The sequence below is a fragment of the Lolium perenne genome, chromosome 5 (assembly GCF_019359855.2).
Source record: "Lolium perenne isolate Kyuss_39 chromosome 5, Kyuss_2.0, whole genome shotgun sequence".
NCBI lineage: Eukaryota > Viridiplantae > Streptophyta > Magnoliopsida > Poales > Poaceae > Lolium > Lolium perenne.
Window position 1 is genome coordinate 190,103,541 of NC_067248.2, and position 72,089 is coordinate 190,175,629.

Sequence of the window (72,089 nt, forward strand, 5' to 3'; positions counted from 1 at the left end):
CTATTGCAGCAGACGGTGCAGGCCGTGGTGGCGGCGGTGACAGCGGTACAGAAGGCACCTGATGCTACGACTGTCTCACAGGTGCAAGCGGCTGCGCCAGTTGTGAACGAGGAGGCTAGATCGGAGACAGTGGTGCCGGTTGCGGCATCAATGGCGACACAACAGCAAGAGGAGGCCGCTAGGAAAGTGGTAACTGATCAACTGAACATATCTGCAAAGGGGAAAGATGATGAAGAGCAAGCGCCTTCAAAAAAGAAAAAGGACGAGAAGACTGGTTGTTTTAGGTGCAAGCAACCAGGTCATTACATTGACGACTGCCCTGAGCCCTTTTGCGATCTATGTGAGTCAGTTAATCATATCACCTCTGCTTGTCATCTCTTACATGCTCCTAAACCCACTGCGATTTTACATGGCTATGCGAATGAAGGGCTTATGTTTTTTGAGTTACCTTGTGGTGCTTTCAAAGCTAAGGTAGAGAATCCCAAATTAGCTAAAGTTACTGTTGATGGTAATGCATTAACTATACCAGAGATTATTGATCAATTGAAGAAAATTGTTCCACATGACAAATTTAATTGGGAGGTTTTCTATTTTAAGGACAACATTTTTAGGGTCAAGCTACCTAGTAAGCAAGAAGTTCAGAGGCTGAAGAACTTTGGTACCTACATATGCACAGATAGAGAATCTTGTCTCTCTTTTGATATTTGGTCATCCATGGAAGCTCCATTCTCTCTATTGCCAGAGGTTTGGGTCAGAGTAGCTGGTTTGCCCTCTGATATGAGAACAGACTATTTATCTCTATGGGGGTAGGTACTTTATTTGGGAAAACTCTTGATGTTGATATGGCATTTACTCGCAAGAATAAGGTGCTTCGAATCAAAATTGGATGTTTGGATAGTAGATTAATTCCTGCCGATAGTGATGTTTTCATTAGACGGTTGAAGTGGAGAATAACCAAGAATCTCAAGAAGTTGACATGGTGGAAGGTAATAATGGAGATGATGGTAACAATGATGAAAAGGGTGGAGAAGAAAATAATGGTGGTTCTCATGCAATGGACACGGACCCTAAGAAGAAAGAGACAAAGGATGCATCTACTAATAATTTGAATGGTGGTTCTAATGGGAATAATGGAGGAGATGGGATGCAAGAGCAAATTGAGCGGTTGGATGCGCTTCAAATTGGATCTTTGAATCTCAAAATTACTCCTGCAGGTAGCCTTTCCATTGATCCAAATTTAAATTCTTTTGATTCATCCCCTTTTTATTTACACAATGAACAAATTTTGCCGCATAATGACAAAATTAGCACTGATTTTCATACAGATTTGGATCAGGAGGGATCTGCATGGGGATTGTCGCCATGCAGGTTCCTAGGTGGGGCTGTGCAGGCGCTTGCTGTGAGTGGCAGCAGTGCCCCTGTCGGTGCCTGCCAAGCTGGGACGCAGAGGACAGAGAAGTGCCGCAGTGGCCCATCTGTGCCTGGCACAGAGGCGATGCATGCTGGTGGTCGCACTGGTTGCGAGGGACAGTGCATGCAGGCAAGCAGGAGCGAATTAGCAACTGACGCGTGGGCGAAGCACAGGAGAGAGGGAGCTGCTAGTGGGTTGCCACTGCATGCTTCTGATGCTGCTGTCGGCCCGGTCATTCCAGCAGTGGGATTGTCTGCGGTCACGGAGGAAGACTCTCACGTCTCAAGCTCGTGTGGCGAGGTGCAGAAGATCCGGCAGTGCATGGCTGATCACTGCGTGCCGACTGCTGCTCATCATCACACAATGATTGGAAATGATTGGCAATCTGTGACCGCGTCTGAGGGATCTTCTGTGGCCGGTTCTGATGCGTTATGTGATTCAGGTTTGGTTTCAAATATTTTAGGTTCGGATGATGTTATTTTTGATGAGCACTATGCAGTACCTAATCTTTTTAATCAAGGTTTAAATGCTGAGAGTTTGTTTGCCTCAGGTAGTGCAAAGGGTAGTAAGGATGGCATAGTGGATGAGGTGCGGTTGGTTGAAACAAGTAAGCATGATGTTGGTGGTCGGGTTTCGTTGGGGATGGCCTCATCTCCACGGACAGCTGGTAATGTTTTGCTTACAAATTCAGTAACTACCAACAATTCAGTTTCTTTGTCTTTAATTGAAACTGATACTCCATCCCATTATCCTTCTTTAGAAGAGGTTATTGCGTTTGGGGGTATCCAGAAGCCCACTGCTGGGGTACGATCGAGTACCAGGTTGGGTAGCCAGCCTAATGCTGATATGCCTATAATGGAGAAAGCAATGAAGCAAGCGCTGATAAAGGATGGTGCACTCAATTCAGGTCAGTTTTCAGTCCCAAAGTATTCAATTATTAATATTTCGGATTCGGAGATTGCTAAAAGAGCCGATAGATTAGGGTGTCTTTAGGAAAATCTCAGGTTGAGATAGGAAAGTCCATCCAGGGAATTAAAATGGTAGAAGAGGAGAGAATTTTAACCATCCTGAAGAACAATGAGTGTGATATAGATAATAGAGAGGAAGGGCTGGAGACTCTTGTATTGTCAAAAGTATCCAACCTTAGTGAGGACTTATGTGAGGATGAGGATATGCCTTTGGATTTTGATGACCACCTAGAGCATCTTAAACCAGTGGTCAAGGTAAAGAAAGCTAGACAGAGGAAAGTTTATGATACGAGTAATATTCGCAAAAGTACTAGAAAGAGAATTAAAAAGCAATATTAAGAATGCAGAATATAAAAGGAATAAACTGGAATCCTGGTGGTTTTGGTGATACTGCTAAGCATATGTTTGTCAAGGAGGCAATTAGGGAACATAAATTAGATTTCATAGCCTTATTGGAGACTGGAAGATCTAATTTCTCCATTCCTTTTTTGAATCAATTAGCAGCGGGTTACAATTTCTCTTGGTTTTGCTTACCACCACATGGTCGGTCGGGGGGTATTCTAGTGGGAATAAATTCCGATACACTACATGTGTTAAAGGTAAGCACAGGAGATTTTTGCGTTAGGCTGCATATTAAGTGTAAGCGTGATGGGTTTGAATGGATCCTCGTGCCAGTCTATGGGGCTGCCCAAGACGCGCATAAAGCAGAATTTTTGGCAGAATTAGTGCGAACTTGTGAATCTGAACCATTGCCTATGTTGGTAGGTGGTGATTTCAATATTATTCGCAAGAGAGAAGAAAAAAATAATGATAATTTCAAAGCGCGTTGGCCCTTTGTTTTTAATGCTATAATTGAGCACTTAAATCTGAGGGAAATTGCTCTAACTGGAAGACAATACACATGGGCAAGTAGGAGAGCAGAACCAACTTATGAAAAGCTAGATATAGTTCTAGCTTCAATTTCTTGGGAACAAAAGTTTCCCTTAGTGACGGTAAGAGCGTTAACCAGAGCAGATTCTGATCATACTCCAATACTTATTGATTCAGGAGTGAAAGCACACCTGGGTAACCAAGCGAAATTCTCTTTTGAGCTACACTGGTTGCGTCAAGAAGGTTTTTTCGACATGGTAGTAAAGGAGTGGAAATCAGTGGTACGTGGTGCCAACCCAATGGAGGTGTGGTTGAATAAGTTAAGGCATATTCGACGCTTTCTTAAGGGGTGGGCAAAAAATCAAAGCGGCAAGTACAAAAAAGAGAAAGAGCGTTTGATTTCGATTATTGAGAGACTTGACTTGAAAGCAGAAACGGTTAGTCTGAATACTCTTGAACGGGAGGAGTTAAATAGGGCGAATGATAATTTGAACAAATTAAGAAGAGAAGAAGAATCTAAATGGGCTCAAAGAGCGAAAGTTAAACATATTCAAGAAGGGGGGAATAATACGAGGTATTTTCACCTTATAGCAAATGGTAAACACAGAAGAAAGAAAATATTTCAGTTAGAGCAAGAAGAAGGGACTATTATTGGGGAAGATAATTTAAAAGTCTATATTACTGAATTCTATAAGAAAATGTTTGGAGCACCGGTGCCAAACAATATTTCTCTTGTTGAAGAGGAATTTCAGGATATCACTCAGATTTCTCCAATGGAGAATGAGATCTTGTCGGCTCCTTTTACTGAAAAGGAGGTGTTCGAGGCCATTTCTCAAATGGAGTTGAATAAAGCTCCTGGGCCAGATGGTTTTCCAGCTGAGTTTTATCAAACATTTGGGGAAGTTTTAAAGGATGGTTTGATGGCATTGTTTTCCCAGTTTAGTGATGGGGACCTGCCCCTTTATAAACTTAATTTTGGGGTTATCACCTTGTTACCTAAGAAGGAAAATGCGACTCAGATCCAACAATATAGACCTATTTGTTGACTGAATGTTTGCTTTAAGATTTTCACTAAAGTTGGGACTAATCGTATCTCGGGGATTGCCCCAAGAGTGATTAAACCAACTCAATCAGCTTTTATGCCAGGAAGGAATATTTTGGAAGGGGTAGTTATCCTTCATGAAACAGTCCATGAACTACATACTAAGAAAATGGATGGGGTATTATTTAAAATTGATTTTGAGAAGGCATATGATAAGGTGAAATGGCCTTTTTTACAACAAACTTTGAGAATGAAGGGTTTTTCTCCAGAATGGGGTAGGATTGTACAACATTTTGTTCAAGGAGGTAGTGTTGGTGTCAAGGTAAATGATGATATTGGTCATTATTTTCAGACAAGGAAAGGTTTAAGGCAAGGGGACCCTTTATCTCCAATGCTATTCAATATATTGTAGTGGATATGCTTGCTATCTTAATTGAACGTGCAAAAGAAGATGGTCAGGTAGGAGGGTTAATTCCTCATTTAGTTGATGGAGGACTCTCTATATTACAGTATGTGGATGATACAATCCTATTCTTGGAACATGACCTTAGTAAAGCCATCAATATGAAATTAATCTTGTGTCTCTTTGAAGAGTTGTCGGGTCTTAAGATTAATTTCCACAAAAGTGAGATTTTTTGTTTTGCAAAGGCAAAGGAGGAGGAGCTCCAATATAAACAGATCTTTGGATGTGATATTGGACAACTCCCCTTTAGATACTTGGGTATTCCAATCCATTACAAAAAACTAAGGAATTCAGATTGGTATCCGGTAGAGACCCGTTTTGAAGGTAAATTAGGATGCTGGAAAGGGAAGTTATTATCCTATGGTGATAGGTTAGTTCTTATCAATTCAGTGTTGACTAGTTTACCAATGTTTATGTTGTCTTTCCTACAAATACCTGTTGGGGTAAGGAAACGTTTAGACTTCTGTAGATCTCGATTCTTTTGGCAGTCTGACGAAAACAAAAAGAAATATCGACTTACAAAATGGAATATTGTATGTAGACCCAAAGATCAAGGAGGGTTAGGTATTGAGGTACTCGAAATCAAGAATAAATGTTTATTGAGTAAATGGCTTTTCAAACTTTTAAATGAGGACGGGGTGTGGCAAGAGTTGCTACATAACAAATATCTAACACATAAGACGTTATCAGAGGTTGAGGCTAAGCCTACTGATTCCCCCTTTTGGAAAGGATTGATGGTGGTCAAACAGGAGTTTTATTCTAGGGGCTCTTTCAAAGTTGGGAATGGTAAGTCCATCCGCTTTTGGGAAGATGTCTGGTTAGGAAATACCTCTTTGGCCCAGCAATACCCATCCTTGTATAATATTGTACATCATAAGAATGTTACTGTTGCACATGTGCTTGCCCAATCACCTTTGCATATTACTTTTCGGAGGTTACTAAATGATAATAAGTGGACTTCGTGGATACAATTATGTAGAAGATTAATGATGATTAATTTGAACGATGAGGATGATCGTTTTGTTTGGAAGTTGACAGCTAATGGGCTGTTTTCTGTCAAGTCGATGTATGAAGATATTATGTGTGATCATACTCCTTACTTGAGAAAGTATTTGTGGAAGGTGAAAATACCGCTAAAGATTAAGATTTTTATGTGGTTCTTGAGTAATAAAGTGTTATTAACTAAGGATAATTTAGCGAAACATCATTGGAATGGATGTACAAAATGTGTTTTCTGTGGGGAGCAGGAGACTGTTCAACATCTGTTTATTGAATGTCCGCTAGCTAAACTCGTATGGCGTACGGTTACTTTTACTTATGATCTTCCACCTCCAACCAATATTACTAATATGTTTGGTAATTGGTTAAATGGAGTAAATAGACAATCTAAGGCTTTTATCCGGATTGGGGTGTCTGCTTTATGTTGGTCTATTTGGAGGATTAGAAATGACATAATCTTTAATAAAAAATCCTCTTTTAACTTTTTGCAGGTTCTTCATATGGTCTCCCATTGGGTCCAACTCTGGGCTCTACTTTCCCCGGAGGGGCAGCGGGATGCCATGGTTTCTGGCTGCATACGGCTCCTGATGGTTGCTCAGGATATCTTGTGCCAGGCTGGTTGGCGTCATACTAGGAGGCTATGTTGATTTATAGTCTTAGTATGCTGGTTTATTTCGATGATTGATTCTTGTATCGATCTTCGTTGATGTGTGCTTGTAAACGAATTGTGTTTTGAACTAAGTTTTAATAAAGGGCCGTGTGCATCGTCATGATGCAGAAGCCGGGGTTCCCCCACTTTTCGAAAAAAAATACCCAACACGCGAAATGAATCCCGTTGTTTCCCCTAAACATCGCCTCGACGTGGTCACTTGCAGGCATCGCTTCCGCCGCAGATCGGCCACACCGTGCCCGCCCTTCACTGCCCACCTCGCCGCCTGCCCTGCTATGCCACCTATGTGCCACGATCCACAAGGCCCGATGTACGCACCGCAATCTTGCTCCCACCCCACCGTCCGTGTCACCGTTGATCTTCACGCTCCAGGTACCGCGCGAAGCACACCGTGGCGAGGATGCCCAGGCTGGAGCCCAAGGAGGTGTGGCCCCAATTCAGGCGCTCCTCTCGCTGGAGGCCACTGCCGTCGTGGCAGGCGTCGCTGGTGCCGCCCGCGCGCACGGTTCTGGACTTCCAGACGGGCACGGTGGGGCTGCGGGAGTCCTGAGAGTACCATAGATCCACCAGGATGCTCCTCCCCTTTGCGCAATTCGTCCACCTGTTTGCCTCTGTCTACTTCTCTCCTAAGGAGATCACCTACTCCTTGTCATCCGATGTGAACCGCTAGACACCTGAAGTGCTTGGCAGGTTGCAAGAGGTCAGTCAGTGCTCAAACCTCTCATGTACTATTGTATTTTGTTAGTGCGCATAAATTTAAGATCCCGTTGAAAACCATCAATGTGGATAGATATATTAATGGCCCTCCTGTAGCTTAATTTTGATTGAGGGAGAGGATCGTGCAAATCAGGAAACTAATTATTCTCATGTGATGGTCTATGAATTGGAATGTCAAATGATTATGGGAAAATTTGCTTCAGGACATCGTTATTTTGTGACGTTTGCCAAAACACACCGCCAGATTATGTCTACCAGGTACTATTACAATTCTGTGGCACATTTGCCAGAACACACCACCTAGCTTAAAACAGAATGTTTTGCCCTTTGTCTTCAAAACCAATCATCACAGTCAAAAGTGCAAAATTTTCCATTTTTAGCCAGGTAGTGTGTTCTGGCAAATATGACACATAATTGTAATGGCACCTAGCAAAGACATAATTGAGTGGTGTGTTTTGGCAAACGCCACAAAATAACGATGTCCTGTAGTAAATTTTTCCAATGATTATCTGTATCTAAACAGAATATCATCTACAACCTTGACAAGTTAAATATGCAGTCTACAAAATGCCTCTCCGAATCTTGCATTTTTTTTTTTGCTTCAGCAAGCTGCAACCAACGATACACATGCGGCCGCAATCAAGTCCTTGAGGCAAAAGCTAAAGGTAAGTCACAAAAATGCATGTCCCCCCAACTGCACTGCTCCTTGTTAATTGTTATGGCTTCCACTTGAGACGTTATTTGGTTTCAAATATTTTATGTCAGCAATTAACTCGTTGCAATTTGCAGTAACTATTTGCATTTTGGAATTTGATAAAATTCTTGCATGTAGGGCGTGCTAGCAGGAAAGATTAAAATTATTTCACATTGCAAGTTTTTGGATGAATAATTTGAATGCAGGGCGTGCATGTAGGTCTTTTATGACTCCAGACTTACTTGAACTCGGTAGCCGCAACCCTCTTTATAACCAATGTTTCTTTTTTTTAGAAATGGGAGCATAGCCCCAGCCTCTGCATCGAAACGATGCACACGGCTTTTCACTTATTAATAGCAACACGAGTATCAAATATCAAGGTTTACAACTCATGGATCACCAAGGGTTGATATAAAGATCAGCCAACGAAATAAGAAAAACATGGCTCGCTTATGCATCATGGATACGTTTAGTATGCAGCCAACCACCATGGCTGAAGATAGCCCGTACAACCGCCATCAGCCGATTGCATCCAGTATCCAAAGGTTCCCGCTGCTCCGTGGGAAGAAGGTAGGACCACATGTGAATTGATGAAGCAGCCCTGTGGATAACCTGTAAGAAGTTTGGTTTTGAAACCCTGTTAAAAACAACATCATTACGGCAATTCCAGATCGCCCAAACTAAAGCACAAACCCCTACTCGAATGAGCGCCTTAGTTTTTTTACCAATCCCATTTAACCAATTGCCAAACAGGTTAGTAATATTAGTGGGGGGAGGAATATTAAAAGTGAAATGAACCACCCTCCAAACAAGACGAGAGAACGAACAGGAAATAAACAAATGATCAATTGTTTCTTTAGATCCACAAAAAACACAATCCGTACACCCATTCCACCGTCTTTTTGCAAGGTTATCCTTGGTTAATAGCACCTTCTTATACAAGAACCACATGAAAATCTTAATCTTCAGTGGTACCTTTATCCTCCAAATATATTTTTTCAGGAAAACTGTATGCCCATTCAAGAAATCGGCATACATGGACTTTACCGAAAAAATCCCAGAAGTGTTTAAGCGCCATTTGAACTTATCCGGTTCATTACTAAGAGATACATCCATAAGTCTACGGACTAAAACAATCCAAGTCTCCCATTTATCATGTGTGAGTGCACGAGTAAATCCTATATTCAGAGGTGCATAAGACATAACGTTTGATACTAAGACATTCTTAGATCGAGTAATATTATATAGAGATGGATATTATTCAGAAAGAGGAGTATCACCTAGCCAAACATCTTCCCAAAATCGAGTACTGTTACCATCTCCTACGATAAATGATCCTCGATGAAAGAATTCATCTTTCACCCCCATAATCCCCTTCCAAAAAGGAGAGTCGGCGGGTTTGGCTTGCACTTGTGAGAGCGTTTTACCTCGTAGGTACTTTTTTTGCAGCAGCTCCTGCCACACGCCTTTTTCAGAAAGAAGTTTAAATAACCATTTGCTAAGTAAACATCTATTCTTTATGTCGAGTACCTCAATACCAAGACCCCCTTGATCTTTCGGTCTACAAATAATGTTCCATTTAGTTAATCTATATTTCTTTTTTATGTCATCACTTTGCCAGAAAAAGCGAGACCTATAGAAATCCAATCTTTTTCTTACCCCTTTGGGTATCTCAAAAAAAGATAAAAGGAACATTGGAAGGCTAGTTAGAACAGAATTAATCAGGACAAGGCGGTCACCATAGGAAAGCATCTTTCCTAACCATGACGCCAGCTTCCTCTCGAAGCGATCCTCGACAGGCTTCCATTCTTTATTCAGCAACCTCCGATAATGGATGGGTATGCCGAGATATTTAAAAGGTAAAGACCCTACCTCACAACCAAATATTGTTCGATAATCATGCTCTACCTCCTTAGCCTTACCAAAGCAATAAATTTCGCTCTTATGATAGTTTATCTTTAAACCGGATAATTGTTCAAAGAAAGAAAGAATTAACTTCATGTTTATGGATTTTTCTAAGTCATGTTCCATAAATAAAATAGTGTCATCCGCGTATTGAAGAACCGATATCCCACCCTCCACAAGGTGAGGTACCAACCCTCTGATTTGACCGTCCTCTTTAGCTCTAGCTATGAGAACGGCCAACATGTCAGCCACGATATTGAACAAAATAGGTGACATAGGGTCACCCTGCCGAAGGCCCTTCAAGGTTTGAAAATAGTGTCCAATATCATCATTGACTTTAATACCTACACTCCCTCCCTGAACAAAGCGTGCAACCCATTCACACCACTTTGGCGGGAAACCCTTCATACGTAAGGCTTGTTGAAGAAAAGACCATTTAACCTTATCATACGCCTTTTCGAAATCTATTTTAAAAATAACTCCATCCATTTTTTTCCTATGAATTTCATGGATGGTTTCATGGAGAACGACTACCCCTTCGAGTATGTTTCTCCCAGGTATGAAGGCAGATTGCGTAGGTCGAATGACCTTATGAGCAACCACCATTGCCCTATTAGTACCGACTTTCGTAAAAACTTTGAAACTAACATTAAGCAAACAGATGGGCCTGTATTGCTCAATTCTACTAGCATCCTCTTTTTTGGGGAGAAGAGTAATGACGCCAAAGTTCAGCTTGAATAGAGGCAAATCTCCATCCTGAAGCTGAGCGAATAAAGCCATCAAATCTGATTTAATAACGTCCCAAAACTTTTGATAAAACTCCGCTGGAAAACCGTCGGGCCCCGGTGCTTTATTATGTTCCATTTGAGAAATTGCCTCCCACACCTCCCCTTCCGTAAAGGGCGATGTGAGGATGACTTTTTCCTCATCGGAGATTTGTGGAATATCATGCGTGACATCTTCTCTTAAGATAAAATCGCAAGGTTCAGGAGCCCCGAATAACCTCTTGTAGTATTCGGTGATGAAGACCTTTAGGTTCTCCTGACCTACTATTGTGCCCTCATCTTGCTCAAGCTGAAAATTTTTCTTTTTTCGATGTTTTCCATTTGCAATAAGATGAAAATACTTAGTGTTATTTCCACCTTCCTGAATATGCTTAACTTTGGCACGTTGAGCCCACTTAGACTCCTCGTCACGCCGTAGTTTCGCAAGATCCGCGTCCGCTTTTTTCTTTGCTGCCCTCTCGGCATCATTAAGAGGAATCGTTTCCGCTTTCAAATCTAGCTCATCTATAAGAAGGATAAGCCTCTCTTTTTCCTTCTTATATGCACCAGCCAGGTTTTTTGCCCACCCTCTCAAGAACTGTCGCAAGTGGCGCATCTTATTTTGCCATCTTTCGACAGGATTCTTTCCGGACTGAATAAGATTCCATTCAGTCTTTACTAAATCAAAGAAACCATCTTGGCGCATCCAAGATAGCTCAAATGAAAAGTTATTTTTATTACCAAGGTGTGCAGGGTCTCCAGAATCGAGGAGAAGAGGTGTATGATCCGACCCCGAGCGCGTCAGAGCACGCGCTGAAACAAGCGGAAATTTTTGTTCCCATTCAACATTAGCTAGAACGCGATCCAACTTCTCATAAGTGGGATTTTCTCTTCTACTGGCCCAAGTGTACTGTCTACCCGAAAGCTCTATTTCTCTAAGATCTAGACTTTCTATGATTGCATTAAACAAAAACGGCCAATGAGCTTTAAAATTATCATTATTCTTCTCTTCTTGTCTGCGAATGATATTAAAATCTCCACCAACCAACATTGGTAGAGTCTCAACATCACAAATTCGGACAAGTTCAGAAAGAAACTCAGGTTTAAGTGCATCCTGGGCTGCCCCATACACGCCAATAAGGATCCACTCAAAACCGTCAAACTTAGACTTGACAAAAAGTTTGACACAAAAATCTCCCGTCTCCACTCTTTGGATAGAGATAGTTTCCACATTAACCCCAACTAGAATACCTCCAGATCGACCATGGGGGGGTAAACAATACCACATGTAATCCAAACCCCCAGATAAACGCCTAAGAAACGGCGCTGAAAAATTAGCTCGCCCTGTCTCCATAAAAACAACAAAATCTAATTTATGCTCCCTAATTGTCTCATGAATAAAACAATGTTTAGCAGTATCAGCAAACCCGTCACTATTCCACCACATGCCTTTCATTGTTTGCGAATATTAAGTTTATTAATTCTAGCGCTACGGCGCACTGTAAGTTTATTAATCGGCCGTGAGATCTTCTTTTGGTTTATCTGTTTAAGGAGATTAGAAGGACCCTCATGATCCGGCATCTCTTTGTCTACATCATCAATGAGATCCTCTGATAGGTTAGAAGCCCTAGATAGAAACAAACTAGAAGAATCATACTCATCCGCATGTATAGACTTATTCAAGAATACTAAATTACGTGACTTCTCCAACTCTTTAATGCAATGAATAGACTTTTTAATTGTGACCGACGAATCCCCCAAACAAATACCTAGTCTATCCGCTCTAGAAGCAACATCATCATCAGGTAAATCAGCAAAAGACAATTTCTTAACACAAGAAATACCTGGAGTAGCCGAAGATTGACGTCGCTCGGTGAGGTGCATAGCTCGCTCCAGTTGAGGCATGTCAGCATTTGGCTGCGCCTTAATGCGAAGGCTCGAACGAAGACCAGAGCCAGCAGGATCCGGGATACCTCCGTATGCGACGATGTCCTCCAGCGAAGCTGGAACAGCCCCGCCATGCAGCCCATCTCCTCTTGAGACGTGTGTGTGCAGCGACGGAGAAGGAGCACCTTCACCTGGAGCCTGAACGACGCCATGCAACCCGACTCCTCCTGAGACGTGTGCATGCATCGATGGAGAAGACGCACGTGAAGCTGGCGAGCAACCTCCTGGAGTTGCTATGGCAGTTGATGAAGAAAGCGGCGGCCCGCCATGCAGCAGCGAAGAGAGAGGCTCGCCTGACCCCTTGAAAGGCGAGGTAGCAGCAGATGGCCCTCCTGGCCCCATGGATGAATAAGAAACAACAGCAGGTCGCCCTCCTGGCTTGTTGTTTGGCGAAGCAAGAACAACAGATTGTTCGCCAAGCTCCCAAGATGGCGACGGAATCGCAGAGATATGCAGCGGCGTCACGGACGACACTTCTTGTCGCGGTGACAAGGCTGGTGACGAAGCAAGCGACGGCAAACCAGCTGTGCCTGCTACTGCCTCACTTCCACAGCGAGAGCTAGGATAAAAAGGTTCAGTTTGATCAATCTGGACAAAATCCTGGTTAACTGAAATAGAAGCAGCCCATTCTCTCTTAGCTGATGCGATCATGGACTTAACTATATAACCAATGTTTCTATCTCCACCTAGATACCTGGTAACTAACAATTGATGCTATTTCCATAATTTGGATCAACAGTCTGTACGTCGTTTGTGAACCCACAACCAATGCTGACGAGTTAAGGAAAAGAAGATCTCCCCTTTTTAGGGTATCCTAAAATTCTGAAACAAGTTCAACCTGATGGAAACATATCAGGAGAATAAAGAGGTTGGGGATGATGCTCCATCGCCTTCAGCTAACAGTGTTATTACATAATCAAATGTAACCGGAGGGATAGACATGTGCTCTTTTGAAAGGTTTCTAAAATTGAGTGCATTGTGCCAAAGTGTGTCCACTAGAGTAATTTCACAAGGCTTACATATTCTGAAAGGCAACACATCTTGCACCTTTATTTTAGTTGCTCTTGTGCCTCGTTTGGTAATTGATGACGGTACAACACCAGTGGATTTGTTTAATGCCATGTACATGGTATGTTTTTTTATGATTGATATATTGGAACATTGGATTATGGTTTTTACTGGACCACTAGATTATGGCTTTAAAAAGTTTCTTGTTCAACCCATCAAAAATCTCGTCCTCCTCCATTCTTGTAGCTTAACCAATCTCTAACTCAACTCTTACTTTTTTTCCTTTCCTAGGGGAAAATGAGAGATGGTTCATTGCAGAGGTACCCGTTCTGAGATACCGAGATTAAAGTTGATCATTCAAATAATGTCTCGTGCAGGTTCTAATATATTCTTCGAATGGGAATTGCATGTTCGCGAGTACTCGGCATATGGAAATGGGCTAGGTGTAAAATCTATTGGCCGGTCACCATGCAGACAGTTATTAGCATTGGGAATCTATGATCAAGCAGTGCGGACACTGAACCATTTGATGTGGAAAACTTTTGCCGAGTTCACTCATGCAGCCTTGATTCGAAGTCCATGTAATGCCTGCTATATCTAAGGTAAATGTGTCTATTTCTATCATCAATCGCCATTTTAGCAGTTCTACTGTTGTTTTTGGACGTTGTACTCAACATATCTAAACTTTCACTGTCCATGCCATTTGATTATAACAACAACATATGCCACATGAAGTGGATGCCCTATGGGTTGCATGACAAAAAGAGAGATGTTTGATAAGCAGTCTGGACTATTGCTTTTATTATTTCGTTAACCGAAAGTTCAGTGGTGTTATAAGCTAATCGACACGGATACATTGGTAAGTTTGACCATTATATTTCAACCCTCTATCAGAGATACCATAGCTGGAGCTACATACAAGGTTGCATTGTGCTTGCCCATATCAGTTTGACATTTTGATTCACTGTTACATATTCTTGTTGGTTTATGAGGCATGGCGATTGCCTATTTTTGTGTATGCATACAAATAGGAGAACGTCAGACAGAAATATGATTGTATAAGCCTTTGTGCTTGGTGTTTGTGACTATATAATGTATTTTGCGGTCTTTGCATCTCAAATGTTGTAGTCGGGATGGTGCATCCGATTATGTGTGATGATTGCCCACCAGTATGTTGTACCCTTGCTTAAAATAGTCACCGTACATGTTTTCTTGAATTGAATGTGCGGCTTACTTGCGTAGCATAGTTCACTAAAGGAAATTTTTCTTTACATGAAAATTTAATTGATCATTTTTCATCTGCACATGAAGAATGACCTCCTATGTAAGCTGTTTCGTGTTTGAATCATGCGATCAAACAGAGGTTTATTAGTTTAGATTATTTTAAGGATTGAAAGAGCTCATGAGTTAGGGGAATAGTATAGTCAATAGTACTCGGTCCTAACCATCTCATGGTGATAGTGGTGTCTCTTCTTGTAGGCATTAATTGGTCCCCAAACTGTAGGTGGACAGGTTAGACGTCACAACCAATGGTCCTAATCAAGGATGTGTGTTCGTGTATGGGGGCAAAATATGAGATGAACTTTGAAAAACAAGAACCAATGGAGACAAAAACATGAAGCAACACATGTATCTACCACCATACCAAGGTGTTTATGTGTGGAAATCTCACTAGAATGGCTTGTTGCTGAAGCCGCAGAGAGATAAGGGGGCAAGAGATGGTGAAGAAGAGGATGAAGAAGCTGCACGCCAACGACCTGTTGGAGTTCTTCAATCAGGTCATGGTGGAGCAGCCCTTGCTCCTATTCTCGGTCCTTTTCGGCCTCTTCGTGTTGAGCGTTGGGTCGTGCCATTCTCCAACTAGGTTTCCCTTGCGGCTGTCGTTTGGGCGACGATTCTGGTAGTTATCATTTCCCCGTGTTGTTCAGGTGATTAGAGTCATTTGCTCTGGTGAGTTCAGCTCAGATCTGTCTGGTGCCATTTTGAATTATTAAGAGCATTATCTCTGGGTTTGGGCACTGTGAAGTACTTTGTATGTTAGTGTGAACTATTTCGGGGAAGAAAAATGCGGTGTTCTAACTTTATTCGAAAATGCTGATATGTGACACGCGTACAGCACGCGACCGTTGGGAACCCCAAGTGAAAGGTGTGATGCGTACAGCAGTAAGTTTCCCTCAGTAAGAAACCAAGGTTTATCGAACCAGTAGGAGTCAAGAAGCACGTTGAAGGTTGATGGCGGCGGAGTGTAGTGCGGCGCAACACCAGGGATTCCGGCGCCAACGTGGAACCTGCACAACACAACCAAAGTACTTTGCCCCAACGTGACAGTGAGGTTGTCAATCTCACCGGCTTGCTGTAACAAAGGATTAGATGTATAGTGTGGATGATGATTATTTGCAGAAAACAGTAGAACGAGTATTGCAGTAGATTGTATTCGATGTTAAGAATGGACCGGGGTCCACAGTTCACTAGAGGCGTCTCTCCCATAAGAATAAGCATGTTGGGTGAACAAATTACAGTTGGGCAATTGACAAATAAAGAGGGCATGACCATGCACATACATGTTATGATGAGTATTGTGAGATTTAATTGGGCATTACGACAAAGTACATAGACCGCTATCCGGCATGCATCTATGCCTAAAAAGTCCACCTTCAGGTTATCATCCGAACCCCCTCCAGTATTAAGTTGCAAACAACAGACAATTGCATTAAGTATGGTGCGTAATGTAATCAACGAATATATCCTTAGACATAGCATTGATGTTTTATCCCTAGTGGCAACAGCACATCCACAATCTTAGAGGTTTCTGTCACTCCTCCAGATTTAATGCAGACATGAACCCACTATCGAGCATAAATACTCCCTCTTGGAGTTACAAATATCAACTTGGCCAGAGCCTCTACTAGCAACGGAGAGCATGCAAGATCATAAACAACACATAGATGATATTGATAATCAACATAACATAGCATTCACTTATTCATCGGATCCCAACAAACACAACATATAGCATTACAGATAGATGATCTTGATCATGTTAGGCAGCTCACAAGATCCAACAATGATAGCACAATTAGGAGAAGACGACCATCTAGCTACTGCTATGGACCCATAGTCCAGGGGTGAACTACTCACTCATCACTCCGGAGGCGACCATGGCGGTGAAGAGTCCTCCGGGAGATGATTCCCCTCTCCGGCAGGGTGCAGGAGGCGATCTCCTGAATCCCCCGAGATGGGATTGGCGGCGGCGTCTCTAGAAGGTTTTCCGTATCGTGGCTCTCGGTACTGGAGTTATTATCGATGAAGGCTTAAATAGGCGGAGGAGGTAGGTTTAGGGGCGACGCGAGGGGCCCACACAGTAGGCTGGCGCGGCCAGGGCTTGGGCCGCGCCGCCCTGTTGTGTGGCCGCCTCGTCGCCCCACTTCGTTTCCTCTCCGGACTTCTGGAAGCTTCGTGGAAAAATAAGATCCTGGGCGTTGATTTCGTCCAATTCCGAGAATATTTCCTTACTAGGATTTCTGAAACCAAAAACAGCAGAAAACAGCAACTGGCTCTTCGGCATCTCGTTAATAGGTTAGTGCCAGAAAATGCATAAATATGACATAAAGTATGCATGAAACATGTAGGTATCATCAATAAAGTGGCATGGAACATAAGAAATTATCGATACGTTGGAGACGTATCAATATGCTTCGCTTGTTTCAAGTGCTGATGGTTTTGAATGTAAGATTAACACCATACAACATTTATCTCTGCCAGTATAGTTTGTTCTTGATTTAGCGTGTGATTAGCTGTTATCAGTATCTGATTGTCTACTCGAGAATTAATTGTTCCTACTAGAGAATTGCAACATCTTTATCGAGGAAAACCAATATGAATATTCGATAATGCTGGTAGTGACGAGGATTCTCATTTGAGTAAGGAGGATGGTTTTTATTTTAGGTTGAGTGAGCTGAAGAAAGGTGGAACATCATACACAATGATGAAATAAAACCTAAAAACTTTATGGGGTGCAGGGAGAAAGAAATTTGACATGAATCTGTGGCAACGCACGGGCAATCAACTAGTTTTTTATAACCAGGAACTGTGAGGCAAAAGCCCCACAACAATTTTTTTATTATATATTAAAGACTAAGTTTAAACTGACAAAAAAGAAAATAACAGAAACAGAAACAACTATGTACACAATGGAAAAGGACTCTAAGGCAGGGACGTAATCCACTTTAACAAACCATCCTTGTGCTTGGCTTTAATTCTGTACCGCAAGAGAGACATATGATGAACAAACTTGCCCTTCCATCTGGTGAAAGTTTCATGCTCTTGCCTGAAGACCTTTCCATTTCTGATTAACCAAATATTCTAGCAAGCAGTAGCCTCCATGAAAAAAGGATAACCAAAATTCTGCTTAGCAAGGCTAAGTATTCTCCGCATATCCACCTCAGTAGTACTCCACTCAATCTGCAAGTAATTCCAAACTCTTGCATTGAACTTGCACTCAAAAAAGAGATGAATTCTATCCTCATAGGTGCGTGAATGGCAAAGTACCAAACACAGTAGGCGAATGCTGAAATTGAGTGGCACCCATTCCACTGCAACAAACCGCCTCAGCTCTTCAAGAGAGGCACTTATGACGCGTTGGTAGCTCGTACGAGGTTCAGCCTGGCTTAGTAGAGAAATAGGCTAAGGGCTCCTTTGATTTATAGGATAAGAAAAATATAGGAATAATAAAAGCATAGGATTAGGGATGCCATGCCTAGTTAAATTCTATAGGAAGAGAAATTCTTTTTGATTGTACCAAAGGAATTTTCCATGAGGTATGACTTAATGTTTTTTTCACATAGGATTTACGCTACAATTTTTTTATATGAATAGTTCCTATAGGATTCCTATGAATCAAACAACTAGCATAGGAAAATTTCCCATAGAAACAAAATCATACAATATTCATATGCAAATCCTATGAATCAAATGAGCCCTAATTGATTGTCCAGTTTCCTCTATGTTGTGTTCAACATGAATCTTAAAATATTCATAGGTCAGGCCTGACAAAAGGCCCGAATGAGCCATTTTTTGGGGGCCTACCCCATTCGCAGCTCTCGTGCGCTCTCATGATGGTTTCGACACGCTTTGCCTCCACTCACTCTCCCTTGGCCTCCTTCACCCACTCTAACCATGCTTCTATTTAACATAAGTTGTACATGGAAAAGATGCACGTCCGAAGATATTAGTTCATTCCGACGATCGGTTTCGAGTTTCGTCAGCCGCAAATCGTAAATTTCGTGTTCATGTGTAGGGATTTTTCGAGTGGATTTCCTCAAATCCTTCGCATACGGTTGAGCGTTTAAATTTTTCTTTAAGAAGTAGCTTCACCTCATCATGTTGTTATTTTTTCGTTTTGGTGAACGTAAACGCATAGATACACAACTCATTGTATGCCGACGTGGAGGGTAGCTGCATCGTGGTGTCCGACTTCATGGATGGCGACATGGTTATGGTTGTGGTTGATGAGAGGTGAGAGATAAATTCACAATATGGTATTTCAGGTGCCTTCGTGGCATGCTAGTGTGGATGTGACGACATGGTGAAGTTCGACTTCATGAACGGTGGTGACGCGGTGATGCTTGTGATAGGTGAGGTTATAGAGGTGAGGCTAAACCAATGCATGCGAGCAACGAAACAAAGTGACACCTATTTACCCAGTGATGCAATCCAGACCACCAAATAGAGTGTTAAAAGTGGCTCAAGTCATGTTTCTAACGACATGGGTGCAAGGAGAGAAGGGAACACCGCCGCCATCACCGAGCCACATGACTTGGAAGGTTATCTAGGTATTATGCAGTTTTTTGTCGGCTTTGTTCCGGGTTCTTTCTGTTTTTTAGGTTTTTTCATCCGTTCTATTTTTGTATGGTTGGGTTTTCCTGAACTTTTTAAAAATATGAACTTTTCAAGTTTGATTTTTTTTTGAAAATTAACAAATTTTAGATTTGAAGAAATTTCGGATTTGGAATTTTTTTAAATTAGAACAATTTTAAAAATGAGCAATTTCGAATTTGAGAAATTTTTGAAAATGTGAAATTTCGAATTTGAATACATTTCAAATTTGAACAAATCTCTAAAAACCAGAGAAAAATCAGGAAAAGTTAAACTCTCGTCGTGTACCTAACAAACATTTTTTCTTAGCAACATTTATGGGCTTAGAGCATCACTAGCAGTACGCTCAAACTGGTATCCCTCGAAGCCGATTTGAGGGTCGAGAAAACGCGAATTTGAAGACCCAAAACGGCCGGCGCAGCGCCCCGGCCTTTAAACCCTCAAAACATGAATTCGACAGTTTGAAACACACAATTAACAGTTTACATCACATAATCATTCTATCTATCATAAAACGCAAGGACATAATAGTTTCAAACACACAATAAATAAGTCGGCTTATTACAACAATGTTTTCTGCAAATTACAATAATAGTTTGAAGCAAATCGAACATGAATAAGTATTCGAAGCAAATGGAACATTGGCCACGGCCACGGCCACGGCCAAGCAAATGAATGAACTAGGTAGATCATTAGCCACAGCTAAGCAGCTGCTAGTGGTGCTCGACAAGATCATCACGGAGCTGGTTATGAGTGGTGGCATTTTCAATATTCCGATGTGCTTGGAGAAAAGCTTGAAGAAGATCGGGGTTCCCCTCCGCTCGAACTCGGGTACCAACATTGTCATCATGGAAAGTGTAACCCCCTCTCATCATCGAGTATCATGTTGTGTAGAATGACACAACACTTCATGATGTTCACAAGGGTTTTCTTGTCCCAAAAACCAGCTGGACCCAAACAATGGCAAATCTTGCTTGCAAAACTCCGAAAGCTCTCTCAATATCTTTGCGGGCCGCCTCTTTTGCCTTTGTGAAATTAGCTTCTTTCTTTGATAAGGGTTACCAAGCAATCTAGCCTACCAAGCATGCCCGGTCATCCCTTTTTTCATTCATCTCCATCAATCTCTTTGTGTCATCCCCGTTCGGAGCTCAAAGATACCAATCACCATACAAGCGGATGACCATATTGGCAAACTTACGCACGGACTCAGTGGTTGTATCTTGGCCAATGCGAAGATACTCGTCCGTATAGTCCGTGGGTATGCCATAGGTGATCACCCGCATTGCCGCCGATATCTTCTGAAATGCACTAAATCCCATGGTGCCGGTTGCGTTTCTACGCCGCTTGAAATAGTTTGAGTTGGCCTCACAATCTTTCACTATTTTCACAAACAAGTCGCGGCGCATTCGGTACCTTCTACGGAAGAGGCGGGTGGATATGTTGGTACCTCTGCAAAATAGCCTTGCATGAGTTGGTCGTGGCCGAGAGCGCGGTTCCTAGGGATGCAAATGAGACCCATCTTCGACCCCTGCCTCCGATCAAGCAGCATCGAGCGGTCTTGAATCTCCTTCACGTCGACGAGAGCAACCATCATATCGATGTCATCGTCTTCGAGCAACTCTTCGATGTACGAATCATCCGACGATGACCAATCGGTACTGTCGGACATCGAATTGTCCATGTTCTCATCCATCTAAAATACCAAGAGACATACAATTAATCTAAATGAACCAAAAACGGAAATACACAACAAATTGATGAAGATTTACCGTCGGAGGCTGGGACAGCTGCGGGGTCGGAGGCCGGGGCAGCTGCGGGGTTGGAGGGGGCGAGGGCGGGGTCGGGGCGGGAGAGGCGGAGGCTCACCAGAGGAGGAGGCGGCGGGGCGACCAGAGGCGGAGGCGGCGCGGCCGAATAGGGGTGGAGGGCGAGGTAGCGGGGGCCGGCGACGAGTCGGGGCGGCGACGGCGGGCGGGGTCGAGTAGAGGAGCGGGGGAGGAGGATGCGCGGGTGAAATTTCAGGGGAGGACGCACGCGTTGACCGAAATGAAGGGCCTTTCAGTTTTGCCTCCGGACCTGCACTTGTAAAGGTCGAGTGGGGATTTGAGGATTCGGCCTTCAATTTTTTTTAAGGGTTCAAGGTTCTGAGGGTTTGTTCCGCGTCTCGTTTCGGCCTCAACCTTCAAAAAGGCGGTTATTTTGAGGATTTATCCAGTTTAAGAGAGGGTTCCGCTAGTAAAAGTGATTTCTTACCGTGAAGCCTATTTTCTGTGTGCAGCTAGAATCTGGCCCCGAGTTTCCCGAGCTTCTCGCCCGAGCCCGAATCGGTATGCACCTCTATTGCTTTCATTTTACATCAGGACTGCCATTCTAGAGAATAACGTTTAGGCAATTGGAAAATAAAAAAAAAGAAAAATTAACACAACCCTCGCACCTGTCCCGCATGGAGCTCTTGACCCCGAGCTAGGGTTCCCCCGCCGCCGGCGCTCCACGGCCGCCGTCGTCACCGCAACTCCGGCAGGAAGCAGTGTCCCCCCCCCCCCCCCACGCGCCCCTCCTTTTCTCGCCTTGCATCGCCCGCCTCTGCATCCCCATCAAGGACGGCGGCAACCTCTGCATCCGCCGGCGACGAGCTCTGCTCTCCGGCCCCGCCGGCCGACCGTCGACCTCGTCCTTCCCACTTACATCCACCTCGAGCTGGTCCTCCCCTCCGACGTCCACCTCGAGCTCGTCCTGCTCCACCTCCTCCGACGACCTCGTCCTCCCCAACGACCTGCTCCACGATTCAGTCAATGTCATCGTCCTAGCTACGGGTAATGCGTCATTCAACTTCATGCTGGTATTCTGCTAGTCAATCTTTTGAATTTGTGCTATGGATGTGAACTAGTTCGGCTGTTTTTCTCACAGGAAAGAAATGTTCTGCTAGCATGTTCACATAGGAAAGAAATGTTCTGCTAATAATTTTTTCTCACTTGTATTTGTACTACAAAATAGGAATTAATGTTCTGCTAGCACTTCTGATATATGTAATTTGAAGTTGTACTGTCTTCACTCTATTTCATTCGAATTTTGGACAGTCTACATTGTCATGATATGTTTGCTGATTTGTATTGTCGTGAACCAATGTTGCTGACTTTTCATAATTTTCTTGATTCATTTCTGGCTCATTCTCTACTAAAATGCATCACATGTACCATATCATCATTTATTTAGAGCACATATCAAATATTGGGGCTTTATAGACATTTCACAACTCAAACAACAAATAATCCACTTTTCCAGAAGCCCAAAAGAATAGGAGCAACTAACTTCTGGGAGCTTCTACCCACCACAGTTTTTTCCCACCGAAACTCATAAGCCGGCTTATGTATAAGCACAAGCCCAAAAGAAGTCACTCAAATGCTCTTACGGCTCCCAACGCATATTCCCAGCATCCTAGTTGGGTCGGCCTGTTGCCCTCCTGAGTCATCACACACTCGGCTGCTCCCAAGCAAATAGACCTTCCCAAAAGGCTGAAACCTAACAGCCCAGCCTAAGAGGGCTGCCTCTTCCTTGCTGCTCGCCGTGTCGCTCCTGCTTTGGTCCTTCCGCCGCCTGCAACCACTGTAGACAGGGTAGCGCCGCCCCTCCGGTGAGCCCTCGCGCCGCGCGCATGTTCTCAGCCTCCAAGCAACCTCGCTAGAACCCACCGCCTCCCCCACCTCCCTCATACCCTGCCCTGTCAGTCGCACTCGCTGGCCTCGCCTCGTACTAGGAACTCCCCAACGGCGGCACACCGCTCCCCCACTTCTCCGCCGACTTGACCGCCACGACCCGTGCCGGGCAAGGGTGCAGCAATAGCACGCCATTACCGTGCGTTAATTCTCTTCATTTTGCTCAATCCCTCGATTTTTTATCTCACCCAAATTGAGAATATATGATCCTTAACTTGTAATCAATCAAATTAAGCGACAACTTATTAATGTAAATGCTGTGATACACCTTAAGTTCAATTTTCGCCTTGTTTTGCAACGTAGCTAAATTATTGGAGGCATTGTGGCTAGTATGAACAGCTTGTACTTTCATTACTGTTACCGTGGATTTTCATATCTTATATTGTTATGCTAATCATTTTTTTTTTTTACTTTGAATAACCATTATGAAAATCCTGACTCACCCACAGCAACCAGCCCCTCGCCGGACCTCCGACTGGCTTAGTCCTGTGCCCCAGAACCACACTCGGCTCTGCTGTGTCTAGCTGCCAGCTGGCAGCCATGGCCATCGAGTGCCTCGTGCTAGGTGAGCAACCTACCATGGGGCGATTCCATTTGGCTGAAATCACCCGCTCATCGTCGAAAATAATCACGCTGATATCGTCTGCTTGTGTACGAGTCGCAGGGGCGGGGCAGGAGGTGGGGAAGAGCTGCGTGGTGGTGACCATCGGCGGGAAGCGTATCATGTTCGATTGCGGCATGCACATGGGCCACCACGACTGCCAGCGGTACCCCGACTTCGCGCGCATCCTTTCCGCCGCCCCAGGCGCCACCGACTTCACCTCTGCCATCTCTTGTGTTGTCATCACACACTTGTATGTAGGCGAAATGTTTATCGTTCCTCTGTCGATTTTTCAACCGCTGTCACGGTTAGTTTACTTCTGAAGATTGTCGCTTGCAGCCACTTGGATCATATTGGGGCGCTGCCATATTTCACCGAGGTCTGCGGGTACAATGGTCCAGTCTACATGACGGTGAGCCTAATTTTGGTTGTTTCTGCCAAATGTTTGTGTATGCTTGGTTTTTGTCATGTGTTACTAGTTCGGAATAGATGTCGTACTAGGGGTTATTAAGTTCCAGGTTTTGCTGCATCTGAGCTAGCTGTAATATCTTGCTGGGTAAATATTGCTTGATAAATGGGCCGAATGCTGCATATGAGTAAAAGTAAGGTTACGAATGATTTTGAAAAATCTTTTGAAATTATGAGATAGTGGATCATGTTCTCATGCACGGTAATTTCAATACTTGTCTTTTTGGTATTTGGAAAGTAATTGAATTTGTATATAATTTTTTATGGCTTCAATATGTTTTTCCGAGTGATAGTTATCTTATAAGTTATAACTACAACTTGTGTTTCAAACAGTACCCAACTAAGGCTTTAGCTCCATTGATGCTGGAAGATTATAGGAAAGTAATGGTAGATCACAGAGGGGAGGAAGAACAATATAGTTATGACGATATTCAGCGTTGTATGAAGAAAGGTAATGTTTGGTTTCAACATTTCTTTCACTGGTCTACTTACAAAATTGATGCTGCCAACACAAGAATGCATGGATGAAAATTCTCACTTGCTTTTCATATTTGATCTTCCAGTCATACCTGTTGACTTGAAGCAAACCATTCAAGTGGATAGGGACCTTGTGATCCGTGCCTATTATGCTGGACATGTATGTTCTTATACCTATGTTTCTCTTGCGTCCAGTAATATTTACAAACTCTTAGATTATTGAGTGTTCATCTCTGTGATTCCCACTATTTTTTCTATTCCAAACTAAAGGTTCTAGGGGCTGCAATGATTTATGCAAAAGTTGGAGATGCTGCTATGGTCTACACGGGGGATTACAACATGACACCAGACAGACATCTTGGAGCAGCACAAATCGATCGTCTGAAGTTGGACCTCTTAATAACAGAGTAAGTTCCAACCCCAAATGCAAATACATTTTTCTACACTATGTCCAACTTTCTTGCAATGTCGACCTAGTGTCTCGACAAATTATGCCCTCTAGAGGTATAGGTTTTTTTTGTTATGTTTTATCATCACAAGGGCAGTAGGTTTTTGTTGTGATGTCTATGTTTTCAAACTGCTATCCCAGTCACCAGTAGCTGGTTCTGTAGTTAACCACTATGCTTACCTGAAAATTAGTTGTGCTACAGCTGGAAATCACCTCCATATGGACTAAGTAGGTTGATTTATTTGCCTAATGTTCAAATGAAAACAATGACTTCATTTTTCTAGGGTGTAGGTTGTGCTGTTTTAATGTTCTTCCATTACAATTGGGCATAAACAGTAGTGTTTGTTGGTTTGGATGTATCTTTTTCCATGTGTAAGTACTAAACTGAAGTTACTATCTGCAGGTCTACATACGCTAAAACTGTACGTGACTCAAAGCATGCCCGCGAGAGGGAGTTCTTAAAAGCGGTATAGAATCTGATCTCCACACATCCAATATATTCGGTTTTGTAGATTTTGGTTGCATCTTTAATATCCTGGTGGACCAAGATAATTGACAATGCTGATGATTGGGTTCATCTACTTCCATATAGCACAAATGCCATCCTGGAAATTAATATTCACCAAATATAAGTGCAACTTGTAATTGTCCAAGAATGTATCTTTTGTCAGTCCCTGATAGTTCAGGCCAATACAGTTCAGTCCAAAGTTAGCTAACCTGGCTATGGCTGAAAAGTTAAATTAACTTCATTTGAATTTGTCTCTGCAACTCAGTGAAAGTTTTCTGTAGGTCCATAAATGTGTTTCTGGAGGAGGTAAAGTTCTGATTCCGGCATTTGCTTTGGGAAGAGCTCAGGTACTCCCACTTCTTCTCAGTTATATCTGCAGGGACAAACACATTTATGATGAACTATTATCACTACTTAAGTTCAAGGTTCAGAAAAGTGTAATTAAGTGGCTTAAGCGCTGAGTGATGGCAAAAGCCCTCACTCAGGGTATCACGATAGATTAACCGCTATGTGCGATTAGTTAGTGCTGAAGCGCTGAGCCTATGCTGCAAGAGGCGCTGAGCCAGAGAAACGCAGACGCTCAGGTACGGTATGCACTCCGGCAGGAGAGCGAGAGATGAATTTGAGGGGTGTATGAAGGGGAGGGGAAAGCGAGCTGCTCCAGCTAGGGTTAGGAAGAGGGAAAGGAGTGGGTTTTGGAATGTGATTGGAGATGCTATGGGAGCTAGTGAACATCTTGAACTTCGGAGGATTGCAAGACTTATAGATCTTCATGATGAAAAGTTTGAGTCTTACAAGGAAGAACAAGTGGAAACAGATTCAGAAGAGGCAGGAGTAACTTGTGAGGACGATGAAGAGGATTTCGATATGGTGACTCGCCCTGTATGGATGAGGAGTGAGCCATGGCATCAATTTGTCATGTTGACATGGAAGCAACATGCCATTTATCTTATTATGAGGCTATGTCAGTTTAACCTGCATTTTATCTGCTATTTTGCTTGCTTTGTGTGTGTGATTATATCATCAAACCTAAGAACTTGATGTTTGCTTGCTTGTGACTGAATTTGACTGCTTTTTCACTCTTGAATTTGGTGTTTCATTATTTTTCGTTTTCTATTTCCTTACTTGCTTACTAATCTGCTATGTTATTCATACATGTTATTCAAATTTACATGTTTATGTACGTACTAAGGGAAAATAGGCAAAACCTGGCCAAATCGGAAAAAAAATGCTTAAGCTCTAAGCGCTGAGTGACAGCCTATCGCCTCACTCACGCTTACTGGTTTCCTAAACCTTCTCTCAAGTCCAATTAGTAGTTTCCGTTTCAATTTTTTTCCCTTTGGGAGTAAACTGTTCAAAACTTCCATAAATATAATATCCATTTACATGTGACACACTGCTCTTATGTGTCAGGAGCTATGCATATTACTGGATGACTATTGGGAAAGGATGAACTTGAAGATTCCTATCTATTTCTCAGCTGGTATGTGTGTTTCAATCAAATTTTAACTCGGTTTTATTAAATTATCTGATTTTTTTATTTGTTATACAGGTTTAACCATTCAAGCTAACATGTACTATAAGATGCTTATTGGATGGACTAGCCAAAAGATCAAGGACAGCTACACAGTTCACAACCCGTTTGACTTCAAGCATGGTATGCTCTTGGAAAAGCTTCCCAGTCAACTATACACAAAATGACTAGTGATATTTTGCTACATTTGCAATTCCTTTACAAAAATGATATTGATGGTTTTCTCACATTGCAGTTTGCCACTTTGAGCGTTCATTCATCAACGATCCTGGACCCTGTGTACTTTTTGCAACACCTGGTATGATTAGTGGTGGATTTTCACTTGAGGTGTTTAAGAGATGGGCTCCATCAGAAAAAAATCTGGTTACACTTCCAGGGTATTCTTCTTAACTCTCAAAATAGTTTTCCTTGTTCACTAATGGTGTAGGAACTGATATGTTTAGTTGTTGAATAAAGTACTCCTGTTGGGCTTTTAGTACCGTTATAGTGGAGAACAAGGGAAATCTATCTTGTTTTCTGCTTTAGTGAATACTTACCTTCTTGGACATGATGTCCCTTCTGTTTGAAGTTGAATGCTGCTTTATAGCTTGTACTTGTTGACACATTTTTCTGCTTTGGTTCGATTAAATTCACTGAAAGAACTCAAGTAGGTAAACTTTTCTGCTTGTATAAAATATTCCAGCTCTGCTTATTTTGACGTTAAGTTTACTTTGCCATGCAGATATTGTGTTGCCGGAACCATTGGCCATAAATTGATGTCTGGAAAACCTACCAAGATTGATTTGGACAAGGATACCCATGTTGATGTCAGATGTCAGGTTGCTATTTCTTTAGTTACAGTTGTCTCACTCTGTACAGTGAAATCACCTAGGAACTGGATATTCATGACCTTTATTTGATAATATTTCTTCAATGTCTTGTGCCATTACTCATTAATTACCGCTAGTTCATCTTTTGTACTTCATTGTCTTCATAAAACTATTTCGTATGTTGATGGCAACTTTACAAGTTCAATGGAGTATTAGGCATTCTCAAGTTCGTAACTCATAGTATTACAAACTGTTCAACAAATTAGCTAACAACAATAGTTCTCCTGTAGTATAAAGAATCTTTCTTCTTGATTTTTTCGGTAGTTAGGCTGGTGCCAACGCGGGCTGGAGGCAGGGCGCTACCGCCCGCGACGGGGCGAGAGTGAGGCGACAGGCGGGCGAGACGGTAGCGGCGGGCGGTGGTTCCACCGCCCGGCGGTAGGGCACGGTACCGCCCGCCTATAGCCCGCGTTGGAGGCGAGAGCGGGGCGAGAGGGAGGCGATAGCGGTGCTAGTGGGGGCGGTAGGGAGGCGGTAGGGAGGCGGTAGGGAGGAGAGAGAAGTGAGAGCTGACACTATAGCCCGTGCACTGGCACCGTGGGGTGAGAGTGGGGTGAGAGTGAGGGTAAAAGCTATCGTGGCGAGGCTATAGTGGGGTGATGCATTGGCACCAGCCTTAGCCTTTGTAATCCTTATTTCCTGTGTTTATGCTTATCCTCTTTCTGATTGTTATTATGCTTCATATATTCTCATACCAGTGTTTTTCTCATCTTGTGCATCAGATCCATCAGTTGTCATTCAGTCCTCACACGGACTCCAAAGGGATCATGGATCTTACAGAGTTTCTTTCACCCAGCCATGTGATTCTCGTTCATGGTGAAAAGCCTCAGATGGCCTTCTTGAAGGATAGGATTGAATCCGAATTGGGGATGCCATGCTATTACCCAGCTAACAACGAAACCGTCTCCATTCCGACAACTCACTATCTGAAAATAAACGCCACGGAGAAGTTCATCACGAGCTGCACCGCTGCTCAGGCTAGAGATGGTCTGGAGAAGGCAAACCTGCTATGTGGCAACCATCTGTCAGGAGTCGATGGTGATGCGAAGGCAGATGAGGGCATTCTTCTAATGGAGAAGTCTAGGGCACCGAAAATCTTGTGCGAGGATGAGCTCCTTCAGTTGCTGGGCACGGAGCGCCATTCCGTCCAATTTGAGCCGCTGCTTAGCTCGAGGATTGAAGAGGCACAAACCACCATTGTAGATGATGTAGCCACCTGTGAGTGAAATGTGTGGATGTCTTTTAGTGTTTGCACCTCACTTTGGTTTTGGCCCTCTAGTGTCAGTCCAGGGCGCTGCACAATGTAACAGCCCGATGGTTTTATCAGGGCATCTCTCAGGGTAAATGAAACTAAGTGCATTTGTAAAAAATAATACAGTATAAGAGTGACGCACTGCAGAAATCAGTCTACGCTGAGGTAACAGGCCGTAACCCGGGTACTCTGAGTTTAGTTTTCTAGTTTTCCTCCTGATAATAACGTGACAGTCTACAACTGACGTAACGAGTGACGCACTACAGCAATCAGCCACCAGGACATATATTTCCAGCGGCGGTGTATGTTGAAAGGAAATGGGAGGAGAGAAGCTTCAGTCTCCAGCATAAAAATCCACCAACCACGAAGCTGATATCAACAGCAATTCATTTCTATCCTCTTCTTCTGCCGCACCCACTGCAAGCGACACCAGCCCTGCTAGCTTAATTCAGTCTTCCACGACGAACATGAGCTCCGAATCCGATCTGGTCGTCGTCCACAGCGGCGGGTGCCACTGCAGGCGCGTGCGGTGGGAGGCGGACGCGCCGGCGAGCGTGGCGGCGGGCACCTGCAACTGCTCCAACTGCGCCATGCGCGGGATCACCTTCTTCACCGTGCCCAACGCCAGGTTCAGGCTCCGGGACGGCTCCGAGGAGTTCCTCACCACCTACACCTTCGGCACCGGCACCGCCAAGCACATCTTCTGCAAGGTCTGCGGGATCACGTCCTTCTACAAGCAGCGGGGCAACCCCGGCGAGGTCGCGCTGTCCGTGAACTGCATCGATGCCGGCACCATCGCGCACGTCGAGGTCAGGGAGTTCGACGGCAAGAATTGGGGGTACTAGTCTCCTACCGAAGTCTTCCCAGAACATGGGAATGCCGTTGTTTCTGAGAGAATGATACTATCTTAGTTGGAGTGCTATTTTGTAATTCTGACTCTTATGGAAAAATCAGAGGATCGTTTTGTGTACTTAAATTTGTCCTTTTAGAACAAAGACCAGTGAAGCCTTCTTTATAAATAAATTCATGTATGTTCTTATAACGGCAAGCTAATTCATGTCCGGAAAATAAAATGCTTCTAGCTAGCTGGGTCACGAGTCACAAGAGAGAATTGATTTTACTCTTTCCTTGCTGTGTGGAACGCCCGCTTTGGAAATGCGTTTTTGAACTATGTGTATATGCTTCTGCCACCGTAAAAAATATTTTAAAATATCGAAATAATCCAAACAAAAATTCTGTGTGTACATATTAACATTCTATATGCACATGTGGTTTTGGGCATAATCTGACTTTTATTTGTGTATAATATGCAAAAAGAAATAAAGAAATGTCTCATGAAGAGTCACTAATAGAAAACGGATCTTCCTTTCAGGCCTTTTGTCCCGGCTCAGTCCGGAGCCGGGACAAACGGGCAGGTCATGTCGCCCTGAAATCATCGAGAAGGTACGTGGTCTTTTATCGCGGTTCTTTAAGGTCTTTTGTCTCGGTTGGAGCCTCAAACCAGGACAAAAGGGTCGAAGCCTTTTACGCTAGCAGCCCTTTTTTCCCGGCTGGAGACACGAGCCGGGACATAAAGTCCAACGGTTCGTTCCCGCGCGGAACCCGATCATCTTTGCTAGTACTGGCGCACAGAATTCGGGTCGCCGACTCGCCGGAATCTGAGCCGTTGGCGCGGCCAGCCACGGGAATTGATCACCCGGTGGCTAGCCCTGTTCATCTTCATCTTCCACTCCTTTATATGCTCACATCTTCTCCACCATTACCACACACACGCATTCTTCTCCATCTTATCACCATTGCAAAAAAGCTCTCCTCTTCGTCGCCGTTTCAGACTCGATGGAGCACCTCGCGCGCAACCCGACTCCTCGAACTCGGGTGTACCACCTCATGGCCGAAGGGATGGCTTTCAAGGTCATGGTCGCTCTCCGTGCATCAAGAGTGGAGAAGTGGATCCACGACGTCAAGAGGGACTTTCTTGACGCCGCATCGACCAAGTGCGTCGGCTTGGACTGCGAGTTCACCGACCCTTGCGAGGGTGATCAGCGCGCCGCCGTCCTTCAACTCTCGGTGGCGTTCGATACTTTGGTATTCCAGATTTGTTATGCCAATGAAGTGCAGGATGGGAACATCAGATTCTGCGGTGCGGCTATCAGCAATGATGTGCAAATGTTGAGTCCCTACGACATTCATATTACTTCTGCGTACGACCTCCAGAAGATACTCCCGAACCCCAACAACAAGCCCAGTCCGAGTCTATATGATCTTGCAAACTCTACCATTGGGACAAACCTTGATAAGAAGAGGAAGAAGCACAAGAAGATGGACGTCGCCGCGCAAGAAAAAGAAGATGAGCTTATTTTTGGATGGGCCAATTTTCCATTGAGCTACGAGCAAGTGCACTATGCCGCTTTAGACGCTCGCTTGGACTTCGAGATTGCTAGGAGGTATTGGATGCTAGTTGGCTACAATAGCCATGTTGACTGTCTCAATATTTAGAGATGATGAGTAGATGATGGTCTTCTATATTTGTATGAACTATGAATCGTTTCAATATATCATATCTTTTATCGCTATTCAAATTTCTCATATTTTCCGGCTTGCGGTTTACAGAATTAAAGATATTAATTATGTCGTATCCAAATTCCCCACATTATTTGGCCATATTCTTGCGGGATGCATTTTTCAGGGTGTATGATCGAGTTTTCTTGTGTGGGATGCATAAGTATCTAGGATTGTGTCTCATTGAATTTAAATTGTATCTCACCGAAGTGACACATGCATATATTATATGATAATGCATATACTATATGATAATGCATATATTATATGATAATAATAATAAGTGAATAAATTTTTTTATTCCATATTCAAATTCCTCACATTTTTCTAATAGTTATGCATATATTATTTGTCTATTTACGGTTTAAACATTTAAAGATATTAATTATTTGGCCATATTATATGAATAAAGCATATATTATTTGATTATAATAATAATAATAAATGAATAATTTTTTTATTTCATATTCAAATTTCTCACATTTTTCTAATAGTTATGCATATATTATTTGTCCAGTTGCGGTTTAATCATTTAAAGATATTAATTATTTGGCCATATTATATAAAAATGCATATATTATATGATAATAATAATAATAAATGAATAAAAACAAAATTATTGCATATTCAAATTCCTCACATTTTCTAATAGTTATGCATATATTATTTGTCCAATTGTGGTTTAAACATTTAAATATATTAATTATTTGGCCATATTATATAAATAATGCATATATTATATGATAATAATAATAATAATAATAATAATAATAATAAATAAAAACAAAATTATTTCATATTTAAATTCGTCACATTTGTTCTAATAAAAACGAGGTGCTACTGAGCTGACATGGCCGAGTGTTTGGGTGGTCATCTAGTTAGTCAGTATGGAGTTTGTTAGCTAGCCTGATGCATGTGCATGTTATTTCTAGTCGCGTGGTTCTTAGAGTGATTCTAGGAGGTAGGAGTCGTCAGTGTTGGAATAGGCAACTAACATTCACAGGGGTCCAAAGGAAAATAGATGTATAGGTATGTCAAAGCAGGGGGCGGCGCATCTTGGAGGCCATCCAGGTTGTGGCTCAGTCTTCCATACATAATTTCCCTTTTAAACATTAACTTTGGTCCATTAAAAAATAAAATATGTTTACATATTGCTATTTTGGCCCAGGCTACCTCAGGGGCTGATGAAATTGGCCCCACCTAGTTTTACCATCACGCTCCGCCACTGTGTCAAAGTACATAGAACCTCTTATAAAATAGGGATATACGGAAAATGAGACTATACAACTCGAACACCCCCTTAAACTCATGATGGATCAACATCACTGAATTTGGAGAGGAAGAATCTATGTTGCGCTCTTATTTGGGCCTTCGTGAAGAAGTCTGCCAGATGTAACTCTGAAAGCACATGCTAAAGAGCGAGAACCTGATCCCGCACAATAGCACGCACAAAGGAGGCATCTACACCTATGTGTTTGGTGAGCTCATCCTTCACTGGGTCATGCGCAATCCTGATACCGCATGTACTATCGAACATAAGAGAAGTAGGTGCATCAGCAGAAACACCAAAATCCTCCAATAAGAAACACCAAAATCCTCCAATAACCACATTAGCCATGTCACCTCACATGTCAGAAGAGCCATAGCTCGTAACTTGGCATCTGCACTCGAATGAGAAACCACGGTATGTTTATTCGTCTTCCAAGCAATAAGGGAACCACCAAAAAACACACAGTATGCAAAGAGATACCGGCGATCCGATGGATCACTAGCCCGCGGAGCATCTGAGTAGGCTTAGAGATGTAAGGAGCTGGAGCGAGTAAATAATAGACGGCGAAAGATCGTGCCACGAACATATGTAGAACACGGAGGAGGTGACTATAGTGGATAGTGGTAGGTGTAGACATGAACTAACTCAGAATCTAGACATGATATGAGATATCTGGACGAGTGACATCGAGGTAGACAAGGCTCCCAACCAAGTGGCGATAACGCGTAGGATCAGATAGTGGAGCACCATCACTAACACAAATATGAACATTGAGCTTCATAAGAGTCTCGATAGTGTGCTCATCTCCGAGAGCAACACGAGTAAGGAGGTCATGGATATACTTCTCCCGAGAGATATAGAAGCCATCAGAGGTAGAAGAAACCTTAATCCCAAGAAACTAGTGAAAAGGACCAAGACCGGTGATGAGAAGCTTCTCACAGAGACGGGCCTTGACAAAGGCAATGTACTTAGAGTCGTCACTAGTGACGATCATGCCATCGACATAGAGAAGAAGAGACAACCATGAGAAGATGTGTGAAAAAAGAGCGCAAAATTATGTGCGCTAGGGACAAAGCCAACAGAAGTCACCACATAGGCGAAACTCATTGTTGAAATTGGGATAAAAATTGATACCAGAAGAAAAAAAATAATGAGAAGTTTCTGCATTATAGGAATTTGATAAGATCTTTGAATATTTTCGTATAGATCGCTTTTGGCTAAAAGGAATGGTTATATGTAGGTTCATATGGATTGCCTTCGTGTCTCTCAATTTCGTGCGATTTTGAACATCCACTGCAATCTCTTTTTAAGACACAATGGTCTATGTCTTGATCATTTTTTCTGTATTTGTTTTTCATATTTTCACCGGGGAAAGAGGCTACGCAACTAAATATATTGAAAAAAGGGTCAAACCTCAGATAGTTTACAACAAATTGATAGAGAGGGAGAGTATCAGTATCAGAGAATGTAAAGCAGCAGCTAGGTGCCTCATTATCTGTTCTGTACCGGCAAACTTGTAAGTCTCATGTGTATTTCTTGTTCTGCATGTTCCAATCCTCTGATCCGAAGACACTCTCAAGGATTTCACCCCTGTGAATCAAACGACTGACTTAGTTAAAATTCACAAGGAACCATATCCTCCAATTCCTATGAAATTATATACTCGGTATTTTGAATCAATTGAGCCGAATACTGTCAGGGCGACCAGGAAAAAAAAAACCCTTACCCCACCTCTCGTGACCCTCGTCGCCCCCGGCAGCGGTCGGGCGGCGTTCCTTCTCCGACCACCCTCCAGCTCCCCTCCCCTGCTCTCCCCTGCCGCCTTGCTCGTGTGGTGCCGGAGGTGGCGGGGCTGCTTCTATTCTACCCATGGTGCCGAGGGAGCATGGGGGCCTCGTGATGGCGACGGTGGACCTCGATCGGCAGCGGTTCGGCGTGGCGAAGTGAGACCTGCACGTCCAGTGGGAGGAGGTGTGGCGGCACCAGCGTTATCGGTGGAGCGGCGCAGGCGGAGGTGTTGGGGCGGAGCTCGTTTGGCCCAGATCTGGGCCCAAATTGGGGCCCATCTGGGCGGGCGAGCTACCTGCCTCTGGCGCGCTGGCGATGAGGTGGAGAAGGCGCTGTGGCGGTGTCTGGGTGGCGGCGGTGCTCCGGCTGGCTTGCTGCAGTATGTCGGTGGTGACTTTGCGGGTCTGTGAGGGCCCGACTGGGAAAGTGTGGGCCTGGTCTATCCTCGTTGCCATGTCCGGTCGGTATGCTCGACACCGACGCGATGACGCCTGCGGGTGTCGCCCTGCCTTCATAAAGGGCGTCGGTTGTACCTCCTCCCCAATCCCTTCCGCGTATCGGGGGAAACCCTAGGACTTGTCCGAGCAACAACAACGTCGTCATCGCTTTCCTTGTTGAAGGTGTTGCTTGATATGCGGTGCTTCGGTGTGCTAGGAGTGGAGTGTGGTGGAATTCTCCGGAGAGCGCAACGGTTGCGAGTCGTTTTCGTTCTTGTCGAGGTGCCGGTGTCGACATTTTTTTCTTTTCTTTCTCTTTTGTTTCTTTTGAGCTTGTTTGTGCTGCGGCTCAAACGTGCTTATTGCTGCGGTTCAAACGTATTTTTAAAAATGCACTAAATATCCGCATTTATCCGTTTGCTCTAAATGGCATAAATGTGAGGTAAATATATATTAAGTTGGCAAAAAAATTGTGTGGGAGGATATGTGTCTAAAAATTACTGCGAGAGAGGGGAAAAACCGCCACACCCGTGGTGGCATTTTTATATTTTTTGTTTTAAATACACTAAATATCTGCATTTGGCTATTTGCTTTAAATGGTGTGAATGTTTGAGAAATATATTAAATTGTCGAACTCCTTTTTTTGTCGAAAGGTGCGTCAAGAAATTACCGCGAGAGAGGGGAAAAACCGCCGCGCCCGTGTTGGCATTTATTTTAGTTTTGTTTTAAAAAACTAAACATCCGTATTTGGTTGTTTGCTCCTAAACGGTGCAAATGTTTTAAAAAATATATTAAATTGTTGAATTTTTTTTTATCGGAAGCTGCATCGAGAAATTACCGCGAGAGAGGGGGAAAAACCGCCGCTCTTGTGGTGGCATTTTCTGGGTTTTTTAAATGCACTAAATATCCGCATTTGACTGATGTGTGTAAAATATATTAAATTTTTGAACTTCTTTTTTTTGTCGAAAGTTCCGTTGAAAAATTACCGCGAGAGAGTGTGAAAAAATTGACACTGTTCTACTGTGTGTGCTGTTCATATCAACTGTGTATGGTGACCGGCACTGTATCCACCTGCACTGTTCAGTATCACTGTTCACCGTGGGCACTGTTCATCACCTATTTTCTGTAGCAGCCTGCTTACGTGTTGTGTTTTAATTGGAAAAAAATAGCACATGAACAGTGCTAAGTGATCCTGAGCTGCTCACAGCGTGAGAAATCAGCCAACTTTTATATAGGTACTAGGAAGTTCGCGGCGCGGCGCACGCCGCGCCCGTGTTGTCTATCGTGCGGCATTCTTTTTTATAAAACAACGCTTTTTAGGTTTAAGAGTGCGGATTCCTTAAAAAAAAAACTGAAGAAAGAAGAAACATCTGAAACTCAACCACGCCCTTGGTATCAAGAACGTTGGTTACAATTTTGTAGAAATAATACAATATCTGGGTTCCTGAAGAACCGCCGAAGTACCAGTGAAATAGGCGATGGATGGTGGAGTGCTTTTGTGTCGAGATCGTTGGTTAAAATATTATAGAAATAAAACAATATATGGGTTCCTGAAATACCGCAGAAGTGTCGGTAAATAGGCGGTGGATGGTGGAGTGCTTTTGTTTCGGGCGTTGTCTTTGTAAATTTACCATATAAGAAGGTCATCCAAGGTGAAAATGTGACTGATGCTGGAGTAAGTATATTATTTTGATGTTATCGTATAAGAACGCAACATTATTTTCCCTAAGTAAACGAGGGAGCCGATGTTGGATTTTTCTTTGAATCACCATTGTAGAATTATGCAGTACTAAAAATATATCGGCGGGTAATTACTGTACAAAACCACGGTTGAGGTTGAAGGTTCGTGTAAGAATTACTACCCTTGTGTGTCGCTGCAAAATGACCGACCGAGAAATATTTGGCCTTAAATAATTAATAGTAGGTAGTTAGCGCCGTGTTTCATAGTTGTTTAAATAGTGTGAATGTTTGAGAAATATATTAAATTGTCGAACTCCTTTTTTTGTCGAAAGGTGCGTCAAGAAATTACCGCGAGAGAGGGGAAAAACCGCCGCGCCCGTGTTGGCATTTATTTTAGTTTTGTTTTAAAAAACTAAACATCCGTATTTGGTTGTTTGCTCCTAAACGGTGCAAATGTTTTAAAAAATATATTAAATTGTTGAACTTTTTTTTATCGGAAGCTGCATCGAGAAATTACCGCGAGAGAGGGGGAAAAACCGCCGCTCTTGTGGTGGCATTTTCTGGGTTTTTTAAATGCACTAAATATCCGCATTTGACTGATATGTGTAAAATATATTAAATTTTTGAACTTCTTTTTTTTGTCGAAAGTTCCGTTGAAAAATTACCGCGAGAGAGTGTGAAAAAATTGACACTGTTCTACTGTTTGTGCTGTTCATATCAACTGTGTATGGTGACCGGCACTGTGGTGGCATTTTTTGGGTTTTTTAAATGCACTAAATATCCGCATTTGACTGATGTGTGTAAAATATATTAAATTTTTGAACTTCTTTTTTTTGTCGAAAGTTCCGTTGAAAAATTACCGCGAGAGAGTGTGAAAAAATTGACACTGTTCTACTGTGTGTGGCTTTCATATCAACTGTGTATGGTGACCGGCACTGTATCCACCTGCACTGTTCAGTATCACTGTTCACCGTGGGCACTGTTCATCACCTATTTTCTGTAGCAGCCTACTTACGTGTTGTGTTTTAATTGGAAAAAAATAGCACATGAACAGTGCTAAGTGATCCTGAGCTGCTCACAGCGTGAGAAATCAGCCAACTTTTATATAGGTACTAGGAAGTTCGCGGCGCGGCGCACGTCGCGCCCGTGTTGTCTATCGTGCGGCATTCTTTTTTATAAAACAACGCTTTTTAGGTTTAAGAGTGCGGATTCCTTAAAAAAAAACTGAAGAAAGAAGAAACATCTGAAACTCAACCACGCCCTTGGTATCAAGAACGTTGGTTACAATTTTGTAGAAATAATACAATATCTGGGTTCCTGAAGTACCGCCGAAGTACCAGTGAAATAGGCGATGGATGGTGGAGTGCTTTTGTGTCGAGATCGTTGGTTAAAATATTATAGAAATAAAACAATATATGGGTTCCTGAAATACCGCAGAAGTGTCGGTAAATAGGCGGTGGATGGTGGAGTGCTTTTGTTTCGGGCGTTGTGTAAGGGTACATTGCCCCTATGTGTGATTTCGGTAATTAATGACAACCCCTATGGACTAATGTTTTCATTGAGTTTATATGAAGGAATATTCAATAGGTACTACTTGCTCTCCGTGTGTTGGATTCAAGTATGGATGCCATGAAGATAAAGATATACCTTGTGTATTGGCATCAAGATCATCGGTATGAAGATATATATGTGATATGATCAAGAAGAAGAAATGAAGATGGAGTTCTTATGTGGAACTCAATATTAGCCATGCTCTATCTCAAGTGAGTATGAGAAGATACAAGGTTGAGTTGGGCAAGTTCAAGATGAGCATCTTGAGTGGATCACATGCTTGAAGCTTGCCGTCCATTTGGTGATAGTGGACATGTGATGATGTGCATCAATGAAGCTTTCCCATCATAGTGTATGGGGGAGCATTTGTGAGTATACACGAAGCGACAATGATCAAGTGATGGGATGCGCAAGGCAAAGGTATGACCTTGATAGGCTTTCCTTTTACCGGTCTCGAGGTGGTTGATGGGAGACCGGATTATAGGATAGATAGCCGCACTATCAAGAGGGGCTTTCGGTTGGTTAACTTGATCACATCGTCTTAGGGAGCTCAATCCTTGCATGCGTTGCATATTCTTATTGCTTCTTGGTATTTCTCGGTGTGAGGTTCTTGAGCTTGTTGCTAGCTTTACAACAAGCCCAAGTTCATCGAAAACGGAGTTCACATGCATCTTCTATTGCGTTTTCGAGGTTGGGTGATTTTACCGGTTATTCATGATATAAGGTTCTACCTTTTATATTCATGATAAAATCCCCTCCTACAAATTCTTGGGTTTTCACTTTCTATAAGATAGCATTTGTTGTTATCTTCCAAACAAAATTGGTTTCATGCGATTCGGAGTTCGGGAGCAATAGCTATTAAAGAAAAGGGAAAAAGGAAAAAGAATAAAAAGAAAAAGAAAAAAAAAGGGGGCAGCCGGTCGGCCGGCCGGCCAGCCGGGCCAGGCGCCGGCCCACCCGGTCGTTGACCGGCCCGGGCGCCATTGCCATCCGGGTGGCATCCAGTGGGCCTGGCCACCCCATCCGGCCCAGCGGCCGGTTACCAACCGGCCCGCCGGCCGCTAACCCGGCCGGACCGGAGCTCTGGCGGATCGGGGCCACAACGCCCACGCGGCCCGGCCGCTCGCCCCGCGCGCCTTGGCTTATCCGCCGCCCAGGCGCGGCCGCTGCCCTGTCCGGTTCTGGGCCGGTCGGTCCGGGCCGCCGACCGGCTCCTCGGTGCTAGGCCGGTCCTCGGCAACCGGCTGGGCTGTTTTTTAGCTCGTTTTTTATCAGTTTTTCACCTAGTTTTTTTCCCCAACAGCTCTATTTCTCCCTTTGCTATAAATAGGCTTCTTCCACCTTGAGCCAAAGAAGTTCTTCCTATTCTCTCTCCTCCATTGCTACTATTTGAAGAACTTGCTCTCCCCCTTGAATCCTTGAACCATTCTTGCTCATATTTGAGGATTTGGGAGAGGGGATCTAGATCTACACTTCCACCGATCGATTTCTTCTCTAAGTGAGGGAAACTCTTGGGATCTAGATCTTGGAGTCTTTGGTTGACTTTCCCCCTTGTTCTTCCTCTCCAATCTCACCCTAGCATTCGTTGCTTTGGTGGGATTTGAGTGTGAAGGACTTGAACACCTCCGGTGTTCTTGCTTTGCATCATTGCATAGTGTTGAGCTCTCCACCACGATTTGTTCAAGTGAGAGACCGTGAGCTTGTTACTCTTGGAGGGTGACCTCCTAGTTGGCTTGGTGATTGGTGCTCCGGTGATCTCTTCAAGAAGATTGTGAAGAGGCCGGGCTTCTCCTTCGTGGAGCTTGTGAAGTGGTTGTGGAGCTTGCCATCTCCGGAGCGGAGGAAAAGCTAACCATAAGGAAGGGGCCATTATCCTTCGTGGGTGTGGTTCGGAGAATAGGGTGAGCCTTCGTGGCGCGGGGAATCCTTCGTGGGACCTCCACTCCTCCAAACGTGACGTACCTTGTTGCAAAGCAAGGGAACACGGGAATACATCCTCGTCTCCACGTGCCTCGGTTATTTCTATACCCGAGCTCTCTTTCCTTGTGATAGCCATCGTGCTTGAAGTACATATATCTTGCTATCACTTGTGCTACATATATCTTGTGCCTATCTTGCTTAGCTCTAGTTGCTATTGTTACACTTAGTTGAGCGTAGCATATTTAGGGTTTGTGCTTGTAAACTAAACGATAGTTTAATTCCGCATTCATACAAGACAAATCCGCAAGAGTTTGTAATTGCCTATTCACCCCCCCCTCTAGGCGACATCTCGATCTTTCAATTGGTATCAGAGCAAGGTCTCTCCTTGTTTTAGGCTTCACCGCCTTGAGAGTAAAGATGTCGGCTAGTAATTTAGTGCACAATGACACAATTATCTTTGTTGGCACAAATTATCATTTGTGGCGAAATTGCTTGCTTTGTAAGCTTCGGACCTTGTGTCCACACATAGAGCAATTTCTAGATGTCGGTTTTTCTCCTCCGATGGATTCTCAAAATCTATCTTTAGAGGATGAGAAAAACTTACATCTTGAAGCTCAAGTATCTAATGAGCTTTTATTCTCTTTGAGACCCGATTTTCGTAGGTTCTTGATATATATAAAGCGAAAAACGTCTCATGAGATGTGGATCAAGCTTAAGGAAATGTTTGGTGGATCCACTTCTCAATTGGTCGGTGGTGTCTCCGAGGAGCTCTCTTCCCCTTCACATCATGAAGAGCTCCAAGTTGCTTCCACCTCCGGTCGTGATGACATATCATCTTCTTCCACTTCACCAACGTGTTGCAAGACACAAGGTAATGATATGGTGAGTGGTGAGGGAAATTGCAATGTTGATATTGTGCTCAATAGTGATGACTCTTCATCTCTATCTCATTGCAATGTTTCCTCTTTGGACTTAAACACATCTAGCATTGAAAATGACCTACATGCTTGTGTTGTTAGTCCTTGCATATCATGTGTAAATTGCTTACATAGATCTCATGAAGATATGCTTACCTTGTCTTGCCCACATAATCAAAATGCCTATATTTCCTCTAGTTGTTTGTTGACTAACAATGTAGAGGAAACAAAACACTATATGGATCAAGACATGTTTTCAAATGAGGATTCAAGAATATCTTCATCTTCATTCTCCGGTATGCACATGTGCCTTATGGCAAATGGATCAAAGGTATCTCCTACTTTGACTCCTAACACTTCCTCTAATGATGAGAGTGATGATGATGATAATGATGAAGAATATAATACCTTGGTGCATAATATGGCAATGATATATGCTTCTCTTCATGGTAATAAAGAAGCTCGTGCTAATCTCGAACACTCTATGGATACCTTGAGTAAATATAGGGAAACCATAGTGGAGTTGGAGTCCCATGTTGAAAATGGGGAAATGAGATTCAATCTCCTCAAGCAAGAGCTAAAAGATGAGAAGCATACTAATTTTATGCTCACACAAAAAATTGAATCATATGAGCTTGAAAATGAAAAATCTATTGATGATGCTTGTGCTACTAACTCTAACTCTTGTGAAGCATCTACCTTAAAGGAGAATGTTGAGCTAAGGGCTCAACTTGAGTTGCTAACTAGCAATTGTAGGGAATTGGAAGAAAGCAATAAAACGCTCTCACACTCTTTTGAGGATCTTCTAACTTCCTACGATGAGCTAAAGTTAGCTCATGAGGCTAGTATCACTAAGGTAACATCTTGTGAGCCTCATGTGGACATTAGCACAACCTCTACCCAAAATGTTATATTGCCATGTGCTAGTCCTTGTAATCCATCTAGTCAAACTAGTGATACACCTTGTGTTGGATTACTTACTTTGCCTTGTTGCTCTAACAATGAAGCTTCTACTTCCTCTAGTACTTGTATTTCTACTAACCATGTAGAGGAAATAAAAGAGCTCGAGGCTCAAGTCCTTTCTTTAAAGAAAGACTTGGAGAAACGTCATGAAGGGAAATCCGCACTTGACAAGATGCTAAGTGTGCAACAATCCCCCAATGACAAGAGTGGACTTGGATTCAACTCCAATAACAAGAACAAGTCCAAGAGCAAGAGCAACAAGAAGAAGGGCCAAGTCAAAGTCAAGGATCCGGCCAAGTTGGTTTGTTTCAAGTGCAAGGTTGAAGGGCATCATGTTAGATCATGCCCATTGAAGAAGAAGAAGCACTTGAGTGAGAAACAACAAGGGAAACGGCCACAAGGTAAAGGTCTAGCTCATGCTCGACCTCAAGTTGAAGATAGGCCACTTCCCAAGAAGAATCAAGATATTGTTCCCCAAGAGAAGAAATCAATAAAGAAGAGAAAGGGGAACACTTGCTACTTATGCCGTGAGAAGGGGCACTTTGCTTCTTCTTGCTTAGGTGGTACCTTATCTAACCCTATAATTGTTGATAATGATTATTCTCTAGGGAAGGATAAGGATGGCAATGTGTTTGCCAAGTTTGTTGGAACTCAAAGTGGTTTCAAGAAAAGAACCATTTGGGTTGCCAAGCCTATTGTGACTAACCTCTTAGGACCCAACTTGGTTGGGGACCAACAATCTCAAACTTGATCAATAGGTACATGAGGAGGGCATTGGAGATTTGGCTACTTCATGAAGAATTAAGGGATCTTCATATATTAAACTTTGACCAAGCCAAGTCGTATGGATTATCGTCTATATCTTATAATCCAATGTTCCTCCTTGCGGTAACTTATACTTCAACTCTTCATGTTTATTGTAAGTTACTTGCCCCTTTGCATGTTTGGTTTTGTACCAAATATATGTATGTATGTGTTGTGTCTTACTTGCTTATCTTGTGTATTCAAGTATGCTTGTTTGACTCACCATATACTTGTGTATTGTTTTGAGCCTAATGCACCTTGATGATATCTTATTTGGCTCTCTTTGAAGTGATTAATGGAACATCCCATTTTAGGGGAGTGATATGCTTTGTGCATCTCTCTTTCTTTAAAATGTGTGTACATGGGTACCACCACTTAGTATTGATATTGCAAGATTATCTAGTCACTATGTGGTGTGCAATACTCATGAGAAATTCAAATTCTAAATATCCATTAATCATCTCTAGTTGAATTTTAGTTGCCTCTTATTTAGAAGAAATGTTTTATCACATTATGGGGGAGTAATATGTTTTGTACATATCACAAGCCTAGAAAATGTGAACATATGAGGTTATGCCACTTAGAGTTGATGCTCTTAATTATCTTGTTCCTAGGTGGCATGTTTGCTCAAACAAGCTCCATTCATAATAAAAATATTTTATTACTCATCTTGTGGGCTCTTGTTTGAATATGAAATTCTTGGTGCGGTTTTTCCTCAAATACATATCTCTATATCTTATTTGAGACACCGTTTGCTTCAAGTTATTCTAATCATTGCCGTGCGTGATTGTGTGACTAGTTGAAGTTATCAAGAATCTTCATCCGTGCATAGTGCTTAATTCTATATACTTATCCTATGCCTTTTATTGTGAAGTTAATCCTTACTATCATTGTCAATTCACCACCGGAAATTATTTCCAATATACCCATTGTCTTTGACAATTGATAACCTTGTATGTGGTTGAATTCATGGATCATCTTCACCTTGGATTGTTTCTTACTTCCTTATTTTATTCCAAGAAATCTTTATAACTCCCATATGTCTTCCTTGTTCCTTTGAAAAATCTTTTGATAAATCCCCTTGATTCATATCAAGTGTTTGTTTTGGAATAGATACCTTTTCCTTACGGTACATTGTGCCATTGTGAAAAGTGTAGTGGGTTTGGTTTATTTGTTCGAACCTTGCTCTTTTGGGGAGTTTTGCTATCTCATTCCTTCTTCTATGCTTTATATGTTGAATGAGATAAGATCTTTGAGCGTGTTTGCTTTATTTCATCATTTATGCTCAATGGTCTCTTCTTAGTTCATTTGTTGAACTTTGTTGAACAAATCTTTTGTGATTTGCTTCTTAGATATAATTTGGACAACAAATTTGTTTTGTGACACCTCTATGCCTTATTTAATTTCTTTGGTGTTTTGTCCAAAGTATATCTTTCTTGGATCTTTAAAAGTTTTGGTGCATGCTTATATGTAATTTGTTTATACTTGTAGCATGCTTGCTTTCTTTCGATCCATTATGTAGGATATACTCCATCAAATCCTAATGGCTAAGATGTGCATGAAATTCAAACTTCATCTAAATATGCACATGTTTATATGGAGTGTGTCCTATATATTGTGGTTTGACTAACCATGTTGGACCCAATAAGTTTGGGGGCCAAGATGTACTTGAATGATGTTTTAGGTACGTTGGAGATGCAATGGAGGCTTGTCTCATCTATAAGGAAGGTGTTATCACCATATGAGAATTGGAGTCAAGCTAGGATGATCGATGAACTCTTATCTACTACATCAAGCCATTACTATCTCGGTAACAAGTATCTTATTCATGCATACTCATATATCATCCAACCTCTTGTAGGTTGCATCTTGGCATGAAATTCCTTATTTCAAAAATATTGAGGTTCTTGAAAAATCCTTTTAAAGAAAACTTCTTATTGTACACTTGAGTAATTTGAGAAGATGCATATGATAGGTTATATATATATATCATATTTTATGATTCACCTATCACGAATATGCCCTCTAGCAATTTATTGCATATCAATTCCTCAAAGAGCTCTTGTGTGCAATATTGATGAATTTGTGAAATAAATCCATTTTTGTGATACTTGTTGCCTTTCTCAAAACACTCCAACTAGCTCTACTTCCCTTATTGTTAGTTGTAATGTTTTTTTTTTTTTTTTTGTTTAACTTGGTCGAAGTTCATTCATATACCATAAGTGAAAATTGGAGCCATAGGCTATATATGCTTCTTAAGCAAACATCCTTTGGTATATTTTATGACTTCATCTTGGATATCTTGTCTTATCTATTTTGTTAACCTCTTGTGTGTGCATATTTCTTTATGGATCACTTTGTCCACTTTAGAAACTCATATACATAAGAGCGTTAATCCATCATCTTGATATCCTTGCTCTTTGCCGACCATCTTTTACCCCTTTTGTTTTTAGTGGGTTGGTAAAGAAAATTTATGAGTGCTCGGTTTATTTATTTTCTTCATGCACTCATATCTCGTAATTGTTGGACTAAAGTTGTTCTTGATAAGCATACTCTCTTTATCTTAGTTGTGTTCTAAATGATATATAGGGAGTGAGGATTCCATGTTTGTGCATATTGTATTCAAATGCAAACATTATAAATTGTGCACGAACCTTGGGGAGCTTTCTTATTTCTAGAAGCACTATATCTCTCTTATCATGATATCTTTGTTTGTCCAATTGGATCTTTGATTGCTTGCTTTATTTATTGAAGCTCACTTCACCATGTTATCTTTATGCAATCTTTGATCCTCAATATAGTTTGATTTCCTTCAAGTATTCATCATTGGATATGTGCACTTGATTCCACTCAAATTATGAGAAGTGCACACTTTGGGGAGGAACTCACATTATATTGGCCTTCTAAATTTTTCACCCATTTTGACAATCGATGCCAATGGGGGAGAAGTTTAGAGGGTTTAAGGGAATGGTTTTATACTTAAGCTTGGTTTGTGCTTAAGTGTTTTGCCTCTCATGCATTCCATATTTATATGTCTTGCATGGTTGTATATATATAGTGGAAACTATCCCAAAGGTTAATCTTGACAATGTATGCAATGAATTCATGTTCATCACACGTGCATACATTGTGGGGGAGTTTTCTCTATATATATTGGTTCTACTCACATCCATTGCATTTGTTGTAGTTGTGTGAGTAGAGCCGGTTTTGATATGGACTAGTTGCTTTGTGTTACTTGACCATATCAAATACAACCTCTTGTATACAACTTATTCTCGGATAAGTTGCGTACTTGTCACTAATATTCATTATATAAACCCTCTTATTGTGGTTGTCATCAATTACCAAAATGGGGGAGATTGTAAGGGTACATTGCCCCTATGTGTGATTTCGGTAATTAATGACAACCCCTATGGACTAATGTTTTCATTGAGTTTATATGAAGGAATATTCCATAGGTACTACTTGCTCTCCGTGTGTTGGATTCAAGTATGGATGCCATGAAGATAAAGATATACCTTGTGTATTGGCATCAAGATCATCGGTATGAAGATATATATGTGATATGATCAAGAAGAAGAAATGAAGATGGAGTTCTTATGTGGAACTCAATATTAGCCATGCTCTATCTCAAGTGAGTATGAGAAGATACAAGGTTGAGTTGGGCAAGTTCAAGATGAGCATCTTGAGTGGATCACATGCTTGAAGCTTGCCGTCCATTTGGTGATAGTGGACATGTGATGATGTGCATCAATGAAGCTTTCCCATCATAGTGTATGGGGGAGCATTTGTGAGTATACACGAAGCGACAATGATCAAGTGATGGGATGCGCAAGGCAAAGGTATGACCTTGATAGGCTTTCCTTTTACCGGTCTCGAGGTGGTTGATGGGAGACCGGATTATAGGATAGATAGCCGCACTATCAAGAGGGGCTTTCGGTTGGTTAACTTGATCACATCGTCTTAGGGAGCTCAATCCTTGCATGCGTTGCATATTCTTATTGCTTCTTGGTATTTCTCGGTGTGAGGTTCTTGAGCTTGTTGCTAGCTTTACAACAAGCCCAAGTTCATCGAAAACGGAGTTCACATGCATCTTCTATTGCGTTTTCGAGGTTGGGTGATTTTACCGGTTATTCATGATATAAGGTTCTACCTTTTATATTCATGATAAAATCCCCTCCTACAAATTCTTGGGTTTTCACTTTCTATAAGATAGCATTTGTTGTTATCTTCCAAACAAAATTGGTTTCATGCGATTCGGAGTTCGGGAGCAATAGCTATTAAAGAAAAGGGAAAAAGGAAAAAGAATAAAAAGAAAAAGAAAAAAAAAGGGGGCAGCTCGGCCGGCCGTGCCGGCCAGCGCCGGCCCACCCGGTCGTTGACTGCCCGGGCGCCATTGCCATCCGGGTGGCATCCGGTGGGCCTGGCCACCCCATCCGGCCTGGGCGGTTACCAACATTAACCCGCCCGGCTGCCAACCCGGCCGGACCGGGCTCTGGCCGGATCGGGGCCACAACGCCCACGCGGCCCGCCGCTCGCCCCCGCGCGCCTTGGCTTATCCGCCGCCCAGCGCGGCCGCTGCCCTGTCCGGTTGCTGGGCCGGTCGGTCCGGGCCGCCGACCGGGCTCCTCAGTGCCCAGGCCGGTCAGCCGGCCTGGCAACCGGCTGGGCTGTTTTTTAGCTCGTTTTTTTATCAGTTTTTCACCTAGTTTTTTTCCCCAACAGCTCTATTTCTCCCTTTGCTATAAATAGGCTTCTTCCACCTTGAGCCAAAGAAGTTCTTCCTATTCTCTCTCCTCCATTGCTACTATTTGAAGAACTTGCTCTCCCCCTTGAATCCTTGAACCATTCTTGCTCATATTTGAGGATTTGGGAGAGGGGATCTAGATCTACACTTCCACCGATCGATTTCTTCTCTAAGTGAGGGAAACTCTTGGGATCTAGATCTTGGAGTCTTTGGTTGACTTTCCCCCTTGTTCTTCCTCTCCAATCTCACCCTAGCATTCGTTGCTTTGGTGGGATTTGAGTGTGAAGGACTTGAACACCTCCGGTGTTCTTGCTTTGCATCATTGCATAGTGTTGAGCTCTCCACCACGATTTGTTCAAGTGAGAGACCGTGAGCTTGTTACTCTTGGAGGGTGACCTCCTAGTTGGCTTGGTGATTGGTGCTCCGGTGATCTCTTCAAGAAGATTGTGAAGAGGCCGGGCTTCTCCTTCGTGGAGCTTGTGAAGTGGTTGTGGAGCTTGCCATCTCCGGAGCGGAGGAAAAGCTAACCATAAGGAAGGGGCCATTATCCTTCGTGGGTGTGGTTCGGAGAATAGGGTGAGCCTTCGTGGCGCGGGGAATCCTTCGTGGGACCTCCACTCCTCCAAACGTGACGTACCTTGTTGCAAAGCAAGGGAACACGGGAATACATCCTCGTCTCCACGTGCCTCGGTTATTTCTATACCCGAGCTCTCTTTCCTTGTGATAGCCATCGTGCTTGAAGTACATATATCTTGCTATCACTTGTGCTACATATATCTTGTGCCTATCTTGCTTAGCTCTAGTTGCTATTGTTACACTTAGTTGAGCGTAGCATATTTAGGGTTTGTGCTTGTAAACTAAACGATAGTTTAATTCCGCATTCATACAAGACAAATCCGCAAGAGTTTGTAATTGCCTATTCACCCCCCCCCTCTAGGCGACATCTCGATCTTTCACGTTGTCTTTGTAAATTTACCATATAAGAAGGTCATCCAAGGTGAAAATGTGACTGATGCTGGAGTAAGTATATTATTTTGATGTTATCGTATAAGAACGCAACATTATTTTCCCTAAGTAAACGAGGGAGCCGATGTTGGATTTTTCTTTGAATCACCATTGTAGAATTATGCAGTACTAAAAATATATCGGCGGGTAATTACTGTACAAAACCACGGTTGAGGTTGAAGGTTCGTGTAAGAATTACTACCCTTGTGTGTCGCTGCAAAATGACCGACCGAGAAATATTTGGCCTTAAATAATTAATAGTAGGTAGTTAGCGCCGTGTTTCATAGTTGTTTAAATAGTGTGAATGTTTGAGAAATATATTAAATTGTCGAACTCCTTTTTTTGTCGAAAGGTGCGTCAAGAAATTACCGCGAGAGAGGGGAAAAACCGCCGCGCCCGTGTTGGCATTTATTTTAGTTTTGTTTTAAAAAACTAAACATCCGTATTTGGTTGTTTGCTCCTAAACGGTGCAAATGTTTTAAAAAATATATTAAATTGTTGAACTTTTTTTTATCGGAAGCTGCATCGAGAAATTACCGCGAGAGAGGGGGAAAAACCGCCGCTCTTGTGGCGGCATTTTCTGGGTTTTTTAAATGCACTAAATATCCGCATTTGACTGATGTGTGTAAAATATATTAAATTTTCGAACTTCTATTTTTTGTCGAAAGTTCTGTTGAAAAATTACCGCGAGAGAATGTGAAAAAATTGACACTGTTCTACTGTGTGTGCTGTTCATATCAACTGTGTATGGTGACCGGCACTGTATCCACCTGCACTGTTCAGTATCACTGTTCACCGTGGGCACTGTTCATCACCTGTTTTCTGTAGCAGCCTGCTTACGTGTTGTGTTTTAATTGGAAAAAAATAGCACATGAACAGTGCTAAGTGATCCTGAGCTGCTCACAGCGTGAGAAATCAGCCAACTTTTATATAGGTACTAGGAAGTTCGCGGCGCGGCGCACGCCGCGCCCGTGTTGTCTATCGTGCGGCATTCTTTTTTATAAAACAACGCTTTTTAGGTTTAAGAGTGCGGATTCCTTTAAAAAAAAAACTGAAGAAAGAAGAAACATCTGAAACTCAACCATGCCCTTGGTATCAAGAACGTTGGTTACAATTTTGTAGAAATAATACAATATCTGGGTTCCTGAAGTACCGCCGAAGTACCAGTGAAATAGGCGATGGATGGTGGAGTGCTTTTGTGTCGAGATCGTTGGTTAAAATATTATAGAAATAAAACAATATATGGGTTCCTGAAATACCGCAGAAGTGTCGGTAAATAGGCGGTGGATGATGGAGTGCTTTTGTTTCGGGCGTTGTCTTTGTAAATTTACCATATAAGAAGGTCATCCAAGGTGAAAATGTGACTGATGCTGGAGTAAGTATATTATTTTGATGTTACCGTATAAGAACGCAACATTATTTTCCCTAAGTAAACGAGGGAGCCGATGTTGGATTTTTCTTTGAATCACCATTGTAGAATTATGCAGTACTAAAAATATATCGGCGGGTAATTACTGTACAAAACCACGGTTGAGGTTGAAGGTTCGTGTAAGAATTACTACCCTTGTGTGTCGCTGCAAAATGACCGACCGAGAAATATTTGGCCTTAAATAATTAATAGTAGGTAGTTAGCGCCGTGTTTCATAGTTGACAACGGCAATGCTCAAGATATCTACTGAAAATTTTCTTTATAGGAAAATATAGGTAGTTGCCGCCTCGCGAAAAATTAATGCGAAAACTAAATTTGAGGTTGAAAGCAACACGTTGTTGCACCATTGAGAAATTATCATCGCTGAAATATGCGCGTTCAAATAATTAAATATTTGGTAATTAACGATCTATTTTGTAGTTAACACCGGAAAATTACCGTTGACCTTCAAGGGTTGCACCTATAGAAAAATATAGGTAGTTGTCGCCTCGCGAAAAATTACTGCCAAAACTAAATTTGAGGTTGGAAGCAACACGTTGATGTACCATTGAGAAATTATCGTCGCTGAAATATGCGCGCTCAAATAATTAAATATTGGGTAATCAACGATCTATTTTGTAGTTAACACCGGAAAATTACTGTTGACCTTCAAGGATTGCACCGAGAAATTGCTTTTGGAAAATTATAGGTATTTACCGCCTTGCAAAAAGTAACTACTATATTGTTAACATGCAAATTATTACGAAAGCTAACTATTTCAATTACTTTGAGAAATTACCATCATAGTCTTTAAATATTGTTAGCGCAACGAATTATTACGAAAACCGCAAATTCTTTGAAAAATAGTATGAGAAATTTTTAAAAATCAAAAAAAAGAAAAAATGGTGCCCTGTTCATGTTCTTGCCGCGTGAACAGTGACCAAATCAATGAGAGAGCAGCAAAGGCCATCGGCCTTTATATATAGTATAATATAGTAACGAATTATTACGAAAACCGCAAATTCTTTGAAAAATAGTTCGATAAATTTTTAAAAATCCAAAAAAGAAAAAAAAACGGTGCACTGTTCACATGCACTGTTCATGCGCGTGAACAGTGACCACATCAATGAGAGAGCATCAAAGGTCGTCTGTAACGAATTATTACGAAAACCGCAAATTCTTTGAAAAATAGTTCGATAAATTTTTAAAAATCCAAAAAGAAAAAAAACGGTGCACTGTTCACATGCACTGTTCATGCGCGTGAACAGTGACCAAATCAATGAGAGAGCATCAAAGGCCGTCGGCCTTTTTATATAGTATAAATTTTTAAAAATCCAAAAAAGAAAAAAAAGGTGCACTGTTCACATGCACTGTTCATGCGCGTGAACAGTGACCAAATCAATGAGAGAGCATCAAAGGCCGTCGGCCTTTATATATAGTATAATATTCTAATCTATAGCGAAACGAAAACCTATTTTAGAAGAATCAGTTGAGCCCTGTATTCATCAGTTCGATTGCTGTTCTCCCTCCCGGTTTTCTCCAGTCATTTCCGTCGTCGTCACCGCTGACGAGTGTTTCGCTTTGTGAGGAGAGCGTGGCATCAGCCGAACGCGACAGCGCAGCTAAACACTCAGACGAGCGACAAGTTTCTACGCTTGTTCAGCATCTCTTCCTCCTTCCGCAAAGCCGAGACAAATCGTCTCCCCTCGAGCACTCGAGCCGCCGGAGTGGGAGCAAGAAGCTAGTGAAATCGCACGATGAGCTCGGACGTCGTCCACACCGGCGGGTGCCACTGCCGGCGCGTGCGGTGGCAGGTGGAGGCGCCGGCGAGCGTGGTGGCCTGGATCTGCAACTGCTCCGACTGCTCCATGCGGGGGAACACCCACTTCGTCGTGCCCGCCGACAAGTTCGCGCTCCAGCCCGGCGCCGACGACTCCCTCACCACCTACACCTTCGGCACCCACACGGCCAAGCACAAGTTCTGCAAGGTCTGCGGCATCACCTCGTTCTACATCCCGAGGTCCAACCCCGACGGTATCGCCGTCACCGCGGCCTGCGTCGACCCGGGCACCCTGGCGCACGTCGAGTACAGGAAGGCCGACGGGAAGAACTGGGAGAAGTGGTTCGAGAAGAGCGACATCTCCGAGTTCTCCAAGCCGGCCGCCGCCGCCGCCGAGTAGGACCTGATCGGTGTTCAGTTCAGGATTCATTTCAGGTCAGTTGGTTGGTGGTCGCTGGCTGAAAATTCCTCTCCTTGTTAATGAAAACCATGTGGAAATAAATGAATAATCGATGCGGATGTGTATTTGCGTTCGGTTGGATGTTTAGACTCAATGTTTAATTCAATAGCTGTGCTTTGCCTAAAAAGGCAGAGACATGATACTGGTTTACCTGTAGTCCTGTCCTGGTGAATTGCTACTGAAATCTTTATTCAGAACTCAAGCACCGCACTAGAAGCAGAGTTGTTCATTTGACTGAAAACAATCTCACTAATAGGCTTCATATGCTGAACACACAAAGGGAAGAAAATGAGCATACAACAACTACTAGTTTGACTGTAAGCATCACTTTCCAACACAGAAATTTACATGAATAGACGAATTCTGTAACCGATCCACGGAGTCATGCGAAGACTCTGCCAAAGATGCTAGGTTGCCCTACGAGCTTGCGGCTTTTCAGCACTGTGTTCTGGCTACCATCCACGGCTTCTCCAACAGAAGATCTGAGAGCAACCAACGAAGAAGAAGAAGGCCATGGCTAATGTATCCTAAGCTTAACTGCTACAAGTCTGGCTCTCAGATGGTGATACCACAAGACATAATGGTATAATAGATCAGCTTGAGATTGAAAGGAAGCGTTAGTCTTTTTGTAGGCTTGCTGAAAAGGATCTCCTTAGCATATTCTTTGAGCACAAACTTGTTGAGTCCTTTTGGGCTTTACTCCCTTTATGGTCCTGTCGTTTATGCTTCACAAAGCAAATGGTGATCTTGTGCAAGTTTTCTTGGTGTCTCTCAGTGTAGAACTTGTGGGTGACTGAAAAAGGAACTAATCTCCATTTCTTTAAGCAAAGTTAATGGCACTTGGTTCATAAGGCCCCCCATGTAGTTGATCCCAGTCATCAAAACACACTGTGTGGTTGTGCAAATACTAAGCATGTGGTCTACCGAGAAATAACATTTGACAAATTATTGATTCCAATAACAAAGAGTGATACTAGAGGCAGAAAATATTGAAGATTTTGTATAGGTTTTTTTTTTTTTGCATAGTTTATTTCATGAATGATCAGAAGATCTCAGATGGCATGATAGTCTGGAATATGTCGAAGAACTGCATGGGATTCTGAATCTAAGCCTGAGAAATATTTTGTAGGTGAACCATGACAGGTTTCACTTGTTGCAAATGTTTTCCCATTTGTTCAGTCAAAAACGTTTTCCTGGTTGTCATGACTACCCGATTTTTTTTCCATCATTAAGTTGATTAGTCTCGTATGAAATGATTGTAAAGCTAAATGCCTAACTCACATCTGAAGATCGAGATTTTTTGTGGATAATCACTGTAAAGCTATCTTGAGTTCTTGACATAAACAAAATTCAGTTCAATCGTTAGTACAGTGGAAGCTTCCGGAAATTCAATTCGGCTCCCGGGTGCGTATGCTCCCTCTACTAAAAAATTATATTTTGAAATGTCGAAAAATTTGGACAAAAAATTCTACATGTACATCTTCATAATATACGTGCGTTCGTCAAATTTCACGAAAAACCAATATTTTGTGTGGTCTATATAAAAAAGAGAAAGTTTATCTTGTGAAAAGCATTATTTTTAGCACTGAATTTTGTCTTTTTTACACACGTCACATGATAAGTCAATTTTTTATGAAATGACTTTGTGAGCACGTGCGAACTTTTAGTTTCAATTTTTAAAAAAATTTAAAATGTATGTAAGATGCATTTCGAAATATAGAGAGCATATGGACCCATGTTCCAAAACAGCGCTCCCGGAAGCTTCTATAGTTTCAGTTCTTTGAACGGAACAGTTCTTTTTCAAGTGACCAGCGGCTAAATTTGTGTGGGATGCTATAAGCTTGAGCCTCTGTGTATCACTATCAACAAGTGTATTTTGTTTGGGCTGGTCAAATTCTGCGTCTGCATTATCTGGGGGCTATCTAGAAAACGATAACTACAATGCGTCCCAAGCCGCTGAGATTCCTAGATTCATAGTTGGGCTCCTGAAATTCTGATGATTTTCTACTTTCAGTCGTTTTCTGGAAGAAGCAAAAAGGTACAGGTTACACAGTTTTCCAACAGCCGGCTAAAGTGGACTTGCATGTTGCATTTCTAAATCACGAACACTGCAGCAGTTGATGCCATTTGATACTTAAAATTGAAAAACAGTTGATGCCACTTGCGACCTGAAGTTTCTCATGTCGGCTGCAATGATGCAACATCACGGTTAGTCGACAATAATGCAACATCCACTTTTTTCTAGAACCTAACACGAGGAGAGGGTGAGCCACCGATGACTGGCTAGTGATTGCTCTTTTTTTGAACAAACTAGTGATTGCTCATGATTTGGTTTGATCGAGCAATGAAGCAACAAAATCGAGCGAGTTGCTACTTCGGGAGCAGCACATATGACTTCGTTTTGATGGTGCTTTCTCGAGTACACGCTCTTGAGCTCCGGGATTAAAATCCTACTAGGTCTGACTTGATTAGTTGTACCTGATAATGACTGTGTTTTCGCATCGTTCCCTGTTGAGTTTGGAATTGTTCGGACCATCTCCAGTAAAAAAAAACCATCGTCTAGCCTTAAGTGGTTTGATCTTGCAACGGCAACACTTGTGTGGAAGGCCTTTTGCTTTCCAGGGATCGTTCTTGAAGTCCATGTGTTGTCAAGGGGTCGGTGGTTGTTGCTCGCCGTGTATCACCCCAACTCTTTTTCTGTCAATTTGGATGTGTTTATTCTCGATGTCTTAACTAGACGGTGTTTTCGCAGAGGCCAAGTGTAATCATTATCATTTTGATATTTACATACTACACTTTGTCGAAAAAACAACTAAGGGCTTCTTTGATTTGAAGGATAGGAAAAACATAGGAATATGAAAGGTATAGGATTGGAATGACATGTCTAGTTGAATCCTATAGGAAGATGAAGTTTGTTTGATTGTAGCAAATGAATTTTTCCATGAGGTATGAGCTAATGGTTTTTTCCTATAGGAATTACACTACAAGATTCCTATAGGAATTTTTCCTATAGGATATGTTCCTATGAATCAAACAACATGTATAGGAAATTTTTCCATAGGAACCAAATCCTACACAATTCCTATGCAAATCCTTTGAATCAAAGGAGCCCTAAGGAATCCCCTCCAGCTTTGTCCATAACCTGTGGTTCTTCTAGATTAGGGTAAGGACATAAGATGTGGTAGAGGCGAAAATTTCAAGCTTCGTTTTTAATAATTTTTTTAAAAATCAAAGTTTCATGAAAATCTAGAAAAACTCGGAATGTAGTCAATGATTTATATTGCTGGCATGCAAAATTTGGATCGATCTACCTACTAGATAATGTCTAGATACATCTAAATTTTGGCAAACTTAAGACATTTTTGGTGGAACGGGGAAGTACCACTCAGGCTAAAGTGGACTTTGCACGTTACATTTCTAAATCACGAACACTGCAGCAGTTGATGCCATTTGATACATGAAGTTTCTCATGTCGGCCGCATCACGGTTGGTTGTCAATAGTGCAGCATCGAATTTTTCTAAGAACTTGACACGAGGGGAGGGAGAGGAGCCACGGGTGACTGGCCGGTGATTGCTCATGATCTGGTTTGATCGAGCAAGGAAGCAACAAAATTGAGCGAGTTGCTACTTGGGGAGCAGCACATATGACTTCGTTTTGACGGTGCTTTCTCGAGTACACGCTCTTTTTCAATAAAAATATTAATATCGAAAGATATCAATTACACACAACCTATGCAACAAAGCAATACTGCTCTAGCACATACACACATCAAAAGAAATTAAGAGAAGAAAAAGTGCCGCTACGGTATTATAGCTCTAGCAGCAACAGTACATCCACCAGCAAGACAACACCTGAACTCCAAACTCCCCATAAGCAATGCCTCTAAGAAAGGAACAGTGCATAATCGTTATCGTCGCCCGATCGAAAGATCTTAGATTTTCACTCTGAAGATAGTCCTCACTCTGAAAACAATGTCTTCAACAAGGTTATTGTCAGGCACACTCCGGGATTAATATCTACTAGTTGACATAATAGATAATGGTGAACTAGTATGAACAATAGCTTTCTTTTTAGTAGCAGGAGTAGCAGCAGCTTGAGGCGAAAAATGTGGTCTAGGCAAATCCGTACCTTTCCTTATAGTGGAGAGTCTAAGATCCTTCCAGGGCCGGCCCATAGGCCAGGCAAACAGTGCGCCCGCACTGGACCCTGGCGAGCCGGGGGCCCCGACCCAGCTAGTGGTTCTATTACAAGTAGTTGGAATTTTGTTTTTTTTCAGTCCTCCAAATAACGCAAAGGCCATGTGATGATGTGCAGCCCACCTAGCTAAGCACCCAATAGATCCAGGAGTCGATCGATTCGCTCGGCCTCTCTTCTCCACTTTTCCTCTGTCTTCTCGACTCTCCAGTACCAAAACGAGATGGCTCGTCTCCTCGACTCCTCATCCGGTCCTCCCCCAAATCCGAGGCTGTGGCCCTCTATTAATGGAGACCAACGGCACAGCTCCATGCCTCCATCATTCCCCAAATTCCACCCTTGAATTCTCAACCTATCTGGATCAAATAGTTGTTTGGGACTGGATTTTAGAGAGAGGTAAAGTTTTTCCGTCCTTACAGATGCTCTTAGACCTCAATCCACTGTTAAATAGATCCCCTCTTGACCTGTTCTTCAGCTCTTCATCCCCATAGGAAAAACGAAAGGTGATGGCTTGTGGTTGAATCTGAGAGACAGTGCTGGCCGGGAAAGGGAAAGAATCATTCAGTTCATGGTTGATGTGGCAAAGTTCTGGCTCAAAACTGGATTTGAAGAACTTAAGGTAGGTCAAAGTATATTTGGCAAAGGTCTCGCTCATCACAATTGCACATGATTGTTTACTCTTTGTCCGCTGGGAGATTGTCTAATACCTTTTATTTGTGCTCTTTAGATGATTATTGCTCTCTGGTTCTCTTTTAAGTAGGAATTGTCGCGACTTCCTCATCTTTATCATTTTGAGAGTCAAAAGATCCCAGGATCTATAATATGTACTGAATACTGTTTGTTAATGAAGTATGAGTGTTTTTTAGCCTGAAATACACTGTTTTGACATTTTTTGTGTGTGAATAAGGGCCCCTTTCTGTCATTTTGCACCCGGGCCCCGAAAAAGTATGGGCCGGCCCTGGATCCTTCTTAGCAGGTACCTCGTCCTTTTTCATGACGAGAAACAAATAAGTGCAGCAAGTAAATGATAACAAGTTGTCTTACCAACAAAGCTAGGGTCTTCGGCAACGGTGCCAGAAAATGTATTGATGCCCATAAGTACAGGGGATCGCTGGAATCTTCCATGGGAAGTATTACCCAAATTTATAGTTCGACTCAAGGGGAACACAAGAATACCAATAAGACCTTAGCAATTGAGACGTCACTCTCAAATAACACATGTGTATCAATAAACTCACAAAGCAAGTGGTGATTTTATAGCAGTTGATTCAAAGCAGTAAAAGAAAACGATAAACAAAAGCAGCAAATTTCCAATTTTCACTGGAAGAAGTAATGTGAAACTTTTAATGGCTAAAAGTGTAGGCATGAGACCGAAATGGGGTAATGTATGGATCATATTGATAATGTAATGTAATCAAACTAACATAGCACTCATCTTTACTTCAGTTGTGTGTACGCGTGTGATCCAAATATAGTTATGCGTACTAACTAAGAGAATTTGCATATCATCTTTTGTCCTGCTTGCTCATTTCACCTGGGCCAGTTTAGAACTACAAGAAATTAAGATCTACCCTTTCGTGTAGACCGGAACAAATTATTAAGATTCATGAACACACATAACCCTCGAAATTATTACATCTTCCCCTTGTTTATTCCCTCCCGCCACTTTAGGGATTCGCAGAACATAATAACAAGTAATACACCTTACAGATAAATACCAACCTCATATATATTATAAAACAATATAGATTTAGTACTGAAATCATGTCACCCGTGCCCTAGCAACAAGCATTAAACATAGCAAATGTGTACCAACACTCATACAAGAATACCTTCAAGGCGAACACCTAAAATCTCGATACATATGAAGGATTACATGATCAATCTCATCCAAAACCCATCCATCTCTTAAGACTACAGAGAACTACTCACTCATGGTGATGGAGAGTGAGTCCATGATGGTTGGTGATGACGTTGGTGGCGATGAGGATGAAGAAGGCCTCGAAATACTTCTCACCGGGGTGGAGAGCAGGATCAATCTGACCCCCGAAACGAAGATCATGGTCTTGGTGGCGCTCTATTTCGCAAAACTCCGTATGCTTCCAGGGGTAGGTTTTTACGGTATATAAGGCACCACGAGAAGGGAGGAGGCGAGACGAGGACCGAGGGCCGAACGGGCCTAGGTGGCGCGCCCAAAGAGTTAGGGCACGCCACCTGGCCTCGTTCGGGCCTCGTGGCTCCCCTCTCGTGATTCGAAGCTCCAGGTCCCTTCTTTTGGTAAAAACTTCCGTGGTATTTTTCCCGATTTTATTTCCTGCGAAACCTTGACAAAAAGGAGACTTTGCTAAAAACTGCATCAATTTTAGCAATTTTTATCTAAGTATAGTGAGATTTTAGAGTAATTTATTGAGCAAAGTGCTTGGAAAAGTAGATACATTTGAGATGTATCATCATTTACAAACTTTGTAATACCACTAGTAGGGTTTTTTCTACACTATATAAACACGAAGCCCGTCCTACAAAGAGGGTACGATTCTAGCCCTAGACACGCACAACCCCAAATTATTAGAAAATTGAGGTGAAAAGATATGTTTTCAAGACGAAGGATCAAATGACCTAAGGGTTGGCTCTCAGCGAGATTCTTCCAATGCCGGCATAATTGTAGGTACTTCCATGACATCATTGATGGGATCACCAGAGGCCTTTGAGATCCAAGAGTTAAGAACCTTTCCATCCCATAGCTCTTGTCTTATTGATTCTCTAGTGATGAGTCTACTACATAGATTTTAAGTCTTTCAAAGGGTGAAATCATGCATATATTTGTTGGTTTGTGTGACACTAATAGTTTGCTGCTATCACATCTGCTTTTCTGAAGTGTAACATTCCAACCATTATCGATTAAATGGAATGGAGTTAACCGGTCTAACCAAACAAGTTATTGTTGTCTCATGTGCCCCTCCTCATCTCTCGTCTGGCATGAATGCAACAACATTTTCCTTATAATGAGTTTTTGACACATTCCCTACAACCGAGAACCTTATCACGCATATTACACAATGTTGGGCCGAACGGCCCATAACGCCATCTCTTTGTCAACTGAGTTAGGGTTTTCTCTGCAACGCTTATAAATACATCATCTTCTGATGAACAGACTCCCCCTCATCCCGCACCGCCGACTTCCCATTCTATCCATTCTATGTCCACTTTGTCCCAGTCCACCTCTTTTACTTGTGCGGAGATTATAGTTGAGGGCAATAATCTAGACACCGATCTTCTTTGCCGCATCTTAAAATCGGCTAGATCTGTTAGTTTATAATGGATGTGCTTCTTCAGCGCAAGCGACGCCGTGGTCGCAAGCACAAGGTGAACAAACACATGGGTGATCATGTCGGCAACCAGATCAATGAGTTCAAGGTGAGCACACATGTTGTAGATCAAATCATTGATAGCGAGATTTCTGATTGCAAGGTGTGCAAGAATATGTTGGATTAGCCCACTCATGTCAATGGAATGGAGTGAAAGCCCGATGTCGCCTCGGTCCACTTGGGCAATAATAACAAATTTAGTATGTAGCCTACGTTCTTCTTGATCAAATACTTAATTTTATGATTTTTTTTCCAATTGCAATTGCATGTTTTAATACGCATAATGGATTCCTTCGATACATCAAAATAATCGCCACAAACTTCAATGTAAGATTACGTGATTTATCTTTTTACTTCATTTCCACCGTCTTGATCCTAAAACATCACATGTCTAATGTTTCATTTGTGCGTAGTTGCCACACCCACTCTAGTCTATGTCATGTCTATCCACATAGGCTCAAGTAACAATTGGGCTGCCTAAGGACCATTAAAACCTAATGATGGCATGAGATAAATGGAAAATCTAAAGGTGGCACGGCAATAAATGGAAAATCTAAAGGTGGCACTGCAATAATTAGAGGTTGTAAATATGGAAAGAAATTAATAAAATCCAGCTATATGGTGCTGCATAGGGGTGGAATCGAGCCGAATTCAGTGAAATTGACAAGTACTAGAGAGCTTATAAAGAGTCTTTATGTATTAATGGTTGGATCCTTTTTGATCCGTTCTTAGGAAGGTTTCGAAAAAATTCCTCGAATTACATCGTGATCTCTTTGCCTATTATTTAGAGGAAATTTACTGTTTTCCATTTCTATATCCGCATTTATTATAGCACTCTAAATAATGGGCTGCTGCAATGAATGTGAATTCAGAAATGAAAGACAGTAAATTTCCTTACCCATTATTTAGAGGAAATTTAGTGTCTTCCATTTCTGGATCTGCATTTATTGCAGCACTCTAAATAATGGGCTGCTGCAATGAATGCGGATCCAGAAATGGAAGATAGTAAATTTTCTCTAAATAATGGGCAAAGAGATCACGGCGTAATCTGAGGAAATTTTTTTAAGCTTCCTAAGAACGGATCAAAAAAGATCCAGCCATTAATACATACACACTCTTTATAAGCTGTCTAGTAGACTTGTCCATTTCACTAAATTCAGATTGTTCGTGGAGACGTCGGATGTTCGAATATTTTGTTTGTTGGGAACCATGTCGGCGGCGTATGATTCAGACAAGGGTGTGACTGAGGCAGATGACCACGAATATGAGCAAGCGGCCCCGCTGCAGACCTTCTCCAATAGGTTTGCTGCAGACATGAGCCAGCCGCAGCCGCAGGCGAAGCGCGGCCGCCCGCGCAATTACGTCGACCCAAGCGTTGCCATGCCGATGCCGCTGGCTATCGTGCCGGCACGACATCCAACTAGTGACGCCCTGCGGCCACCAGTGATGCCGCCGCTGGTGCCGCCACCCCCACCACCACCCGTCAGGAAGAGGAGGGTCCGGACGCAGAGGTCCACGGCCACCAAGAAGACGGCGACAGGTATATAGTAGTACTAGTTTTGATAGGATAATACATAACGGCAAACGCGGATAGAGATCAAGTGACATGCACCTTTTGCATGTCACATGGTGACATGCGGCCTAAATACGAATTTAAACATTGCGAACAAATCTGAAAAAAATCATGCATGTTCACAACACATATTGAGATAACCCCTAAAAATTTCAGATCAAAAATCGAAACATACATCGAGAAACAAAAAAGAGAAATCTGCCATGAATAGTTCCCGAATTCAAATCTGAGTTTCTCTGTAGACTATTCACATCTGAGTTTCTCTTTTTTATTTCTCGATGTATGTTTCGAATTTTGATCTGAAATTTTTAGGGGTTATCTCAATATGTATTGTGAACATGCATGATTTTTTTCAGATTTTTTCGCAATATTTAAATTCGGATTTAGGCCGCATGTCACCATGTGACATGCAAAAGGTGCATGTCACTTGATCTCTGTCCGGCAAACGCATGCATGGGCATTTAGTTCAGATACCCAAAATTTCAGGTGAGTAATTCAATAACGGGCTGTGGTAACATCCGGCAAACAGTAAATTTGGTGATGATGACGTTGAAGAAACACTTGAATACTACAATCATGCGTGATGTGTTTTCTCTTCCATTCTAGATCACAACACTTGAATGCTATCATCAGTTTGCCAGCACTACGTCATACTTTCAGATCTTTCAGAATTTTAATGGATGTTGTTTTGCAGGGTTATCAGGTGTCATTGGAATGAATCATGAGGTTATCACAGTCGAAGTTGGAGAGGCCCCACTCGCTTATGATGTACCTAGAGACATAATATTACTAGTGCACTACAAGATTACGGTATATATGATATATCAGATTATCTGAGTGAGATTTCTAATTTTGGTCAAATAAATACGCTGATGAAGTTCTATCATTATGGAGCAAAGTTGTTCGGATGCAACACTTTGAGAGACGTATTTACATATTCCGCGCTTGAATTGTTTTAATAGTTTTATTGGATGGTCCTTCTTGCTCTTAATATTAAAGCTCGGGCTTAGTAAGAAATACTCAACCTTTCACGTATTCTTTTATTACATGTCAACATATTCAGCAGTTATTTCAAAAACAGAAAAATCTTATGTGCATGAGGCATGGGTAATGGGTTATCTCATAATTTTTTTTTCCAAACCGGACTATAGCCTCATTCCATTACTCACATCACATAAATACAAGCCCTTTACAAGTACTCCAGATCTCCAACTAGGGGACGGAAAATCAAGAAGTGAATGCAGTAACCATAAAAATATTCTTCATACTCAACCATTCATGGGATAATTAGTACTTCAGTTTTTACCTGATGATCGTATATTTTATTATAATCATATATTTTTCATAGGCTCTCATGATTTCATCTTTTACTTTGTATATATTTTCCATATGCTCTGTTCTACCAAAGCTTGTGCTTGTTGTGTTGTAAATACTAACAAAGGATCCATGATTGCAGGATGTAGCTATGAAAATCATGCCCCTTTTTAGGAATGGATGGGTAACTTGTATCCTGTCTGCCCATGGAGCTTTATCCAATGTGACACTGCGTCAATGAGGTTCTTCTGCTGACACAGCTATTTATCAGGTTTGGTCCATTTTTTTTAGCTTGGAATGCACTTGAAATCAATATTTTCTAATAAATTTCGACCATAAAGAAAAAATAAATGTTAGATACTAGTTAGAGAAATCTATTATTTCCTTTTATGACCTATCGAAACAAAACATATCATTTTTTTTGTTCTGCCTCATTTCGAAATGAATTGTTGCGGTCTGGCCTATATATTTGCATCAGTTTCGAATAATATCTTAACTATTTGCATTCAATATGTAGGTTATTTTGAGATGCTCTCATTGTCCGGCTCGTATCAACCATCAGAGACTGATGGAATGAGCAGTGGCACATGTGGACTCAGTGTTTCACTTGCTAGTCTGGATGGCCGTATTTTTGGTGGCCGAGTGGCAGGACCTTTGACCGCGGCTTCGCCTGTCCAGGTAACCCAGTTTTAGTTCGTTCAAAAAAAAGGTAACTCAGTTTTACTTGATGAGCATGCTTTAAACAGTCAAATTATGGTGTTTACACCATATATGTTGATAGATTATATACTTCTTGGTTCTTGCTCTGTTTGTTAAGTTAAAGATTATTTTCTTAGTGCTTTTGGGAGACAAATTAGTGTTTGCCATATAATCTACAATGTTATACTATCCCCTTCCGTAAAATTGGTGTGTCAATCTTGCTCTGATTGGTCTTACTTAAGAGCTGCCATCATCTGACAAAACATACATGTATATTTCAAGTGGATCTTCTGCTTTCCACTAATGGTTTATGTTATTGTACTAATGCTCAGGTGGTCGTTGGAAGGTTTCAAGTGGATGAGAACAAGAAGCTCAACCAGGCTGCCACCGGTGGCGTTCCAGGTGCTAGCAGTTCTACACCGAGAGGTGCTCTGAATGGGTTCTCTAGAAGTGCACCAAATTAGAGTGACACTTGCTCATTCAATCTCGCACCAGCTCGACGGAACGCCGAAGAAAAACCACCACGACCGACGTTGACTCCGCTCCAACCAGCTAAGTCTCTATTTGTATTTAATATTTTTAAATTTTATGATCATGAGATTAAGATTGGTTCACTCATGGCCCGAGTCTTTTACCGTTTTCATTGTTGATCATATATTTTCCATGATTTCCCTCGCGCTCGTGAAAAACTTTGTACTATTTTTGCCGCCTAAGGCTCCAGTACGCTGCAAATTTTTCGCCTTCGGGCGTTAACTTAAGTTTTCTGGACTACACATTTTCTATTGTTTTATGTGTGGATTCCTTAGTAGTGACATTTCGGTACTTAAAACCGGCCTCTGTTTCTGAGGTTCTTGATTGTTTTGCTATTAAAGCGCTATCGCTTCAGCAGATATTCTGTGTTTAAAGTTTGCCGCCTCGCGAAAAGTCAAGCGTATAAACCAGAAGAACGGATAAACCAGCACTTGCTTAAAACATATATATTGCATTAGTTGTTCAAGATAGTCGAGTTGTTTCCGCCTTAACAGTTTTATGTTGTTCAACTGCTCCATAGTTTCAGCTTTAAAATATTTGTTTAAAGGCCGCTTTTGTTCCGCCTTACATTTGTTCGTTGAACATGATAAAGAAACAATTTAATACAAAGTGTATTTATGTTTATGTATCAGGTACATGATGCTTGGGCGTACAATAGTCCTCGATTTAAGGTGTTTTCAAGCAGGCCTAGCACTCGCGCGCAGCCCGGGGAAAGCTAGTCAGATCCATATGAGAGAAGGTTATGCGGATCCGTGGCGTGCACATCAGGAAAAGCAACTTAAGTCTTGATTCCGCTATGCTTAGCCGGAACCAACCCTTAGGGGCTACGATTTGATCTCAGGTGAAAAGTGCGTTTCATTTCGAGTATCAGTGCTGGAAATTTCGGCCTAGATGATTGGGATTTATGCTATTCCTAAGTCATGTATAAAGATAAAGCTACTCTAAGAGCTTCAAGCCGGATTTTCAAGTAAATTCACCTTGGCGCTCGAGGGCTACATCGATGAAGTTCTCTTTGGAGGAACATACCGAAAATTTCCACCTTGACGCTTGGGGGCTAAGTTTCTGATCATCGAGTCTCCTTGGAGCAAGCGGACTCAACGCTCGGGGGCTACATATGGTTATGTCAAGAAAATTTAGAAGATGGCGAAAATCCACACCTAGATTTTGGTAGCCGGATCCATACCTATTCTTTGGTAGTCAGATATGCACATATATTTTGGTAGTCCAATTCGCACCTAAATTTTGGCTAGTCAGATCCGAACCTACATTTGGCTAGTCGGATCCATACCGAAGATTACGTGAAGTGACTGTTTGATGGAATCTTCCAAGAATCTGACCATTGGATCATGAAGTTTCCGACCAATACTTAGTTGGAGATATGAAGTTTGGGAGTCCTTCAAGATTCTCTATTATTCGTTCCGCCCAAAGGTGAAGATACATGCGCAAGCTGAGCTGGACAGAAGAACAGTGAATCTCGGAGAACTCCGGAGGCTACTGTTGTGGATATACTTCATAGGTATACCATCGACATGGTCCGATTCCGGCAAGCCCGGGTGGCCCACAGATGGTGGTGATGGCATATGGCCCACTGGGCGGCCCAGTTGTTGTTGATCAAGATGGAAGATGTCCAGCCCAGGAACGAGGAGCCGAATCCACCGACCTATCCTAGAAGTCAGATCCGGCCTGGCCCATCAGGGGTAGCCGGATCCAATACGGCATATAAGGAAAAGCGGATCCTTGACGTGCATGACAATGTAATATTCCGTAGTTAGACAACTTGTATTTCGGCTAGGACTCTCCGTGTAAACCCTAGATCCTGACGCCTTTATAAGCCGGATCCCGGGAGCCCTAGAGGCACAACCACAACTCATTGTAACAACGCGAAAGCGCCCAGATAATTCCAGACAAGCAGCAGTAGGCCCTGTCATCGTGCAGGTGATCCGAAGCTAGGTAAATCGCGTACCATCGTCCCGAGGACTCTCCGCCCGATGACCCCTACTTCTTATCCCCCTCGTGAGGATCCCTCCTCCGAGGTACCGTCGAATAGGCAACGACACTTCCTATGCAAGAGTGTCGATGGAGGTTAGTGTTGCATGTGGAGGATCGCTTGACATTTTCTTTTCTCCGTGTTCTTTGTGTCGTACTCGCCATTCGCTGCTCACTGCTCGCCGCAAGTACTCATCCTATGACTCAGTTCACTCCTACGTTTAGTCAACCATAGAAGACATACAATATGCAGCCAATTAAGCAATTAATCAAAACAAACAAACTATAAAAAAGGAACTAAATAGAAACAACGATTCCAGATCAAACTCTCCCACTAATTCCCACAACTAACAAACGTGGGATTGGGTCCTCCGGTCGGCTTCGCTGGTGTCGGGAGGAGTGGGGAAACCGATCTATGCGCGGAGTTTTCAATAAAAGTAGTATTTCCAGTAGTTTATGTTAGGGTTTTGGTCGCCGTTTTCTTGTTGGTTTCCCCGCAATGGAGATGACATCATCTGCAATAAGTGATCTTCGGCCTTTCGTTCGACGACGAGATCTCCCTCCCGACGTCAATGGTGGTGTTGAAAGATTACAATTATCTAGGTATGGTTGTTCAGATCTTACTTCGTCAGATCGATCTTAGATCTTTTCTCGTGGTTGTCGCGAGGAGGATTATCCTCGCAGTTTTTGTCCCGGTTGCTACGTCCTCGACAATGGTGATTCGTACTCTCGGCTTGCCATCAACATCGACAAGGCTGATCGGTTTTTATTCCCTGACATACCGGTGTTGGTACTCTTGCCGATGTTGATTGACTACTTTAATGGTTGCAGCCTTGACATTGCGGCTCAAATTAAAATTATGGGAGAACGTTCGGTGGTATTTATAGGTCTATGGTTTATTATCTATCTTTGGCTGCCTTCAGGAAAGTACAAGATTATGTCTTGGAAGAAACAAGAGTTTCAAGACCTCGAAGATTTGCTAGTATCTTTTAGACTTTATTTTGTAATCGTTGGAGACAGCTCATATATATATACCATGTACTATTTATTATTATGAATATATGTAGTATTGATTGTCAAAAAAAAACGTGGAATTGGGACTTCCCAATGGTATGCCCTTAAAATGCGGGACGAGCCCCACAAAAGAAGGGAAAGCAAGAAAAAACAAGACGAGCATGTGTTTCTGAAAAATACTACTCACCTCATCCACTAGTATTTGGAAATCTGAACCCTTGGATCGGTTTAGATGGACGGTTCATATCTGTCAGTCCCTACCATAAAAGGCCTCTGATAATGACTGTGTTTTCGCATCGTTCCCTGTTGAGGTTTGGAATTCCACGGACCATCTCCAGTTAAAATCCCATTGTCTAGCTTTAAGTGGTTTGATCTCGCAACGGCAACATTTGTGTAGAAGGCCAGAGGTTGTTGCTCGCCGTGAATCACCCCAACTCTTTTTCTTTCTCCTCTTGTAACAATTTGGATGTGTTTATTCTTGATGTCTTAACTAGATGGTGTTTTCACGGAGGCCATACGTATTTTTTATCATCTTGATATTTACATACTACTACATACTACACTTTGTCGAAATAACAACTTCAGATCCACTCCAGCTTTGTCCATAATGTGTGCTTCTTCTAGATTGGCCTAAGAACATAAGATGTGGTAGAGGCAAAAGTTTCAAATGGAGGACGAGATCCATTAAATCCTTTATTTTTTAAAACCAAAGTTTTATAAAATCTAGAAAAGAATATGGATGTAGTCAATGATGTATACTGCTGGCACACAAAATCTCAATGTAAAATAATTTATATTCTAGCTTAAACAAATATCAAATATGTGCATCTTAGTATAGTGAATAGTGCGCATTAGTACCACATCAAAACATTGCAAGTGCCCATACCCATTCCCCTTAAATTTTACCATAGCAAAATTTTGCCTCGGGCTCAAACTTTCTGGTGACGACCCTGGGGCTACCTCTGTTTTTCATATAAGATGACGTTTCACCAATGATGAGGTCGTTCGGACTCCGACAAAGCTTTTTTGTGGCCTAGGTTATTATCAATTGCGGCAACTTTAGAAGTCGTTATCCCTTTGAGATGTAGCGTTTGAAGCTCCATTGAGGTCCTTTTAAATTTAGTTTTGTTTTCCTCGTCTATTTCGAGTATGGACATACTATTCCGAGTCCTTTATTTCCAAAACTCAAAAATCATATTACAATTTTCAAAAAAACAGATGGGATGTTGATGTACTCAATGATGCCAAAATATTTGTATTCTGGACTATATCAAAATTTACAAAAATGCTATAAAATTTTGAGTTTTGTGCATTGTTAAAAAGTGCCAAGTCACTTCAGTGTCTTTTGAATGATGGTTAGGTGGTGTAACACAACTTGATCATGTTGTTAGAATACTACTTGACCCACTTTGTGTCCACTTGATCCACTTTGTGTTGTGGTGGTAAGTCATTAGAACAAACAGTTTTAGTACGATGTGACTGGGTGTTCTATACAATCTGAGGCCCCGTTTGGAGCGCACGAACTAAAAATGCAGGAATAGAAAAATCATAGGAATTGAAATGGATTGAAGGGAATTAAGGGTATTAAATCTCTTGCAAATCAAAATCCCCCCAATGCCCTCGAACAAACCCTAAAACATCTTATATTAGTAAATGGAGTTACGAAGAGATTATCATTTTGTGGCACCTAACATATATATTTTCGGGCAAAGATAGATTATGGCATGCTTTCTTTTCGACACGAAGGGCGAATGCCTCCACAGACACTCATTCCCGGCCAAACCAACAACTTCATGGGAGTGTGTACCATGCCGGTGATTGGAAATTTTGGAGTCTGGTCACTTTTGCGCTCCATAAATAAATAAAAAATCAATTGTATATAAGTAGTTCATCGAAAAAACTGTACTTTAGTTTTGAAAAAAATGCAAGTGCAGCCAACACAAACCAAATAGAAAAAAGGAATGTAAAAGTGCAATGCACCCAAAAAAAAGTGCGACTGTGCAACAAGATTTGCAAGTACGTACAAAAATATGGAAGAGAAAGATGTTACCTAAACCTCATAAAAGTGGCCGAATCGTTACATAAAAGCATCTCCACTGGCGCCTCCCAAATAGTCACCGGCAAGGTCGCCGGGGCTGCTGTATACGGAACGCCGGTAGTGCATCCTCTATTTGGGGATGATGTTCCCACACCAACGCCTCCCAAATAGTCACCGGCAGGGTCGCCGGCACTGCTGTATAGGGAACGCCGGTAGTGCATCCTCTATTTGGGGACGCTGTTCCCACACCAACGCCTCCCAAATAGTCACTGGCAGGGTCGCCAGCACTGCTGTATAGGGGACGCCGACAGTGCATCCTCTATTTGAGGACGTTGTTCCCACACCGGCGCCTCCCATACGGCGGCCTCAAAACTTTTTTCTTTTTATAATATTTTGAAACAACATATCAATCACATTTTATTCATACTATATTTAATTATTCATACAATCACACAAATAGTACTTAAATTATTCATACAATCAAACAAATAGTACTTAAATTTTTTCATCCAATTAAACAAATGGAAATTAAATTATTCATACAATCAAACAAATAGAAAATAAAATCGTGCATTCTAGGCTGCTCCTCTCCTCGCCCACAAATGCGCAGCTAGATCCGCCTGAAGTTTAGCATGACCTGCATCTCGAATTTCATTATGCATGTGAAGAAAAGCGGCAAATTCTTGGGGTACATGCTCTACCTCAGCAAGATGCCCTTGATAATCAAATGGTTGATCATCATGCATAGGTTCGCCGCGCTCGCTCTCAATGATCATGTTGTGCATGATCACACATGCGTTCATCACCTCTCACATTTGAGACTTAGACTAAGTGAGAGCAGGGTACCTGACAAAACGTTGCTGAAGCACCCCAAAAGCACGCTCAACATCCTTGTGTGCTGCTTCCTGGCATGTTGCAAAATAAGCGCCCATCTAGGAAGATGGAGCCGAGCTTGTCTTCAGAAATGTAGCATACGTCAGGTAGATACCATCAGCTAGATAGTACCCCTTGTTGTATGCGTGACCGTTTACCTTAAAGTTTACGGCAGGAGCTTATCCCTCAGCTAGCCTAGAAAACACCGGAGAGCGCTGCAGCACGTTGATATCATTGTTTGTTCCTGCTATGCCAAAAAATGCATGTCAAATCAAAAGTTCATGGTCTGCCACCACCTCAAGAATGACACTGCACTCACCGGTATGCCCCTTGTAGATCCCCTGCCAAACAAAAGGACAATTCTTTCAGCCCCAATGCATAAGCTTCCGAGTATCCCAGAAAACCCTCTTGCTGCATTTTTCTAGGATCCGAGCTATATCATCTGCCCTTGGTGCTCTCAAATATTTTTTAGCAAACACCACTATGACGGCTCGACAAAACCTGTAGAGAGTCTCTGTACATGTCTACTCCTCCATCCGTAGGTAGTCATTGGTTGTATCTGGAGGAGCTCCGTATGCAAGATAACACATTGCAGCAATGCACTTCTGAATTGAGGTGAAGCCCCACAAACCTGTGCTATCTTGCTTGGCCATGAAGTAGTCGTCGTACTCCCTAACGCCGTAGACCTCTTCAAGAATATATCCTTGTTCATCCTAAATCGGCGCCGAAATTTGTTAGGCGAATGAGTCGCATCATCGTTGAAGTAGTTGGCTTCAAGCAGCATTGCGCCGTCTTGACGATGCCGGTTGATGTTCCTCCTCTTGCCTGGCTTTGAGCCGCCGCGCCGAGGCAATACGCAGAAGGATGGCGAACGCGCATCATACTCGTCAGAATCAGCTGATGTTGCTGCCGCCAGACAGCCTCAGCGTTCTGCTCCTCCATGAACAACTGCACCATCATCTCGTCGTCGATGTCCATCGCGGCAATCCGACGAACACCTTGCGGGCGGGGCGTTGTGCCGTGATACGTCCCAAACGTATCTATAATTTCTTATGTTCCATGCTACTTTTATGATGATACTCACATGTTTTATACACATTATATGTCATTATTATGCATTTTCCGGCACTAACCTACTGACGAGATGCCGAAGAGCCAGTTGTTGTTTTCTGCTGTTTTTGGTTTCAGAAATCCTAGTAAGGAAATATTCTCGGAATTGGACGAAATCAACGCCCAGGGGCCTATTTTTCCACGAAGCTTCCAGAAGACCGGAGGAGATACGAAGTGGGGCCACGGGGCGCCGCCACACTAGGGCGGCGCGGCCTACAGGGGGCCCGCGCGGCCCTAGCGTGTGGGGCCCCCGTGACTCTTCCTGACCTGCCCTTCCGCCTACTTAAAGCCTTCGTCGCGAATACCCCAGTACCGAGAGCCACGATACGGAAAACCTTCCAGAGACGCCGCCGCCGCCAATCCCATCTCGGGGGATTCAGGAGATCGCCTCCGGCACCCTACCGGAGAGGGGAATCATCTCTCGGAGGTCTCTTCATCGCCATGATCGCCTCCGGATCGATGTGTGAGTAGTCCACCCCTGGACTATGGGTCCATAGCAGTAGCTAGATGGTTGTCTTCTCCTCATTGTGCTATCATGTTAGATCTTGTGAGCTGCCTATCATGATCAAGATCATCTATCTGTAATGCTACATGTTGTGTTTGTTGGGATCCGATGAATATTGAATACTATGTCAAGTTGATTATCAATCTATCATATATGTTATTTATGTTCTTGCATGCTCTCCGTTGCTAGTAGAGGCTCTGGCCAAGTTGATACTTGTGACTCCAAGAGGGAGTATTTATGCTCGATAGTGGGTTCATGCCTCCATTAAATCTGGGACAGTGACAGAAAATTCTAAGGTTGTGGATGTGCTGTTGCTACTAGGGATAAAACATCGATGCTTTGTCTAAGGATATTTGTGTTGATTACATTACGCACCATACTTAATGCAATTGTTT

The 72,089-nt window shown here is 42.3% G+C and overlaps 3 protein-coding genes, 1 long non-coding RNA gene and 1 pseudogene across 5 annotated transcripts; 4 read left to right on the forward strand and 1 right to left on the reverse strand.

Annotated features, from left to right (window-relative positions):
• Window positions 1-21,729: 21,729 nt before the first annotated feature.
• Window positions 21,730-29,352, forward strand: LOC127301281 (cleavage and polyadenylation specificity factor subunit 3-II). Of its 2 annotated transcripts, none has more exons than XM_051331498.2 (14): window positions 21,730-22,145; window positions 23,495-23,610; window positions 23,710-23,899; window positions 23,986-24,058; window positions 24,448-24,565; window positions 24,678-24,751; window positions 24,862-24,998; window positions 25,443-25,506; window positions 25,829-25,894; window positions 26,961-27,030; window positions 27,100-27,204; window positions 27,317-27,458; window positions 27,803-27,899; window positions 28,673-29,352. In XM_051331498.2, the coding sequence occupies exons 2-14, from the start codon at window positions 23,586-23,588 to the stop codon at window positions 29,174-29,176; spliced, it is 1,665 nt and encodes a 554-aa protein (XP_051187458.1). In that variant the 5' UTR covers window positions 21,730-22,145; window positions 23,495-23,585; the 3' UTR covers window positions 29,177-29,352. The 2 variants fall into 2 exon arrangements, with proteins under 2 accessions (XP_051187458.1, XP_051187459.1); XM_051331499.2 differs by having other exon boundaries at window positions 23,502-23,610.
• Window positions 29,353-29,493: 141 nt separating this feature from the next.
• LOC127301283 (uncharacterized) lies at window positions 29,494-30,244 on the forward strand (annotated as a pseudogene).
• A 794-nt stretch (window positions 30,245-31,038) lies between these two features.
• On the forward strand, window positions 31,039-31,698 carry LOC127303932 (uncharacterized). The gene has a single exon (XM_051334645.1). It carries the CDS (start codon window positions 31,039-31,041, stop codon window positions 31,696-31,698), a length of 660 nt encoding a protein of 219 aa, XP_051190605.1.
• A 20,080-nt stretch (window positions 31,699-51,778) lies between these two features.
• Window positions 51,779-52,565, forward strand: LOC127301284 (uncharacterized). Its single transcript, XM_051331501.2, has one exon. The coding sequence runs from the start codon at window positions 52,009-52,011 to the stop codon at window positions 52,429-52,431; it is 423 nt and encodes a 140-aa protein (XP_051187461.1). The 5' UTR covers window positions 51,779-52,008; the 3' UTR covers window positions 52,432-52,565.
• A 91-nt stretch (window positions 52,566-52,656) lies between these two features.
• Window positions 52,657-53,662, reverse strand: LOC127301285 (uncharacterized). The gene is made up of 2 exons (XR_007851977.2): window positions 52,840-53,662; window positions 52,657-52,757 (listed from the first exon to the last, which is right to left on the reverse strand). It is a non-coding gene; the product is annotated as an uncharacterized lncRNA (long non-coding RNA).
• Between the last annotated feature and the right edge of the window lie 18,427 nt (window positions 53,663-72,089).

What these genes read in the sequence shown, in the direction of transcription:
- LOC127303932 (XM_051334645.1), top strand. Translation starts at nt 31,039, where the DNA reads ATGGAGCACCTCGCGCGCAACCCGACTCCTCGAACTCGGGTGTACCAC.
- LOC127301284 (XM_051331501.2), top strand. Translation starts at nt 52,009, where the DNA reads ATGAGCTCGGACGTCGTCCACACCGGCGGGTGCCACTGCCGGCGCGTG.
- LOC127301281 (XM_051331498.2), top strand. Translation starts at nt 23,586, where the DNA reads ATGGCCATCGAGTGCCTCGTGCTAG. An exon ending in TGTGTTGTCATCACACACTT is followed by an intron (nt 23,900 to 23,985) that starts GTATGTAGGCGA and finishes TGTCGCTTGCAG; the next exon opens with CCACTTGGATCATATTGGGG. An exon ending in AATCTGGTTACACTTCCAGG is followed by an intron (nt 27,459 to 27,802) that starts GTATTCTTCTTA and finishes TTTGCCATGCAG; the next exon opens with ATATTGTGTTGCCGGAACCA.